Consider the following 70,947-nt stretch of genomic DNA (forward strand, 5'->3'; position numbering starts at 1 on the left):
CTTCATTCTCCAACTCACATGAGGAGACTTAAGACTCATCCACTAAGTACAGAGGAAAATTGAAAGGGTTGGAAAAAATGGAGCATCTAAAAATAATATCTATAATTATTATTGGTGATTTTTTAAATTGTCCTACCCAGAGCCCTCCCCCCCAAAACAGTCATTAAATTATCATTCCCTGATATTATTTCATGGCACAAATAATTAGTTGCTTTTCATTTTGAAAAGTCATTTCAGCCAGATGGGTGACCATGGAAAGCAGCCTTGAGAGAAGTGGTGGGCGGACTGGTGGATAAGCTCAGAGCTTACAACACAGCCCCTGCCTTCTCCCTCTAGTCCAGGGATCAGCAACCTTTATCTGTAAAGGGCCAGATAGCAATTTTTAAAAGCTTTGTGGGCTATATGCTCTCTGTCACAACCACTCAATTATGCCATTGTAGTACAAAAGCAGTGATTGACAATATGTAAACAAATGAGCTTATCTATGTTCCAAAAAATTTTTATTTACAAAAAAATAGGTAGTGGGCTGGATTTGACCAACAGGTTATAGTTTGCCTACCCAGTGCTCTAGACCACTGGAATAACATGGGGAACAAATGCCTAGCACCCTGGCCAGTATGGCTAGTTGGTTGGAGCGCTGTCCCATACACCAGAAGGTGGTAGGTTTGATTCCTTGTCAGGGCACATACCCAGGTTTCAGGTTCGATCCCCAGTCAAGAAGCTGTTAATAGTGGCTATCTCTCAAGAAAGGAGGGGGTTGAGGGTTAGGGAACAGCCTTTTGACTTTACATTTACATTTTTTTAACAATATGCATGGCTTTCTTATGTAATTTTTAATAATCAAAAACAAAAAGTAAATTATTTACAATCTTATGGAGAGGGGGGAAATTTTGCCCTTTACAGTATCTATGGGAAGAAAAAAAGGACAGAGACCAGTGAAGGCTGGGTAGCCAAAGATGCCTTATGGAGGAAGTGAGCCTTGAAGATGGCAAAGGCAGAAGGGAGAACAGTATAAGCCATGACAACCAGTAAAAGTGAAGACATGGATTCTAATGACCATGCAGCATTCATGCAAAGGTGAAGTGAGTGGCCCACCTACATAGAGGGATCATGTTAATTAGGATTAGGTTTGGCTGCATATAACAGAAAACTCAAATATCAGTGGCTTAAATAAGATAGAGGTTTACTTTTCTTTCATGTCAAAGGACTGTAGAGGCATGCAGTCCTAGGCGATTCAATCACTTCATCATCAGCAGGGCCTAAGATTCCTTCTCCCTTCCTGCTTCACCATCTTTAGCACTGGCTTCCATCTTCATAATGGCAGTATGTTTGCTACAGCACCAGCCATCATATCTATGCTCCACACAACAGGAAGGAGGAAGGATCAAGGGAAAAGAGGCATACCTCCAGTTCAATTAGCCTCTTTAAAGATTTTCCCTGGAATCCCTACCCTACCACTTCTACTTACATCTCGTTGGCTATCTCTATGAGTCATTTCAGCAATAGGTCACCAGTCAGACATTCAGGAAATGCTAAGACGGCAGCATGCAGGCCAGCCTGTGCCAGTGGAGTTAATGTCACTCGCCCAAGGTAGTAGCCCGGAGCTAGGAGGGAAGCTATAGGAACTAAAATCACCCCAGGGATGATAAGTGACATTGCAGAAAGCTTCTTATGTGGGGGACATTTGAAATTCTGACATTCTAGAAAACCTAATAATTGTTTCTTCTCCTTTTTCATGTCTCACCGTTTAATAAGTATATTTTACATTAACGAAGCTTCCCTTGGGTGTACTGTAGCCAGTGTGACTGTTTCAGAGGGTGTCCTGACAAACACCCACATGGGACCATCCTATTCAATACCAGATGTGGAGATGCTTTTAGTCCTGGCCAGTCCCATCTGTGTCCCCTCCTCCAGGGAGTCCACCTGCATCAGTGCTTCCATGGGTGGTTGTGATGAAAGAAGCACAGAGGCTCTACAAAAGCTCCTCGGACCATCTCTTATTTTGCCTGAGTCCGATTTCTAAAGCATAGGGCACTCTGCCTTAACGCCTTTGGTTGCAAAGCTCTTCTGTTGCTCCTATCCTTTTATCTTTTGCCTCTCCCTGTCTCTTGACATTTGCAACATTGGAGCATCAAATTGCAGGATGGAAAGAGAAACGATTTGATTTCTTCTGTGCTTTCAGGAAAACTGCCCTGCAGCATATTGTACCTGGCAAGTATCTACTCTAAATGCATTCTCTTGTTGAGTGGTTATCCCGAGGTTAAGCAGAGCCATCCATGTTCCTCAAGCCGGGGGCCTAAGCAGACATATCACCTGGAAACCTTTTTGCTTGACTCATGCCCAGGCCTCAACCCTGGAGTTTCTGATTCAACTGTTCTGGAATGCATCCTGGGCCTGTGTGTTTTCAAAATGCTCCCCAGGTAACTCTGTTAAGTTCCTCCCTGACTCTGCCCTTGGAAAACACCAATGTAATCTGTTCTCCCTTCTGAAGAGCTACTCTTGGCAATGGTTTCTGGAAAGCCACTTTCTCATTAGCCACTGGTCTGAGTCACCAGTGCTGCAGAGAATTGCACTGTGGAGTGCAGCCTCAGAATCATGATAATGACAGCTAACACTTATTCTTAACATATACCAGGTAGTGAGTGTATTGAGCTCTTTACTTATATTAACTCATTTATTCCTCACAACAACACTATGAGATACTGTGAGATAATAGTGGTATCTTCTTTTTACCAAGAAAGAAACTAATAAGTGACAAAGCCCAGACTTAAACCTAATTCATACTCATAACCAATACCCTATCTGGTCTCGTGCAGTGAATTTCAGAAGCCCTCGGGAGCCACATAGCTCTTTACTAGAGGCCCAGTGCACAGATTTGTGCACATTGAAAGGAAATTAATTAGAAGAAATATTTTAATATCGCTATTTGCCCTTTCTCTATAATAGAAGTGTCAACCAAATTCATGATCAACAATGACAGATCAAAACACACATGTGCGATTGGCACCAGCGAGAGCTTTATATGTATCACCCATGCACGAGACAACTTAGCCTTTTATATATATAGAATAAACTTGCTTAATTAGACCTGCTTTCTGATTTAGCTAAACTTTTTCCAGCCCAGTGAAGCACCCCAACTTCTCTTTCAGGTAATTGTCAGTAACACAGCAGTAAATATCAACATGAAGCAGATTATTATTGTAGATCATGCAGGGAGAACAAAGGGTAAAATATTTAACTGCAGCAGTGTTTGACTATATTCTGCCCAGTGAAAAAACCTGAAGTCATTTTCAAGGTCCATCATTTCTTACTTGTTTTCAGTTGGGTCAAGTTTCTAAACTTTCTAAATCTCTGTTTTCCAGCTAATGAGAAGAAAATGGGATTCTACTGAGTCTCTTATCTACCTACTCCAGGACTTCTGTGAGGATCAAATGAGATGAGGCATGGAAAAATGCTTTACAGACATTTGGTTAAAGTGTAAAATGTTTGCACCTGGCTATAAAGCAAGTCACGTTCCTGGGCTGAATAAACTCCAAGGAGGCTAGTCGCTAAGGAGAGGAAGCCAGGAGTTGCTATGTGACGTCATTACACAGTGCCCACAGCGACCATTTCTGGGCTGGGCTGGTCTGTGGGCCGCATTTTGCGCCATGGGGTCTCAGCAGCGTTGGCTGCGATTTGGTAGGGTGTCATTCCGGGGTGGTGGCAGCGCCTGTATCCCACTTGGGGGAAGCTGAGTATTGCTTTGTTGGTACTAGGTCCATGGTGCTGTTTCTTTGTAAATGGCCAATGCACATCACAGCAGCTTCTGCGTTGAGCATCTGCCCCCTGGTGGTCAATGCATGTCATAGCGACCAGTCAGATGGTCAGAGAGACACTTAGTATATTAGCCTTTTATATATATAGATGGTCAAACTAATCCCAATCACCATGCTGACCACTCCTATTCTGGTCCATTTGGCTCTACCACCAACCCCACCCACCCACCCCCCATTTGCTCAGCCACACAAATTCTGAATACAGTGTTGCTGATCTCAGTGTTTTTTATTGATCTTCTAAGCCTTAGCTCAGTGTCTCCTACCAGAAAATATTCCCCAACACCTGCACCCTCCATGCCAAGCTGGGTTAGGTGTCTTACCTGCACTTCCCTTATTCTTAGTGCATTTCTCGATCACCAAACTTACTGTGTAGTATCTTGATGGCCTATGTCTGCTTCCATCTCCTTCAGCTGAGAGTTTGCTAAGGTCAGACGTAAGTTTCAATCAACTTTGATTCTCTGATGCCTAGTACAAGCTCTGGCAGAAGGAACACATGACTATTGGTTGAATAAACAATATCTGCATCAATGATACCTTCACCCCTCCCCTTACAGGAAGGACTTACTAATTCAACTCTGGAGTCTGGGGCAAGAAGGGACATCTTCGAACTGGCTCCTATCAAGACTTAATCTCTAGAAACTACAGACTCATATTCCTTACATTCTTTCCTACTTTCCCTTCTGAACCCCACCCCAGTATGCTTTCCCTACAGCCGAGGAACAGGGACACAGCAGTCTTGCTTAATCTGCAAAAGATCTGTCCCCATTTAAACTCAGCTCTTCTAAAGGAAAAGTCCTCTTATCAACCTTAAATCCTCTCTTTTGCCCCTAGACTTATTAGTGGGGGGCTACTGCAACAGGTGAAATAGGGTCTTGGGACTCCTGGATGGAGGCTGCAAAAAATAGATGCGTGACATATTGAAACACTTCATAGTTGTCTACAACATAAAGGTTGTAAATGCAAACTCCCTTATCTTTAAATTTTAAAATGTGAGGTCTTCAGAATTAGTTGTACCTTAAATTCAAGGAGATATAGGGGAAAAAAAATAAGCAGGCACAGCCAATGGAATCACTCCATGATCAAGGACATACATAAGCCAAGTGAGGAGAAACACAGAATGGCATTTACTTTTTACAATTTCTCTGTAAGACTCTGTATTTGGCTTTATAGATAACAAATATTCTCTTAAAATTTCTATTAGGAATTTTATAAATAATTTCTATTACTTGCCAAGAACACTCATGATATACTCCAAGATTACAAAATACATTATCAACCAACCTCACTGGCCATCACTCTCACACAGCTCCCCTGCCCCAACCACACTTGTGTAGCTCAGTACCTGTTTGGTATCATTTCAGCACTGTTAAAATGTGCCACTAAGAAGACTTTGATGACAAATGCAAAATAAAGGTCTTCAAATGTTCCTCAGTATAAAGCGCTGCTTTCTTTCATATAATATAAGCGGTATTAAGAAGCTGGTCAAAGCGTTGAAGAGAAGAATGTAAATGGTACTCCATAAAACCTTGAACATACCGCAGTTTGGCTTTCACCTTTGATATTGCGTGCATGACAAATTGTATAAACCATAATAAGTAAACATCATACCGCAAGATTAAAGCCCCAAGTGCGAAAGTATCATTAATCATACCAAACATATATTTGCTTTTCTGTTGGCATCAAAATCTGTTTCTCTGTAATTTGAAATTGTTTTTCATGGTACAATGCTGATCCAAATCTGTGTACTTGGCAGCGTAAAAGGAAAACTTATCTTTCATCCATTGTATGGACATGTTATTCTCCAACCAAAATGATCAACTTGAATTAAAGTTTATTCTGTCCTCCTCAATAAATGTTGTCAAACCCAGCACTTAATGTCTGAGTAAGTAAAAAAGAATGATCTGTGTTTGTCCACTAGGTTGATTAAAAGCATAAGGCTTTGGTGGGGAAGAGTGTGGTCACAAACACATTTGAGAGTCTGAAAAAAGTTCAGCTATTCACCCCAATATGATATACATTTACTCATATTCGCCAAATTGTGAGTTTGCTTTTCAGGGGGTTCTTAGCCACCCCAAAGTCCATTCGTGGTCCATAGGTTAAGAACGTACACATTTGAACAGAAAACTTCATAGGATACAGAAATCAAATCACTTGCATTTCTTGATAGTAATAGCATATATAAGTTGAGTGGCCGCTTAATTCTCAATATTAATGAAATAATGTATCTTCTTTGTTAAATTAGCATCATATTACCTAAGATTTAAAATACTATTTTGAAGTAAGAGTTAATAATCAATTCGTTTTTAGAAAGTTTGCAGATCTTTTCCCTACTAGTCCCTCACAAACAGCTTATCTATGAATATTTGCAAACCATCTATCTGATAAGGGGCTGGTTTAAAATAGGAACTCATACAACTCAACAGCAAAATAAATACATATGTGATTTTCAAATGTGAAGCCAACCTGAACAAATATTTTTCCAAAGAAGATATACAAATAGGCAACAGGTATATGAAAAGGTGCTCAATATCACTAATCATCCGGGAAATGCAAAGCAAAACCACAATTAGTGGGTGGAAACTTTAAGCCAAAACAGAATATTTGCATCATCTCAAATGATCTCCCCTAAATATTTCTCAATCATAAAGGGAAAAATAATAAAATGGTGGAGAAACCTGACATATAATGCCTTAACTAAGGGTTCAAAGTTAATGTTCTCAGTAATAAGGCATATTATTGAGAATATTAACCTGATAGGATACTCTTGGAAAGACACAATATCACTTCTGTGGTATTCTTGCCCAAAACATGGAACCTGAATGTAATCATGAAAAAACATCAGACAGCCCTGACCGGTTTGGCTCAATGGATGGAGCGTCAGCCTGCAGACTCAAGGGTCCCAGGTTCGATTCTCGTCAAGGGCATGTACGTTGGTTGCAGGCACATCCCCAGTGGGGAGTGTGCAGGAGGCAGCTGATCAATGTTTCTCTCTCATGGATGTTTCTAACTCTCTATCCCTCTCCCTTCCTCTCTGTAAGTCAATAAAATATATTTTTTAAAAAAACATCAGACAACCCCAAATTAATACACATTCTACAAAATAACTGACCAGTATTCATCAAAGTTTCAAGATCATGAAGGACAAAGGAAGGCTGACGGACCATCATGAGTGGGAAGAGACTAAGGAGACAAAAGTAAATGCAGCGTAGGAACCTGGATTGGCTCCTAGAACAGAAAAAAAGACATCAGGGAGAAAACTGAAGAAACAGGTATGTATGAGTTAAAAGCACTGCACGGATGTTCATTCCCTGGTTGTGATACTTTGTCTGTGGTTAACATAAGCTGTTGCCAATAGGGGAAGTTGGGGGAAGCTTCACTAGTCTTAGACCTTTCCTATAAGTCTAAAATGATTCCTAAATAAAATAAAACCTTAGGGTTTTAGAGCCATCTGCCCTCAAAGCTTCCACTTTTCTCTAGTTCTCAAGAGATCAAAGACTCACTTCCTGATTAGTCCCAAGAAGGCGAGCCACCTCCCTCACTGGTAGCCCTGCTCACCCCATCTCAAGTCTGACATTTACCTGCTCAGAATTCAGCCTTCAAGATGCAGACATTTATTTAGCGCCTCCTGTATGCTGGACCTTATACATAAGGCAGATATGGTCCCTGCCCCCTCACAGCTTACTTCTCTTATCTCATCAACCTTATGTCAGCTACTATTTAAGTGAGTCACCACTCAAATGTTGTCCTCACTCCTGTTTTTACAGGATAGATCCAGGAGATTCATACTCTTATCTCCTATACTCTTAAAAAACAAACCCAGAGATGAACTGACCCATGTTACTATTTGCACTATTGATATAACAGTTTATGTTAGTTGAGCTGAACATTAAGTTAGCTGAACATCAAATGATCTCATATCCTTTTTTTCTAAAAAAAAAAAATTATCACTGATCACATGGCCTGCTTATAGCAATATCTGGGACAATTTTTTATTTACAAGGACAACCAGTTATCTGGGGTTCTTTGTAAGAGCTTGATATGGTCATCTTTTAATGGCTTAGATGTCATCGGGCCCATTATTACTTAAAGGAAAAAGAAAAAACCCATGGCTAACATTAGAGAATCTTCACAAGAAATTTACTGACTTACACAATGGGAGATTTATTTTTAACGAAACAAAACATCAGCAAGTCAAACTGAATCAGGAGCTTGGTGATCTGAGTCCAAATCAGAGTTTCCCGGCTAACTACTTCAATTCTCCACTTGCAGAAAGGGAATAATAACCATCTCCTATGCCTTCATAAAGAGCATTGCACCCTGGGAACTTTCATTTCATATACTCTTCATCCATAGCTCACCTCTAAGACACATTTTCCCACTTACGGGTGTTTTTGATGCCATAAAGGTTTCAACTCCTTAATTCTTTATTGCTACTGACACAAAAAAATTGGGGGAGGAAGGGGACAAAAATGCTTAACACATTTTACAAATTAATCCATGTTACCTTTTTTTTAGATGGGAGAATCTCCAAGTCTTCAGTGGGGAACATACCTATTTAGAGGTCTTATTTGGGGGTATTTTATTCCTGCAATGCCTGAAATCCTTTTCTTATTAATTGAAGATTTTAACATTGGCATTCATAAGTAAATATAGTTTATCATTTTCTTTTGTGGGGAACAGGAATGTACCAATCAGAGTAGGCTAGGCTATGCTATGCTAACAAGAAATCTCCGAATCTCAGCAGCATACTGTATCGAAGGTTTAATTCTTACTCCTATTATGTCCAGCGTAGGTCCAAGTCCTCCTCCAAATCATCCTCCGCTGGCATGGGTTGAATAAAGCAGCTTATCGGGCACATTGCTGGTCATCATGGCAAGAGAGAAGAGAGAACTGGTGAACCATGAACAGGGTTTTAAAACTTCTGTTTATAAGTGGCACGCTGTCAATGCTGCCCTTATTTTATAGGCCAAGGCCAATTAGGAGACACTACAGGACTTCACAGGGTGGGGATATAGCATCCTACCTCTGGGAGGAGTCTCATGTCCCTGGCATGAAGAACTAACTGTAAGCTGCTACCCTGGAGGGACAACAGATACTTTGAAAAATAGTACAGACTACCAAAGAGAGGGGTGTCAAGCTGCTATTTATGTTAGGCTGGCTTCAGGAAATAACGTTGAAATTTTTCTTCTCTAAGTTTAGATCCGTTTGAATACATTAGAATTTTCTATTCCTTGAAAGTTTCAAAGCATTCACTAATAAAACATTTGTGTCCAGGGCTTCTTGGATTACCTTCTCAATTTCTTCCCTGGTCAGTGTTCTGTTGCAATTTTCTGCCTCTTTGGGACCAATTTTGTTCATTTAGATTTTCAAGAAAAACACCCATGTAACCCAGCTTGTTAAATATATTTGTATAAAGTTTTGTCAAATACTCTTGGTTATTTTTTAAGTGGCCCATCTTTTCTTTCCAGCTTTACTGAGGTATAATTGACAAGTGAAAATTGTATATATTTTAAGTGGACAAGATGATTTGATGTACATATACAATGAAATGATGATTACGACCAAACTAATTAATGCATCAGCACTTCACCGTTACCACCTTGTTTCTAATTGTTTAATTTGTACTAACTTTACACAATATAGAAATATGTATTTGCAAAAAAGTAATTTTGATGGAGATAGTAAAGTACCTACCCAAGTTGTTGTGAAGATTAAATAAGTTAATATATGTACATTGGTGAGAATAGTGCCTTAGTAATCATATTATTGGATTTGGCCATCATCATTATTATTGTCCATATTTTCCAGTTTTGATCATCCTTATATTGCTAGGCAGAATTCTACAGAATCCTCTTTACAAGTTGACCATCATTAATAATGTAGTACTGACTTACACTAAATAACTTGTCATTTCCTCCCAAGTAAATAAAACTGCTAGATTGTGTTTTAAGTTTATGACTAATGATCTTATGTTAGAAAACCGTGTGTATAAACTCTTAGTATTCTCTTAGAAATTATAGGATAAGGAAATTAATATATGCTACTGTCAATAAACTTACTGCAATTGTCTATTTTCTTCTTTTTCAATTCTTTGTTTCTACCTAGATCTCTACCCTCTGGAAGATAAGAATGGGTTAGGCAGGCAAGCTTCAAAATCTTTTATTCTAAAGTGAACAATAATAAAAGAAAAAATTCTGACCGCTGCTCTTTACTTGTTTCCTCTGAGGAAACTGCTTCTGATGCAGGGACCATTGTTTCTTTGCATGGGGAGCACTTTACTAATATAATGTTTTCTATCAATTATATCTCAATTTTTTAACAACCTTGAGAAAATACTTCTTATGAATCCAATGTTCTTATAGTCATGTCTATAGAGAATTAGCAACTCTCATTAAATTAGCGCAGTTTATATTTTTAACCTTCTGGTCAATAAAGTAAGTCATCACACAGTCTGAGTTAATAAAGTTAACTCGAATAAAGGGAAGTCTGCATTAATAAATATGCTTAAAGACAATTCTATTTGCAATTTCTACTACAACACTAATGATCCCAGGGGAATTGACATCTTTCATGAGTAAGTGGTTAACGTCTTATTTGTGTACAGTATATCGCAAATCATACCATTTACTTTCAAAATGTTTGTAAACAGTCTGTCTCAAGTCAGTTACACCCCTCATGTTATGGCTTATCTGATTTATTTAAAAAACATCATTTATATAGAAGAAAACTTTAACTCCACGCATCTAAATCAGCGGTTCTCAACCTGTGGGTCGCCACCCCTTTGGCGGTCGAACGACCCTTTCACAGGGGTCGCCTAAGACCATCCTGCATATCAGATATTTACATTACGATTCATAACAGTAGCAACATTACAGTTATGAAGTAGCAACGAAAATAATTTTATGGTTGGGTCACAACATGAGGAACTGTATTTAAAGGGCCAGAAGGTTGAGAACCACTGATCTAAATGATCCAAATGATGTTAATAATCAGGGAAGCTAAGAAAAATCTCCCATCTGGTGTAGGACAAGTAGACTTTCCATAATCACAGACATGTGAAAAACACAGTAAGGCAGGTAAGACACTTTTTATATATTATTGCATTTATTCTCACAATAATCCTGCAAGGGAGGTGATATTAGCCCACTTGACAGATATGAAAGCTGAGACCCAGAGCGTCTTTGTCTTGCCCAGGATCATAAATCACATGTTCTTTCCATTATTCTACGTTGTTGAAAAGTTTAATCTTTAATTTTAAGAGGGCCTTGGTGAGATTTATGCCCATGTCTCTGGTTAGCATCTAATAATTATAAATGGTTTTTGAACCCACTTTATCAACATAGCAATAACCAAGTATCTTGATTGTTTTCTAGGAGAACTCACCTTAATCTTTAGGAAGACCAACTTGATTTAAATAAAGGGCTGTAGAAGAGGTTTATCTTGATTTTCAAAATAATACTGCCACCTCGTGGTGAGCTAAGGTAAGTTGCCCTAAAGCATGGTTTTGGTTTCATTTAATTAAAATTTTCACTGGGAGTAAAGGAATGTGTTCAGAATATTGTTATAGCTCTCAGAAAAAAATGATAATATAATTTCAGCTCATACACCAAACTACTGTTTTCATGTGAACTGCCAAGCTGAATTCAATAAGCATTTGTTCATTTTATTTGTTCATTCAGCACATTTACTAAGCACCAATTTTGAATTGTGAAAAGTCAATACGAAGATGAATAAGGACATATTCCATGGTCCTAGAATATGTGACACTATTCCTGGAGTGGTTGAGAATATGTACTCGGACTGCCTGAGTTCAAACCCCAGACCTGCCACTAACCTGCATGACTATGGACAAGTCACCTAGTGTCACCACATGCAGAGTGGGAAAAATAGTACCCCCTGCCCCATAATTAAGTATCTTGTGGAATACAAAGTACCCTGTCTGAGCAGGTCTTCAAGGAATACATCTGGGAAGTGACACTGGAGTCTTGCATGAAAAGGCAGATGGCCTTTCCTTAGGTGATGAGCAGCAGGGATGAGATATTACCAGACTTTGAGGTGGAAACAAAGACTCACTCTCTAGGATCAGAATTCATATTGATTTATCCCAGTAAACATTCCTCAGAATGCACCCAAAAAATGTATATAAAAGCTTGCTCAGTGCATAATTGCTTATGGCTATAAAATAGAAACTATCCAATTGCCTATTGATAGGAAACTGGTTAAATTGATTATGGCACATCTATACAGTGATATAGGAGGCCAACATTAAAAGAATGCAGCTGAGCTTTATGTACTAACATGGAGCAATTGAAATGCAGGACAGCATCTAACAACAGCAACTCTCAGGGGAGTTCTGTTCAAGGGAAGGACATTCAGCCCCAGCAGGCAGACCAGTTCAGAGTGCTGGGACGAGGAGGACCTCAAGCTTGGAGAACTCAATGTCCAATGAGAACATCAAGCTTGGGTGGGTGTAGTGAGAATCAAATGATGTATGGGAAACCCTGGTCACATGTTCGACACTTGGTGGCAACTAGTTTTAGACAGATTTCAACTTCTCATTTTTATTAGTATATACACTTATGAAGTTCAATTTTTAAAAAAAGCTTTTAAATATAAATTTATTTATATAAATGAACGCTTCTCAACATAAACAGTTTCTGACCTTGATTGATCTCATAATTACTCAGGGAAGCAAACTCCTTGTTTCTTATAGGCCACTGTGCTGTATGACTGCTTAAAGGGAAACTAGATCCTTTTTTGAGCATATTCCCTTACCAAAACACAGAAATACTTTCTTCTGCTTTAAACAAAATAAAAACCTGAATTCACAGAACTGAAATTTTAAGAGGAGACTCCCATTACAAAATCTTCCTTTAACTAAAGGTTCTTCTCGCCCAAGGCGTATTTCCTTACAGATAATTAACTACTTGAGGTGGGACAGGAATTGGTGGAAGGTGGGAGAGGTAGCAAATGTGAAAACAACCAGTGACTATCCATCAGGAATTGATACATCTCAGAAAGCCAAGGAGAAAAATAAGAATCTCTTTATTTTAAAATGTGATTTATACTGAACTTTAAAAAAATACAGCTATTTTCCAAAGCAAGCTACTCTGGCTTGGAGTTCTGAAACATGACTGTGTAAAGAAAAAAAATCCAATAACCCATGGACACGAACAATTGGGTGATGAAGGCCTAGGGTGAGGGCAGGGGTAGGCTGGAGGGGGTCATTGGGGTAAAAAAGGAGACATGTGTAATACTTTCAACAATAAAGAATTATTAAAAAAGAAAAAAATCCAAATACAGATGAGAGAAAATTGTTTCCAGAGACTTAGGTAGCTACAATATAAATTCCAAACATATAAAAGGCTGAAAGGCTATTTATTGTAAGAGAAATGGCAAATTTTCTCATTCCACTGACCTGAAGCAAGTTGAAAACTTGGTAGAAAGGCTGTTTACTAAGGGGAATTAATAAAAACATGGTCCTAATAAGGCCTCTCTGTAGACATTGCTCTGATGAGGGCAGTCAAGATTAAAAAAATAAAAAGAAAACCTGGGTGAAGAGCACAATTTCTGGGTATCGAATTTGCCTCATCACTGCCTCTGAATGCATGTCTAACTAAGTGTCATTATTCAGAGCTGGCCATTGATTTGCCCACTTGGAACAGCTCCAGGCCTATTACCAGCTACAGGAGAGCATCTGACCTGCGGTAAGTGATGTCAAGAAGGCGGCAAGCTCGGCAGGGCCTGGAAAATCCAAGGGGACTGATTAAAGAAGTAATTTATTTGTTGCAGCCATTTGTTTTATTTTCTTCCAGGAATGGGTAAAAAATAAATAAATCCGTGTCTTTGGCATGATTCCAATGGAAACTATATCCACAGTTCTGAATGCCTATCCAAATGCTGGTACAGAACTTTGCTGCATTAAAACTAGTATCAACTTGTCCATGGTGGACATGCACTATAATCAAGACAGTTGAGATCTTCTAGACAAAGATGCCACGAAATAATTCAAACTATTACATGGAAAACCATGTCACAAACCAGATACTTATTTTCCAATCATAGTTATTCCAGTCTCTTCCATAAAATTGCTTCTGTAAATAGTTTTTTTATCGCATCAGATTTTCTTTCCAATAGTTAATAGAATCAATTCTATCCCAAGTTAGCAGTCCTGTGTCTTATTAAGCAGCCACTAGGACTCTATCCTGTTTTCTGGAAGTCCATCAGATGCAGGAGTGCTTTCTTTCCTTGTCATGGTAGCAAAAAGCATATCCATCATCCCCAGGGTTTCTAGCAGTTCTTTTTGGTAATCAATCTCTTTTTCTACAAGTCCTTGAAGTAACAAAAACTTTTTATCAACTACAGGCGACTGACCAATTACCGGCAGATATATATCTAGAAATAGAGAGAGAAAACACAATAACTAGAAATATCTTTCTAAACAATAAATGAACAATAATATTTAGAAAAAGCATAAAAATATTATATACAAAGACACTGGAAGATCTGTACTTATTTTATATTTATGATTTACAGAAAGTAAACAATTTATCTGAGTAAATATATTTCAAAAAAGAAGTAGTTATAAAAAGCAGAGCATGAAGCCCTAGCCGGTTTGGCTCAGTGGAAAGAATGTCGGCCTGCAAACTGAAGGGTAAGATTCTAGTCAAAAGCACAAACCTCAGTTGCAGGCTTGATCCCCGGCCTTGATCAGGACTTATGTGGGAGGCAACCAATTGATGTGTCTCTCACATCAATGTTTCTCTCTCTGTGTCTCTCCCCCTCCCTTCCACTCTCTCTAAAAATCAATGGAAAAATATCCTCATGTGAGGATTACCAACAACCAAAAAGTAGAGCATGGACGTTCTGACTTATTTTCATTTCCCCATTAAGAAATAGTCACTGTCACTGTAGATGTTTAAAGAAAAAAGTTTTTTTTTTTATCATAACCCTAATAACAGCAATTCAAAGTTGAAGCACTGTAAACATTTTACTCCATTTTAAAATGCATTGATTTACTGTTGTTTGTTTTCTTCATAAAAAATCTTCAATCAAGAATTGATAAAAACAAGATATTTTGATTTGAGTTCCAAATTTTATTTCATATTTTGACATCTCACTTTTGCAAGCATGCTAGGATTTTTTGAGTTTTAACAATTACTTACCAATAACTATTTCAGCAGCATTGATCAAAACAGAAGCAAATCTCGGCTGAGACAGATTCCTACAAAGCAAAAATTGTTTACTGAAACTTGCCAACTTGAAAAAAAATCTTAAAATTGATTTGAGTTGTTCTATCAGTTCTCTACAAAGATCACATTAAAAGTAAATGTCTCTCATTTGGGCATAAAGGATTTTAGATGTAAAAATACATTGTAGCCGAAACCGGTTTGGCTCAGTGGATAGAGCGTCGGCCTGCGGACTGAAAGGTCCCAGGTTCGATTCCGGTCAAGGGCATGTACCTGGGTTGCGGGCACATCCCCGGTGGGAGATGTGCAGGAGGCGGCTGATCGATGTTTCTCTCTCATCGATGTTTCTAACTCTCTGTCTCTCTCCCTTCCTCTCTGTAAAAAATCAATAAAATATATTTTTTAAAAAATAAAAATACATTGTGTGTCACAGACATGAAACATACCTTATCAAAAAATTAAGAACACGACTGATTTCCTTTTCATCCCGACCTGCAAGGGCATTTGCAAGAACTCCTCTTCGATTGAGTTCCTTTATGATGGAAACTGTAATCTCAGGTGTCTTGATTGTACAACTGGGCTAAAAAATTTTCAGAGTCAACATGAGCAGATAGCACAAGAGAAATTACAGTCTTAAAACTTACTAATAATTGCCAAACTTAAATAAATTTCATCTTCACAGTTTTGAGTCATGGTACTACACAATAAAATGATTCCTTTAACAATATGCTCCCTGTAGGTTCAATTGTAATAAATGCACCATTCTGGTAGGGAATGTTGTTAATGGAGGAAGCTGTGCAAGTGTGGAGGCAAGGGCTACATGGGAAATCTCTGTACCTTCCCTTCAGTTTGGCTCTGAACCTAAATCTTCTCTAAAAAAAGAAAGTCTTAATAAAAAGAATTTTACACACACACACACACACACACACACACACACACACACACACTCACTCACTCCTCACTCACCTCAAGGACTCTGTCAAGTGCTTTGGAGATCCGGAAATTTTTCAGATCCCTGTCATACAATTCTAGGTGTTTTTTTGATGGCCTGTTAATCAAAATGTCATCCTGCATTGAAAAGTAAATTTATAGAGAAAAATCAACACCTGTATAGAGTTTCATTCAAAATAAACTTTTTCATAGCGGTATTTTTCATACCAGGGCACTCCTGAACTATTCATGAATAATGATCCCATGCCCATAATATAGATAAAATGAAAATGGAATAATTTGTCACATCAATGTGCTCTTACTCTCCTATGATTTTAACTTACAATGCATACACAATACCTCCATTCTGGGAAAACATTACTGATTTCAATTCTCTTTGCATGTCAAGCAATGTGATTTAGTAGAAAGAAAGAAAAAAGATTCAGAGAAATTACGATCTAGTCAACAATTCTGTTACCAGGAATGAAATTCTGGACCAATTTACAACTTCCCCATCCTCTCAGATGCCAAACGGGAACATTATTGACTCTACAACTTTTCAGGGTTGTTTAGAAGATCACATCAGATGGCATGGGAAAGACATCACTTTGAATATGATGAAGCACTATAGCTTTGTTATGATGAGAGTATTAAATAAAGTCCTTATTCCTCATTACTTATTAGGAGGGCCCCAATCGAGCAATCTAGATATAAATCTGATATAGAAAAAATCAAAATAAAGTTAAATGCCATGTAAACTATACTTTCCAGTAATGTGCAGGGAATTGGCTACTCTAACAAATTTCTCCTTAAAAAAACACACACATATATATATGCCTTTTGCCCTAGCCGGTTTGGCTCAGTAGATAGAGCGTCGGCCTGAGGACTGAAGAGTCCTGGGTTCGATCCTGGTCAAGGGCACATGCTCGGGTTGCAGGCTCAATCCCCAGTAGGGGGCGTGCAGGAGGCAGCCAATCAATGATACTCTCTCATCATTGATGTTTCTGTCTCTCTCTCCCTCACCCTTCCTCTCTAAAATCAATAAAAAAATATATACTTTTAAAAAATACCTTTTGCTTCATATAATTTTTCCCTTTAATAAAAGTTCGATATGCAGGCCTTCTTCTTCTGGGAAAAGAATCCTTCTTCGCTTCCGATTTCCGATGTTTAACACTCAGTATTCCATTGGTCATTCCTACAACTATTGTCTCATCTTCATGCTAACAGCAGTTAGAAAAAAAGGTTAGTCTATTCCTAACTCATAATTTATCATACTTTTTCTTCAAAATACCACTTATAATGCGTTTGCTGCTTATCCATACTTTCACCAAGAGTTCCATTCAGATACAGATATTCTGCCTAACAATGATCTATGCAAAAATTTAGAGCAAAATCATTTTCTCCTCTAGGATACTATTATATGGACAGAACTTATACCTGTTATAAATCATCATTGGCAGTTTGTGTAATAATATGCAGTTAATGACATCTTGGAAAACTCCAAAATATTTTTTTCTGCATCCTATTACTAGAAAAAAAGGATTATGTAGTGACATGATTTTCTACTCTTGCCAAGAAAATATTTGATCTTCCTCTCCCAATTTGGATTTCTCTAGAATGTATCCAAATATCCTCCTTCTCAATGGCTCGTGAAAGTGGACAGTGGACATTCCAGAAAGAGCAGTCAACAAAGGAAAGGAGGTACTTTGTAGTCCCCTGTCCTCCACGGTCCCCACCCCCCTCAGAGAGCCAATTTGACTTTCTAAGCACTTAACCCTTGAGTTAAATGTTTTGAAGAGTTTTATCAACTTCCCAAGTCCTGCCCTTGGTGCTAACAAGGCCTACAGCACTGCTCTTGGTTTGAAGCTATGCAATGTGCGGGACCTAAATCTGAACACATGCTAAGTTACTGAGACAAGTCATATATTCTAGTAATTGTCTTAATTCAATACTCTAATGTGGCAAAAAGAAAATAAGGTTTATTTAAATACAAAGATAAACCCTACCATTCCATTTTAGTTTCATTTAACAGGCGAGGTTAGGGGAAGCTTTAAAAGAAACTAAAAGTACTTACTGCAAGTGCAAGACTCAAAATTGAAGCTGCATAATCAAAACTGTGGACTACTTTGTAGGAAGTTGTGCTATATACTTTCACCTTCCTAATAAAAAAGAAAGCTTTGTCACAAAATATCTTGAAAATGAGTATAAAATTTTCCATTTTTTGAAAATTCAATACATAAATATTAAAATTTACACAATAAAGATAAACAACAATTAGTAATATTAATTACAAACTAATTCATCACTGAATCCTCTCTTATGGGTCAAAAACTACTGCAGACAGAGCCAAGTTATCTAGCTTTTAGTCCCAAGTTGCCTAGTAACACATTAGAGAGAATTTGCTACATATTTACACAATAAATTCCTTTGTATTAGAAGTATTTTCTAGCTTTAAAATGAATGCTTTTTAATAAAGACTGAGGGGGGAAGGCTTTACATAATGGGGGAGGAACTAAAAATGACCAACATGCCCTGACCGGTTTGGCTCAGTGGATAGAGCGTCGGCCTGCGGACTGAGGGGTCCCAGGTTCGATTCCGGTCAAGGGCATGTACCTTGGTTGTGGGCACATCCCCAGTAGGGGGTGTGCAGGAGGCAGCTGATCAATGTTTTTCTCTCATCGATGTTTCTAACTCTCTATCCCTCTCCCTTCCTCTCTGTAAAAAATCAATAAAATATATATTTTAAAAAAATAAAATAAAATAAATAAAAATGACCAACAACAGAGGAATATAATTCTAGAACTGTGCTGTAGTTCTAGCCACATGTGGCTACTGAGCACTTAAAATGTGGCTAGTGAAAATGAAGAACTGAATTTTTTATTTTACTTAATTTTAATTTTAATTTAATTTTAAAGCTGAAGCAGTATAAAAATATTTTTCTGTTAAACACCAGTATGTTTCACTTTAATCACTATAAAATATTGTTATTGGAGGGCATGTATTACATGCTAAAATTGTTTCTAGTATCTCATTAATTTTTATAGTGATTACATATTGAAATAATATTTTAGATACAGTGAAATAAATGAATTTTACCTAGTTAAATTAACTTTACCTAGCTTTTACCTTTTTAATGTGGCTACTATGACATTTTAAATGGCATATATAAGCTCACATTACATTTCTACTAGACAGCACTGTTCTAGAACATTAACTAATAGAATACTAATACCTATTTAAAATAGTAAAATTGGACTACATTAATATATATAAATTTTTACATGGAGTTTTAAATTTTAAATATTATAAACTAGAATATATACATATACTCATTATAACTGTTTGAAAATATACGAATATACCAAAATGATTTTAAAAAGAAACTACAGAATATAGATTGTTTTAAAAGATCAATGTTTGAATGGTTCAGTAAAATTCCGTAAGTATGCCCTGGCTGTTGTGGCTCGGTTGGAGCGTCATCCAGTGCACTGAAGGGTCTCGGGTTCCATTCTTGGTCAGGGCAAGTACAGGGGTCAACTGATCAATGTTTCTCTCTCATATCTCTCTCTCCCCTTCCCTCCCTCCCTTTCCTGTCCCCTTTCTCTAAAGTTAATTAAAAAATGTATCCTCAGATGAGAATAAAAATTCCTTAAGTATATAAGTTAAAGCAATAAACTACATCTAAGTTTTCTATATGTAAATAAAAGGTCAAAACTATTTTCAACTCAACAGAATTTTTTTCATGGAAATCATTTGGCAGAATATTTATTTTATCACAAAAACTGCAGAAACAACTCATTTCCAGCAATAAATACTTATCCTATATAATAAAAGGCTAATATGCAAATCGAACAAACAGTGGAATGACCGGTTGCTATGACACGCACTGACCACTGGGGGGCAGACACTCAACACAGGAGCTGCCCCCTGGTGGTCAGTGTGCTCCCAAAGGGGGAGCACCGTTCAGTCCGGAAGCGAGGGTCACGGCTGGTGAGTGCAGCAGCAGTGGTGGGAGCCTCTCCCACCTCCATAGCAGCACTAAGGATGTCCGAATGACTGTCCGACTGACAGGGAGTGGGCCTAAGCCATCAGTTGGACATCCCCCGAGGGCTCCCAGACTGCGAGAGAGAGCAGGCCGGGCTGAGGGGACCACTTCCCTCCCCCCCTCCCAAAAGCATGATTTTCGTGTACCGGGCCTCTAGTATACTAATAACGATGAAGAAAGAAAATGAAAATGCTAACCTATCCAGTGAACCAGAGAGTAACCTCTGTCCAGAGCTGCTCAGACATAAACATGTTACAGTTTTATGATGATTTTTCAAAGACACTAGCAACTGTCCTCCTTTTAGCATGTCCCAGACTTTAACATAACGGCCTCCTATAAAAAGAAATAATCATTAGTTTGATATTCCAACTATAGATTCAAAAATTTAAGACCTGAAGAGCATTCTTCACTGGACACTCCACAGCACAGAGGTTAAGTGAGGGATTCCAGAGGCAGACTGCCTGGTTTCAAAGCTGACTACCTTTTGCTGGGTGTGTACCTGATAATAATAACAGCTCCTACCTCGCAGAGCTGTTAGGACAATTAAGTAATTTCTTATTTTTCAAATACACAAAACTACATGGTAAAATAAAACGTAAAACCAAAAGATTTCAACAAAATTATAATAAAACATTCTTCAAAAGAAATGTTGTAATACCATAGAAATAATGCAGATTTTATTTCCAAAAAATTTTGCGAATCCCAATGTAACTGAAAAACTTCCCTATAACTTTTTCTTACTTTAAGAGTTGGAAGGATCCTAAACCACAATTTAATCCAATGGTTAAAAAAGAATTTTTTAATTCAGCATCTTAATGAAATATTAACGACTTCTTAATGAAATCTTAAGCAGAAGTCTAAGAGGTAAAATAGAAAAAGGGGTTGTGGAAGGGGGAACAAATTTCTTACCTAACCTGACTGTGCAAGAGGGCCTGGAACCCAATTCACGGTCCCTGTCTCCTCACATGTGGCAGCTCATGAGAGAGATTACAGTTTGAAACACTGATCTAGCCTAACCTCTCCTTTTCAAGATCGATAAAAGCTAAGGGATTGCTCAAGGTCACATAACTAGTGACACAGTAATTAGCATACAGGTACCTATCATACTTCTCATCTTGAACTTTTCATTTCTCAAAACAACAGCAAGACAAATAGATAACGTCTAACAATGTCATCAACTTTTTTTTTTTTTTAATCCAATAGGTACTGGGGGGAGAGTATCAAACAGGATACTTTCAGAATTTTTTTTAAAAGGCTACACACAGCCTTTTTCTAGTAGGCTATAAAGTACACATACTATCTATGTATGCTTCCAAGGTCAACACATTAATTTTGATTTGACAAATGAAAACAGCCACTTCACTTCTTCCATTATAATTTTGAAAATGCACTATGATCAACATAAGCACACTTCAGCTCCACCCTAGATGAAAAATGTATCAAGGCCTCTTTGACCTCACATTACCTCCTCCTCCAGCACTAGCAGCTATTTCCTGGGTAAGGCCATTTCATCAAGAGTCACATGAAAAAAACAAGCCTGATTCTAGATCTGAAAGAAACTGTGTTTTCAAAAACTGCCGTAGATCTATGTAAGAATAACAGCAGGTGTACAACCTGGATTTCTGGGTTAAGGACATAAGCAGGCTCTCAAGTTCTGGGATTTCAGATCTATTTACCACTTTGCCTTGGACAAATTAGTTAAAACTTTTATTTATTTCCTCAGTTGCAAAACAGGGAGAAAACTACCTCCCTTGTGGGCTCATCTAGGGAATCAGAGATAATAGCACAGTGTCTGGTTCACATTAGTACTCAATAAATGATAACTGCCTGCCGGTCCCACTTCTCAATTGTTTGAGCAAACACATATAGGCAATTCAAGTGCACACTGATAAATTATAAAACCTAACTGATAAAGAAATTATCTGATTCAAGACCAACATACTGGTGAAAGCAATTTTTAAAAGAAATACCTGCTGATACCAGAAGACCTCCAGAGGGAAAAAGCAGGACACTTTCCACTGGCTGACCATGCTCTACTGAGATAACACTCTTGTTTGTTCGTGTATCAAACATCTTCACAGTATGATCATATGACCCTAGAATGTCAATTTTTATTATGTGAGTTTCACTACTCAAAACAACAAAAACTACTAGTATGTGTGTGTGTGTGTGTGTGTGTGTGTGCATGTACATATATTCAAACATAAAATTTTAAAGGAGAAAAGCTTAGCCCGGCTGGTGTTACTCAGTGGTTGAGAATCGACCCATGCACCAAGAGGTCACCAGTTCGATTCCTAGTCAGGGCACACGCCCGGGTTTCAGGCTTGATCCGCAGTGGGAGTTGTGCAGGAGACAGCCACTCAATGTTGATTGTTTCTCTCTCATTGATGTTTCTACAGTACCTCTCTCCCTCTCCCTTCCTCTCTCTCTAAAAAATCAATAAAAACATATTAAAATACATAAATAAATAAATAAATAAATAGAAAAAAGTTTAGATGAAATTTTTAAAGAGTCATATGTAAATTCATAAAGATATAGTACCTCCAAACCCTTTGGTACCACTGTTTCTGAAGAAGCACGATATTATATTACACAGAATCTTAAACTATTCCTATCTCCAGGCTTCTGTCCTGAGTCATCTGGGAATCTCTGCACAGGCACCCAAAGACTGACTGCATTGTCTTGTTTCCTAGATGCTGGAGACTCTGAAATCAGAATACTAAACCCATTACAGTTCTGACTGTCTTATGTTTTCAAGGCAGCCTGATGTTTCCAAGTACATTTGGAGGACAGTCAGAACAATCACCAAAAAAAGAAAAAGAAAACTGGATAAACAAAAACATATGTTTATTAAAAAATGTTTAAACTCCTCTATCCAAAAACAATCCCAAAGCATATTAAAATCTAGCACAGTAAAGTTATCAACTTTGGCGGGGGGGGGGGCGGGGAGAGTGAGTTTGAGTTTACCAACCTGTTACAAAGAGATCTGGGTTCAGCTTGCTAGCACATCCACACCTCACATAATCAGAATGTTCTTTGAATGTCAGAATTTCTTTGGAGTTTGGAATATCCCATAATTTAACTGTATAATCATCAGCCCCAGAGACCACATGATATTTGTCAGCTGTAAAATCTACTGTATGGACTGCTCTGAAAGATAAAGGATCAGTTTATTAAAAAGCAAGAAAAAATTGTATGTCTGACACCTTCTAACATAAAACATTTCTTTCCCCCAAATGTTTCAGGGTGTAATTGCAGGGTGAAATCATAAAGAGGGGGAAAAAAAATACTTAAAACAGGTGTCTGTCCTCAAGCTAACTTAAAATTTTAAATACCCATGCACTATGAAGTTAATAAGAATATTAAACAATAGCCTTGAAATTATACTTTCTAATATGTTAACAATTTGAAAGTAAAATATTCTAAATGTTGGTACACAGATACTTTTCTTTAATTTAAAAAATTTCAAAATGGGTAGTTCCTTAAAAAATTCTAAGAAGTTCTGCCACTAAATAGGATCATGTTAAGTAAACTTCTGTTATATTTTAAATGTTTGAGGGGATAAGATAAGACCATCCTGATAATCTATATATATAAAAGCCTAAGCAGCCAGCAGACAATCTGACTGGTAGCTATGATGCACTGACCACCAGGGGGCATATGCTCAACGCAGGAGCAGGAGCAGAAACCACAGCATGGACACATGGAACAGACTGATGAATCTCAGAGGGAAAAGGCAAGGAGGGAGGGTGGGAAAAGATTAACCAACGATCTTATATGCATACTAGAGGCCCGGTGCACCAGTGGTGTCCCTCGGCCTGGCCTGTGCCCTCTCGCAATCCGGAACCCCTCAGGGGATGTCGGAGAGCCGGTTCCAGCCTGATCCCTGCAGGCCAGGCCAAGGGACTCCACCGGTGCACGAATCCATGCATTGAGCCTCTAGTACAATATTAAAAAAAACACTCTTGAGATTTTAAATTGATAGCAAATTATAGAAATGACATTGGTAATCCTGAAATAAAGTTATAATATAAAATTGCCTTGGCAGTTCAATTTATCAAGGGGCAAAATACTAAATCCAAGAAGAAAGAAAATCCACCTTCCAACTTAACTTCAAAATGAGAACTAATACAGTTCAGGCTTATAAAGTTCTCATTAACAGTTGTGAGGCTACCTTTAGATCAGTGCTTTATAATCACAATTGGGTCACGGATCTCACTGAGAAGTTAATGAACACTATAGAATGTCTCCCTAGATAAATATCCATTTCCTAAAATGTTACATACAATGCTAGGGAATTCATAAGCCCCATCAAACTGGACCTTAGGACTGAACCAGAAAACAGACTGTCTTACAACAACCAAGAAATAAAGTATTTAAAGATACATAATCTTCTCTATGTTTTTATTCAAAGCCCAGAAAACAGAGTTTACAAAACTAAACATAAAGAACACATAAAAAACACGTATCTAAAACTGTATGATGGAAAAAATGAATTAGCCTTGTGACAATTTTGCAATATATACAAATATCAAATATAATGTTGTATGTAAATTATACCTCAATTAAATAAGATTTTTTTAACTGTCTCTTACTTAGTATGGCCTTCAAACTGCCTGAGGGGAGCCCTCCCAGTTATATCAAAAAGCTGAACTCCACCATCTTCACTGCCAGCCACAAGCAATCTACCATCCTGTCGATAAGTAGCACAGTAAGCTGTGTCTTTAAATCGGGAAAACGTTTTTATAGGTTCCTGGGAGTATCGGCCATAAATGTGAATCTACAAGAAAAAAAACATGGTATTTTACCAGATGGCTCACAATTAGTAGTAAATATAAACTATAAAAAGAAAAATAAATGTAATGTTATATTTACCCTTGAAGAAGCTGTGACAGCATAATTATATGGAGGCTGTGGAGAAAAGTCTACTTTTGACACTGCGCCAAACTCCTTGATCTGAACAGGGGTCTTAATAAAAAAATAATACAGAGTATTAACAATTGCAGTATTCACAGAGTTACAACTGAGAATATCTATTTAAGTCTTTATAATCTAGAAGAATTAATTTTACATCACTTCCTCCTTAGATTAAGAAAAGAAAAAAAAAACTTCTTGCATGAGATTCAAATTCTAAAATTTAATTCATTTGTCACTGATTAATCATCTATTTTGTACTAGGCACTTGTATGATTAAGCAGCAATTTATATAAAATTCCAAGAAAATATCTAATATCAAATTTTCTGCCCAAACTATAAGCTGCTGATAGATTGTTTTTAGTTATTAGTTCTCTACTAGTGTATCCAAAGTATAACACATGCTGGAGAAATTGGCATAAATACTTACCTTATAGTTGTTCCAGTACAGTGTATCCTGGGTGATTTTTTCACCAAGTATAGGGTATGTCTGAATAGCTACAGGCTTATAACCAGCCATAGTTTCATACAATTAGACTGTTATCCAAAAGTAAGTAGTCTGAAACTGATGTTAGAAATAATTTTAGTGACTCTGCCTTATGTCTGAAAAAGAAAATATTTTAATACATCCTATATAATAAAAGGCTAATAGGCAAATCGACCGAATGGTGGAACAACCTGTCACTATGATGTGCACTGACCACCACGGGGCACTCAATGCAGGAGCTGCCCCCTGGTAGTCAGTGTGCTCCCACAGGGGGAACACCACTCAGCCAGAAGCGAGTGCAGCGGCAGTGGCAGGAGCCTCTCCTGCCTCCATGGCAGTGCTAAGGATGTCCGACTGAAGGCAGTCAGACATCCCCCAAGGGCTCCCGGACTGTAAGAGGGTGCAGGCCTGGCTGAGGGACCCTTCCCCCCCCCCCCCCCCCAATGCATGAATTGTGTGCACCAGGCCTCTAGTATTACTCATAAACCTATATATATACAGTTGTGATTTTTCACTCTGCATCCTGTCAAAAGGCTGTATAGCAGCTTAGTGATCAGTAAACCATTTAATTATAACACAGAAGAAATAATCTAACGAAAGCAGGAAGAATACAAATAGGGCTACCATACTGCACAATCCAACTCAGCTATACACAGAGGCTACATATAAATGTCCTCACACCCAACTGACCCAGTTATAACACTTGGGAATAAATCTAGCTTAGCCGTCCAGTAGCCAAAGCAGGAGAGACGCATGATGTTTAGAATGTCATTTATTGAAGGTGAAACTGCAAATATAAAAGTTTCCTGAAACTAAACTAAAATGACATTTAATCTTTAAGAAGACAGGGATTGACATCCTGAAAGCCTAAAATGCCAAAAAGAATGGAAAACAAAACTAATATTCTAATGTGGAAGCTTAAAATTAAATTTAAAAGCTTAAATGAAAATAAAACAAGAAGATAATATTCTGATGTAGAAGCTCAAGATTAAATTAATTTTTAAGATGGTTTAAACAATAAGAAAACAAGAATAAAGCAATTCTGGAATTAAATCTTAATTAAAGTGAGAGAACAGAATGAAACATAACTGACATGTAATTAAGCCCAAACTGTCTTTCCAGAACTATTCAATCTGAAAAAGATTCCATTTTATCAGATGAATGATTCTGATGGTACAATTCATCATCTATCCCAGAAAGCCTGAAAATAGTGCAGAGGTAACACCAAAATCTGTAAGTGCAACATATTTTAAAGGCTGTTTTGATGAAACATGGTCATCAATGATTAAAAAGGGGGGAAACTTTTCTGTTCATTCAAGTACTTACAATGTATAGGACACTGTTCTAGACACTAGGGATACAAGGATGACTGAAAGACATGGTCTGTACCCTCACACCCGAATATTCTCCATTTCAGCTGTGATTGGCACCAGCTAGGAATCTGGAATCAGCCTTGACTTGTCCCTTCCTTCTCACGTCTAACATCCAAAAAGATCTGCTGATTTTACCTCCCAAATTAAACTTCATCACGTTCACTCCACCTAGTTCCACTGCCCTAACTCAGATCTTCTCATCTACTAATAGTGTGACATAAGGTCCTCCTAACTCCCTCATCCATCTTCCAAATGGCCATCAGAGATATCTAACAACAAAGAATGTCTGTAGAATGAAGGAAAGGATGCATTGTGCTGGGTTCTATGGGAAAACACAAAATTAAAATCACAAGTGGGGTCTATAAGATGAACATAAGAAGAGGAGTTGACAAACTTTTTCTGTAAAGAACGAGGTGTTAAATATTTTAGGCTTTGTGGGCCAACAGGAAAACAGGGGGTATTAATGTAGTTACTTATATAGTAAGAAAGAAAATTTCCAATGAAACCCCCAAAACAGTTATGACTACAATTTTTTATTTATGAATGAAAATGGGATTTGGGGGAGGGAGGAGAATATTTCACTCACTTCAGGTTCAAAGTGAGTGTTTCCTATCAAATAGACTGCAAATGTTCATCTGTAAAAACCATTCTTGGTTCACTGACTACCCAAAAACAAGCACCAGGCCCGATCCGCCTGCAGGACTTTGCCCCATACTAGAGTATGAGCAGAAGAGCACATCACTGTGTCCTGAGAGAAACAGTTTAACATTAAGAAGGAAAACTGAGGAGCAGTAGCAGGAGTAGTAGCAGTAATGTGCCAGATGAGTGAGGAACAGCATTGGCGGGGCACGACACAGAGCAGAGGCATGGAGGCGAGAAGTGATGTGACATCTGGGTGGTTCCCAGGAAGATTCACGGTGTGCGTTTCCGCTGGGCTGTGAAGTTCTGGATAATATTAAAACAGACGGCGGAGGAGGGAGTATTCGGAACCGAGGGAACCTCCTAGGCACAGAGATGGGAATTTGCCCACTGCCTTGCGAAGATGCGGATTACTCCGGGGACGAGTAATAGCGGACGGTGTAACGGGGCTGTGATCGTAAAGGAGGGAAATCTGGGTGGAAGAGGAATTGAGGGGATCCCCATGGGCTGGCTAAGAGGTAACCAGCGGAGACTGGGGAGCCCAGAGGAGCATGCCACCCACCAAGGCAGATCCGGCGTGGGTCTGAGCTACCCTCCTCGGGAGCCGCCTTCACCTACCTCCGATGGCCCCGGGGGTCCGCCGAAACACCCGGACTTCGGGAGAATTTCTTGGACCCCGCTAGACCCCTCCCGGGGCAGCCCAGAAGCACTAGGAGCCGGTCACATGGACCCTCAGGAGTCGCCGAGACACCCGGCGAATGGAAAGGCCAGGCCCGTCGCCCGCTGATGACGTAACGGCTCAGGCTCCGCGGATCTCGCCGCTCGGGTGTCGCGGGGGCGGGGGCAGGGGAAGGGGGCGGGGCTTATCGGGAGGGGCGGGGCCCACGGGCGAGACTGGGCTCTGCTCCAGTCACTCAGAGTGACCCATTGAAATGACCCGGTCCCTGTAGAGCTCGGGCGCCCAGCCCCGCGCGGCGCGGCGGCGGGAGAGGACCTGGCCAGCCTCCCGGCTGCCTGGACGCGGCGCGGTGTTCGCCCCGAAAGCGAAAGAAGAACTCGGAAGTGACGTCGCGGTCAAAACAAGCCGGGGCTCGAGGGCCTGTAGTGAACCTGTGGCCGCAGATGGGAAGGCCCCCCTCGCGGTTGGCTGTCGAAGGTGGCCGCGAGGCCCTGCGCTCCCCCGCGGCCGGCCTCGGGCCCCCGTCCCCCGGACCCGCCCGCCGCGGGTGAGCCAGAGTGTCCGCCTGCCGCCGGAGCCCGCGCCGGGACCTCCCGGGCGGAGCTGGCGGCGGAGCGGGCGTCCCTCCCCGGCACGGGCTCCCTGTGGCGGGCTCCAGTCCTGGGACGCCGGGGACCTGTCGCCCGTGAGGAATCGTTCATTTTCCTGGCGCTCGCCTTTCCTTGGGGGACAGCTCGGGGCTGGGGAGAGCGGGCGCCCGTGGTCGGCGTCCCGGGGACTAGCGCGGTGCCCACTTGCTCTCGGGGCCCCTCTCTCCCTTCCTCGCTGCGCGCTGGTAGATGGAGGGGTCTCGGCTCTCCCTGGCCTTACCTGTTTTTCTCGCCGCCTTCTCTTACCGATCACCTTCCCCACCCCCCCACCCCCTACAATTCCAATTTTTGGCGTAACCAGCCAACTTCGCTGCTCCTCTCCAGAGCAGGGCCAGAATAGCGTCCTGTGTATTTCTGCCCCTTCCTCCCCCAAGGACGTTTGCACTCCTCCCTTCAAAGGCCCGGAGTTGCTCCTGTAAACCCTGATTTATTACATGGAAGGCGTTTCGAGCTGGAAAGACTATTAGACATGTTTGTTTCAACCATTTTTGTTTTCTAGGTGAATAAAATGAGTCTCAGAAGACTTTACATGCGTTGTCTGCCCAGGGTTGTACGGCTAGCTAGTCGTGATGGTGGGAATGGAACACCAGATGTAATCAGCAGATGTTTGTTGAGCATAATGCAGGGTCGTTTCAGGATAGAAAAGAATATGAAGATGTTAAAGTTTAGGTCAGAAAACATTTGTGGAGTACCTGATAGGGCCAAGCACTGTTTTGTGTTGCAAAGTCTCGTAAGAGTAGTCCCCATCCTAAAGGAGTTTTCCATCTGGGGGAGTTGAAATGGGAATTTTCAAGAGAATGATAAATGCTGGACTAGAAATATATGCAGGGTGCAGAGAGAGCTCGGGGGAGTTGCACTTAGGCCCCCGCAGGGTAAGAGCCTGTAGGGCTGGCTCTCACCGGAAGAAACACCATTCTTATGTTCTGATCTGGTTTCCTTCTGTCCTTCTGCTGAAGGGTACTGACTTCGTTATGTTACTTTCTTTTTTGTAATTACTATTACAGTGTGTTATTTCTTCAACTCCTTCTGTCTTAGAAGTTTGGGATTAATTTAGTGCTGCTTTATTTTTTTTTAATATATTTTTATTGATGTCAGAGAGGAAGGAAGAGGAAGAGAGAGAGAGAAACATCCATGGTGAGTGAGAATCATGGATCAGCTGCCTCCTGCAAGTCCCCCACTGGGGCTGGAGCCCAAAACCCGGGCATGTGCCCTTGACTGGAATCGAACCTGGGACCTTTCAGTTCGCAGGCCGAGGCTCTATCCACTGAGCCAAACCGGCTAGGGCAGTGCTGCTTTATTTTAGTGGACAGTGTGATGGAGTCAGGAGAGCAGGGTGGGTCCCTCATACTCATGAGCTCCCATTTCCTCCTCTCTATGGTGGACATAATGACTGCCTGCCCTGACTACTCAATGGGTTGCTATAAGGATCAATCTTGGAGAACGTTTATCAGTAAATGTATGGTTTACCAACCTCTGCTTCACTGTGATCCTAAGACATTCTTCCATTTTTAAACACCCTGCACCCTCTCAAAATTCTAAGAGGCAGGAAACTCTAACATGAAACAATTAATTGGATGTTGTTTTCATGTCTCAGTGATTATAATCTGCGACAATTATATGTCTTGGAGTTCTTTTTTTTAGAACCAATTTTAGGTAAAATAGTGAAATTTCTCTTAAAATTATATTAAGGTCCATAGGGAAGTGTCAATGATTACTGAAAACTAATTTTAAAATAATAGTAAATGGTGTGCTTATAATCTATGCATTGAGAGTCAGCATTTTTTTAGTTCATGTCTTGATGACCTATATTTGAAAAAAAAGTATTCTTAATACTTATTGCAAAGATTGAGATCCAAAAATTCTACTTTGATCCTAATGTCCTAGAGACGATAAAGCAAAGGAAGCCAATCTATAATCTCCACACTTTATTTTTATAAAAATCTATATTAATTTGGTAACATGTGATTTGAACAAAAACTGATAAAGAAATATATCTCCAGTTCATCATAACCAAAGCTTTGTACAGTCTCTCACTATCTAGGAATCACGGGTATTGTAGATGCCAGTAGACTTGAGTACAAGCATGAATGCTATCTTAAATTCAAACTGAGAGCCACTTAAAAACATAGCATGCTAAAAAATGAACCTAAGATGAGAGGTTAAAGTTTTCACATGAAAGTTTATTTTTTTCTTGTTAGCCTGATCTTTCATCCATTTGCCAATATTCAGGAATAGGAAAGGGGAGAAAAGAGTAATTAAAATTTGTTGGAACTTAGTGATGAAGGTGAAAATGTTACTGTATTTCTTTTGGTCTACCAGGATCCTGTGAGGTTAGTGGTGGTATCTCCATTTTACAAGTGAGGCTGAGACTTAGAGAGGCTGAGTAACTTGTAAGGTTCACTCAGCTAATAAATGACAGAGCTTGGATTTATATCCAGGGTTCTCTACCTATGAACATTGTATGCTTTCTCTTATTAATAGGTGTTTATAAGAATATTCTTTGCATACTTGATTGAAAATGATTATTTTATGCACTTTTACCTAAGTTGATATAATACTTTTAATTTCTTTCCGATTTTTTTTATACCCAGATTTCAAGAATACACTGGATGCCACTCTTAAAAAACCAAGAGAAATTATGAAGAAATGTTTTAATTATTGAAACTACAGTTGAAATCATGGCCACATCAGCAAATCTGGATCTTGGAGCCCAGCTGATAGTGGAAGAGTGTCCCAGCAGTTATAGTCTAACTGGCATGCCAGACATTAAAATAGAACATCAGTTGGACTCAAATGCACAAGAAGGATCGGCGCAGGGTGTTGCCATGGGGATGAAATTCATATTGCCTAACCGATTTGATATGAACGTGTGTTCTCGATTTGTGAAGTCCTTAAATGAAGAGGATAGTAAAAATATTCAAGATCAGGTTAACTCGGACCTGGAGGTGGCATCTGTCCTATTTAAAGGTTGAAAGTTATGGTATAAATATCTGCATTTGTTTTGTTTTTGTTTATTTAGAGTGTGTGTGTTTTTTTCATTCCTTTCTGATCATGAGATTTTGAATTTAGGAAGAAAATTTGGAAGTCATCTTTTAATATGATTTTCTAGAATCTCACAGAAACCAAAATTAAATGACTTCATGTTACATAATGTCCATAAGTACATGTTGAGTTTTTTAAATTTCTTGCTTAACCTTTGTTTATTTAGAAATTGTCTAATAAAGTTTCTATTATTCCTTTCTAAACCATAGGAGAAAAATATTATTGTTGTCTTTTACAAGTGAATTACCTTAATATTCCTTATTCCATGAATATTTGATTAGCATTAGCTTCCTGTGCTTTAACTCAGTGAAATCTGTCATCATATTGTAGATTTACTTTACAACACTCTATTGAATAAAAATACTATTCCAAAAATAAATTGCTCAACATTAATACAAATTTTTTTCTGGAACATTCACTCTCATAGTCCAGACTTTATGGCAAAAATAATTTAATATCACTTGAGAAACAGTTGAAGATTTACCTCATGTATTTCCTTTTTAATGTAAGCATTGACATAGAACTTTGAAATGCTTTGTCATTACCATATTGTTTTAATGTGTTTAAATTTATTTTACTTAGCTGAATGCAATATCCATACATCTCCTTCCCCGGGAATCCAAGTAAGGCATGTCTACACTCCCTCTACAACAAAGCACTTCTCACCCATAAAACAGTCAACTACCTTAACCAACAAGCACAGAGGAAATGAGGTCTCAACCACACCTCTGTTAGCAAATTGTAAGTAGTTCCCACTGATGTATTCAACTCTTCTTGTTACTAATATAATGGTTTCAACAGTTTGGCTTTGAAACATATTTTCATTAAATGCATATTTCATTTTAGAAAGCTGAAGTGATGTGTTCATAGTTTTAGTAATTTAAAACTTTTTTACATATTACTGCATAATCAAAAAATAGTTCATAATTTATGTTTCTATGTTTAAAACAAATACAGATTGAAATATTAATTCTTAAAACCTTTATAATCTACTATAAAAACGAGTTAGTCTAAACTTTGTGCGAAGTAAGACATTGTGAGTGTTTTTGTGTTCTTGGAGTGCCAGGCTTCACACTGTGCTTGTAAACTAGATCAACTGAACCACGAGTTATTTGTAGTAAAAGCTGACTGATTGCTACTGTAATTTTTCATTTGAATATAATAATGTAAATATGAAACTACCTTTTAAAAAATACTTTGAGTCCACATTTTTTTTTAAAAACTGTGTATTCATTCTAGAAGAAATAAAATGAAGCTTTTCTATATAAACTGTATTCTGTATAGTATGGGTAAGTTAATGAGAGCCAACCAGTTAGCAATTTGATGTTAGGAACTATATGTGAGAATATAATGTAAATGCATCTATATCCTAATGTATGGTGAAATATATATATCTTTACGTTGGAGATATTCTATTCCTCCTGATTTTGAATCGCATGCTGTAGCATGTGACTTACTCCACCTATTGGCCATTTCTGTTTTACTTGCATGTGCCTCCCAATTGCTTTCTTTTCTGTATTAAGGCCACCCAATCATACCACTGCAGTGATACTAATTTTTAATGTGAACTCTCATAGAACAGTGCCTATTTGGTTTTGTTTAAAATAAAGAGATTGTCTTAAAATATTCCAACCATAGAATTATTGATCTCAAAATATCTAGAGATCATGTGATTCATGTGCCTCATGTTACAGACAAAACTGTTTAATTAGTTATCTAAGGACACATACCAAATTCGCCACAACTAGGTCTGCATTCAAGAATTTTCTCTCAAGCTCAGCTGTCACTTACCACCTCACTCCTCCTAAAGTTAAAAACCCATGGAATCTTGAAATAATGATATTTTGGACTTCAGTGGATTGAATCAATGAAAAGACAAAAGGTGTATCTTTGTCTGTTAGATCCAACTTTCTTACAAGTTTGGAAAAGAGATGCTATTTTAAAAATTAAGAGCCTTAGCCATTTCTTTGATTGATAAAGTCAGTAACAATCTGTACTGTTAGTAATTAATGATAACAATATGCATATTCATTGATAATTAATAACACTTTGCAGGTGTCAGAATTACCTTAAAAGAGTCAATTCTCAGATACAGAATGACTACTTGCAGTGTTAAGGTATATTTTATTAATCCTTACCTGAGGATATTTTTCCATTGATTTTTAGGGAAGGTGGAAGAGAAAGGGAAAGACAGAGAGAAACATCGATATGAGAGAAACATATCGATTGGTTGCCTCCTGCACAAGCCCTGACCAGGGTCTGTGTGGGGGAGGAGCCTGCAACCAAGGTACATGCCCTTGACTGGAATCGAACCTGGGACCCTATGGTCTGCAGGTGGACTCTCTATCCACTGAGCCAAACCAGCTAGGTTAGGGTATATTTTAGGTAGACTTTTTAAATCAATAAAATGATAGATTTTGTTGTGGAAAAGAAAATTTCTGCACAAACATGAGCAATGAGATTATGAAAGTGTACCCTACATATATACATGAAGCTTTCTATGGTATTGTTTCAGCTTTATCTGTTCATCAGTTAGCTGCTCAGGGAGAGATGCTCTACCTGGCTACTCGTATTGAACAAGGTAATAGCCTATTTGTTAAAATATATTAAAAACAAATTTAATAGGATTTATTAGAGTTGTTATTTTTTTTCTTTTAAGACAGGAAAGTATAAAGATTTAAAAAATGGTGTGTAATCTTACCAGGCATATAAGATTTTTAAGTACTCTAATGTATAAAAGTTATAGCTTCTCTTACCAGCCTAGCCTTTTCCCCAAAAGCAAATATAATTTTCTTATATTTTCAGAAAACTCTTCCAGAAAACATTTCCATTTATATTTGGAGTTGTATGTGAGAATGTGTATGTGCTTTTTCTTATTTACACTAGAGGAAATATACTGCCCTTTATTTGTCACTTAAAATTTTGGAAATCTTTCCATATAAGTACATAAGATCTATTTTATTCTTTTTGTAGGTCCAGATTTTGCATTGTATTGCACATACATATACCTTGATTTTTATTTTTTGACTAGTCCCCCTGGTGGTGGTTGATTCTGTTTGTTGCTATTAAGTAACAATGTTGTTGGCATTCTTTTTAAGTATATCCACGGGCAAATTTCTTCAAGAATATTTGCTAGGTTAAAAGGTGTATGAATTTTTCTATTTATTGCCAGATGTTTGTCTTATCTTCACACCAGAGTTAGAATTTCTATTGCCCCATATCCTCACTGACACAAGATATTATCAGACTAATCTAAAAAATAGCATATTTGAATTTCCTTTTATGTTTATTTCTGTGAACCCTTATAAAAATTAAAGAAATTTGCTTTTTTGTTGTTTATGTTGCATATTTTTTCCAGTTTGTCATTTTTCCTTTGACTTTATGATATTTTTCAAACGCTTAACATTTTTAAGCAGTAAATTTACTTTTTTCCTTGTGACTTCTCAGTTTTCTGTCCTGCTTAGAAAGGATTTCGTACTCTAAAATTATAAATAAATTCATTTATGTCTTATCTAGAACTTCTGTGGTTTCCTCTTTACATATCAATTTTTGACACATATGAAATATGTTTAGGTGTAATGAGATAAAGATCAAGCTTTACATTTATTTTCATTTTCCAAGAAGTTAGACGGTGGTCCCAACTTTACTGATTGAACACAGTGTGCATGATAAAAGATGTTTATTTTTTAATCGTCAATCTTTTATAAGAAAGACTTACTTCATCATTATGTTTGTTTGTTTATAAATATTTGAAGGTTTCATCCTCAAGCTACTAAATAAATTTAGGGGGAAAACAGTGGCCTTTATAACTAGTAGACTGAATCTAGGGGGAAAAATGGGATTCGCGGCAGAATTACATGTACTGTCTTTCAAAGTATTCAGTCTTCACATTATATTATTTTAGCAAACCACCAAGAATGAATGAAATTCAGAGGCAGCAATGTTAGTTATAGACTAGACGATAGCTTTAATAAGATTTTGGAGTTTTTATAATAGTAAATACTTATGTAATGCTAAGGGCTATTATATAAGCTACACATGAGATAAGTAAGGTATTATTCTGTGTATTGGAGAAATTAAGTGACTTGCCCAGAATAACACTTTTAGAAAGTGACACAGGCAGGATTCAAACTGGTCTCCTAATTACCAGCCCAGTGTTCTGTGGATTACCTTGTACCTAACATTATATATGTCATGGCTGGTAATTTATACTTTAAATAACATGCTATTTGAACTTAGTTGTATACATGGAGGCACATTTTAATACAGTCAGTGCAAATTACAGCAACACATAACAGGACTTCAGTGAACAAAAATCAGCACAAAGTGATCCTCATTGAGTAACATAACCAACTTTTTAGAATGCCAGTATTTTCATAGTGATATTAATATGTGGTTGTTAAATTAGATCACAAAAATTGCTTTTCTTTTAAATAGAAAATGTTATCAATCACACGGATGAAGAAGGATTTACTCCTCTGATGTGGGCTGCAGCACACGGGCAAATAGCTGTGGTAGAGTTTCTACTTCAGAATGTAAGGAAAATGCCTCAGAAAATGTATATGTACAGTTACTTAAATTCAGTTAAGGCTTTAGTAAAGTTTTGGTATCTCCAGCCAACGATTTTTAAATGCTTATCACATTCTTGTGGAACTTGGATCTAGTTAGGCAGGCAAGACTAGTCATACATGAAACAGTGAAAGATCATTTAAAGCCCAGCCCCTCTAAGTGCAAGGGGAACTAAAGTACTGCCAGCCTGTAGGAGAAGCTTCATAGAGATGTGATTTGACTCCAGAGTGAAAGGATAGTTAGGGTTGAGATAGAAGCATCCAGACAACCTTGATAACAAGAGCATCCACAGATAGAAGTTTGCATTATTTCTTTATTAACCCCAGGACATTACCTGACCTAAGTGTTGAACTGTAATTATGATTGACAGAAACAACAGTATTCTTGTTTAAATGAATTGAAGAGTCTTGTATCTCCAGGGTGCTGATCCCCAGCTTTTAGGAAAAGGTCGCGAAAGTGCACTGTCTCTGGCGTGCAGTAAAGGCTACACAGATATTGTCAAAATGCTGCTTGATTGTGGAGTTGATGTAAATGAATACGATTGGGTGAGTCTGTGACACTGATTTTTAAATTAGTATAACAAACTCTAGGATTTATTTGGTTTGGGAAGACATAATAAAGTTTATTAAATACTTGGAAGAATAATTCACTAACTTAATTAAACACCTGGAAGAAAAAGTCAATAACATAAACTCTGTTACTAATTCTGATTTAAGTATTCTTCACAAAATATTAAAATTACCTTAAACTACATTTACATGCCCAATTCTTCGTAAAACTTCTCACAGCAGCATTAAATTCTTCAAATCTTGCTCACCTTAGAAAATGAAATCACCTTTTTCTTTTGTAGAATGGAGGCACACCTTTGCTTTATGCTGTACATGGAAATCATGTGAAATGTGTAAAAATGCTCTTAGGTAAGCAGATAAAAATGAAAATATTTAGAAACTGCCATGAGGACTTTACTTCTTTATTGATTTTTAGGGGGTGAGGGGAAAGGGAGAGAGACATTGATTTGTTGTTCCAGTTATTGAAGCATTCATTGATTGACTCTTGTATGTGTCCTGACTGAAGATTGAACCTGCAACCTAGGTGTAGTGCGACAATGCTCTAATCAACTGGGCTACTCAGCCAGGGCTGACTTGGCCTCCTGTGGTATTACTTAGCAGAATCATTAATTACTGTTAAATGCAGTAATCCTGCTGCTGTTCACTGTGCTGCACCTGCTACCAGAGCGTTGCCCGTGTGAGAGGCAGCTCCATCACACAGCAGGCCTGCAATCGGAGCGTCTGTCCTGGTTGCTTTCCTCTGGAATCACGTGTGCTTGTTTTCTCTGTTTGCAGAATCTTTGTGCATAAGTTCTGTCTCTGGTTGTTTATGAGTTTCAGCTGCTCTAGAGGATGCTGGTTGGTTTGAAGGGTCTTCCCTTCGGCTCACCAAAGTGAATCCTGTGCAGTCCATGTGCTCTGGTCTTTGTCAGGCCATCCTGAAGATGCTCTCTAAATTTGCTGAAAATCTGTCTTGCTATTTGCACATGAGTCAGTAATAGACAACCATATCCGCATTTTCATTTATTTAAGTAGATTTTTCTATTTTGGTGTAGAAAATGGAGCTGACCCAACAATAGAAACCGACTCTGGATATAATTCTATGGACTTGGCTGTAGCCCTGGGCTATAGAAGTGGTAAGTATTTTAGAATGCTCAGCTTTCATTTTAGTAAAGTTCTGTAAATACTACAAACCATTTTCATCGCTGTAGTCGTAGAACATTGCATGTTACAATAACTGCTGGCATGTACTTTTAACTGTGGGCGAAATAAAATTCCTACAGTCTAGAAATGAATTTGTTACTATTACTTTTTACCAACCCAAATAATTAGCTGCTGGAAGATAAGTACACACCTATTTACAAGATGTGTTTCACATTTTTATAACAAACTATACACTGCTCTTATAGTTGCCTTTTTCTGTTCCTTAGAACAACCTTGTATTCTGAATTCTCCTTCAGTTTCAAAATTTAACAACCAAGAACTGAAAATTCAGTGACTTGGGCAATTACTAAGTCAGTGAAACTAAATGTTAAGTGTATTTAAGTATCTACTTAGAAATAACTTTATTTTAGGAGAAAGTTGGGGATGTTAAGTTGAATTTGATAATTCTTTTAAAAAATTGGAAGAATAATTCACTAACTTAATTAAACACCTGGAAGAAAAAGTCAATAACATAAACTCTGTTACTAATTCTGATTTAAGTATTCTTCACAAAATATTAAAATTACCTTAAACTACATTTACATGCCCAATTCTTTGTAAAACTTCTCACAGCAGCATTAAATTCTTCAAATCTTGCTCACCTTAGAAAATGAAATCACCTTTTTCTTTTGTAGAAAAGAAATGCTGTGGTCTTGATCACCTATTTGTTCTAGTTCAACAGGTTATTGAGTCACATCTACTGAAGCTGCTTCAAAATATCAAGGAGTAGGCAGAGTCGTCAGAAAGTATTGTCTGCCCTTCCATTTACTTTTTGGCTCTTATAAATGATAGTTTTGTTTACTTATAAGTTTTTACCTCAGTTGCAATATTTACTGATTTCTACTAAGTTTTAATAAATATTCTTCTGAGTAATTCACTGGTTTATAATAAAATTAATGTTGATGCTCTTTTATAAATGTGTTTTATGGCATATTTAAAATTATAAATTAATGTTTTGTGGCATGTAAATTTTTATGGTACAGATAGTTATCTGTCTTTGTATCAAGTGCTGTAATTTAACATTTTCAGAAATTATTCTACCCTATTCATCTGTACTCTTGTATTAACTCATTGACTTTATATAGGGTTTGCTATAAATCCATGGGGGGAAAAATGTTATTATTGAATTAAAAGTGCACAGTGTGATTGTTTACAAGATGTTATAAGTAAATAAAGTACGTTTTCTGTTAGTTTGCATGCTAGTTTTTTTTTTATTACATAAGGTTATTAAGGGATTCCTTTAGGATTTTTAGTCTAACCCGTCTGTCCTTCCAGGGCACTCCATTAGGTCAAACAATATAATTAAAATAAATTGAGTATAAGTCAGTCAACAAAGATTTATTGATTGTCATTTCTAGAAGGATATTTAGAATATTTCCTCTTGATCACAAAAAGGCTGATCTTGTTAGGTTTGATTATTTACACACACACACAGCATTTTAATCATATAGGTAGGCCTCAAGTTTTCTCTGCAAAACTAGAGCCTTAGATTACTGAGAAATTAATTAGGCTAAATAATTCCCCTCTCTTCAGAAACTTTCATAAGGGGTCTCAGACTTTTAACAGCCTCCATTATTTGCTCCCCTATTCCAAGGCCAGGGGACTAAGCCCAAGAAATCTTTCCACCAGATTTCACCTACAGTATCACTGAATTGGGGTAAATTCCTCCCTTCCTGAGGTCTGCAAAATTTGCTAAAATCCTTGGCTTTCCAGGAAGTGACCTTCCTCACCACCAGTCAGATCAGGACCTAGAGGCTGGCACCAGGCCAGTCTTGGGGGGAGGGTTTTGTTGGCACTAACTTCACAGATAAAGTGAACCCTTTGTTCCTTAGTATGGACTTCTTATACCTGACTAAGAGCATTGTTCTCAAATATAGCCCTTTGAGTATGGCTTTCTGTGAACAATCTATTTGTCTAATTATATCTTGGTAAAAAGGACAGATTCTTATTGAATCTATGCTAATAAGTATTTTGTCATGAAAAGTGAGGAGAGTCACTGAATTCTGAGGCCATCAGAAAGAATCAGACACCATTTTTAAAAATTTCATTTTAGTTTACTGATGCATAGCCTATTAAATTGAAAGTTAGAGATAGCTTACCAAGAGAGAGAAAGGGGATCTGTATGACCATTATGACCAAACAACTGGAACTACAGGAATGACCAGTCAACCAGTCACTATGATGCACACTGACCACCGGGGGGCAGGTGCTCAACGCAGGAGCTGCCCCCTGGTGGTCAGTGCACTCCCACAGCCAACCTCCCCCGCCCCCTCCCCCCAGCCGGCCGCCCCCCTCCCCCACAACCATCCAGCCAACTCCCGGGGTCCCTTCCCCTGGCCGGCCAGCCCCCAATAGGCCTCGATCACCGACCAGGCCAACGGACCCCCACCGTGCACAAATTCGTGCACCAGGCCTCTAGTAGTATAATAAATACGTAAACCAGTAACATAGTTGTTTATTATTATCAAGTGGTACATAATTGTATAAACTATATTTTATATGACTGGCGGTGCGACAGGTTTATTTACACCAGCATGACCACAACAGGTGAGGAATGCTTTGCACTGCGATGTCCTGACATTACCACGGCTGTGCTGTGAGGTCACTGGGCAGTAGGAATTTTTCAGCTCCATTATAATCTTATAGGACCACCATTGTATATGTGGTCCCACGTTAACTGAAATGTTTTATCCCACATTCAAGGTAAAGACATATAAATATTATTTTTTAAAACCAAAATTATTACTCCAGAAAGAGATAAACTCACACAATGCAGAGAAGTTATTCTGGTGAGACCTGGAATTTCTACTATCTATGCAGATTATGCGAATGGTAAAGAATAACCTTTACTGCCACTAGTTAAATGCTCTAAGGCAGGGGTTCTCAACCTGTGGGTCAAGACCCCTTTGGAGGTCGAACGACCTTTTCACAGGGGTCGCCTAAGACTATCCTGCATATCAGATATTTACATTATGATTCATAACAGTAGCAACATTACAGTTATGAAGTAGCAATGAAAATAATTTTATGGTTGGGTCACAACATGAGGAATTGTATTTAAAGGGCCAGAAGGTTGAGAACCACTGCCTAAGGCCAATTTATCATTTAACAGCAAGAAAACAAAAATTGCAGCTTTGCATTATTGTAAAATTTGTTAGTAAAGATTTTGTGGTCTTTATTTTCCCTTAAATCATCTTGTATATAAAAATTGTATATAAAATATTTATATAGCTCTTTCAGACTGAGGTGTGATAAGCCAAGAGAAATAAAGTTCTCTTCCTTCATGTCCTCTTCAATTTGTTATCTACACCCAAGTTTTATCTTTCCTTTACTCTTTCATATTCTGGAACAAATTGGCACTAATTTAGGTAAAAACTATTGCCTTTTTTCTTGAAAAAGAACATCCACAGTTGCATTTCTCTGCCATTACTGATTCTAGTACAGTTTTAATCAGCTGTGTTAATTACAACTTTTAACCAAATTAGTAGATAATTGAGAATTATCTGTCATATACAAGCATTTTAGCAGGGTAGGAAAGTTCATGAATATACAACTTTCTACAGCTACATGCATGCCTTTTATACTTTCTTAAAGTGGTAAAAATGAACACATTTATTAATGTCCCAAAGATATAGCCAATCTGTAGCGAATAAAAATAAGAAGCAAAAGTATATAAACCTAAAAATGCTTAATAACCAATGTTTCAATATTCCATATTACTTGGAAATTACTTAAAGGTATCCAATAATTATACATTAATAACAATTTATTAATCCAAAATTTAAGTTGCTTAAGGATCTTGGAAATTATGTTTAAGCTAACACAATTACTGGTGATATAAGTTTGTCAAATTTATGACTCAATTTGGTCGGATACAAGTTTATACTTTTATAATCTTAAACATTAGTTAGTGGTATTTTATCTTATTTGATCAGTAAACTAATATAAAAAGGTTAGGAAATTCAGATTAACTAGTCTTTTCCTAAGATTCAAACCCAAACCTTATTTTTTAAAGTTAAATATATGCTTGTATCATACTCCATATTGATAAACTCAAGGTAAAGACATATAAATATTATTTCTTGAAATCAAAATTATTAAACCAAGATAATTTGTTCAAGGACTCACCTTCATTATGTAAACTTTGATTCTTAAAATGTTTCTGAGCTAACAAGTTCAATAAGAATAGTTTTTTTTCTTAAATGTCTAGCACACTCAAAATATTAGAGGTTCAGTTTCTTTATTTTCTGGGGTTTGTGGGAACATTTGAGTCATATAAACTATTGTTCTATAAGCCAATCAGAGCAATGCCAAAGAGGTTTCTTGTTATTCCTTTGCTCTAGGATTTCCTTTGGGGGCCAGGTGTTGACTGGGCAGAACTCATGCCAGCTCCCAGAGTTCACCCACAGAGCCAGGTAACCCACCCTCCTAATGCATGTCTGTTAGGGAAACTTCCCTCTCTCCTCTTACTTGGCTATCCTGGTGTTTGCCCTGCTACCAAGGACACTGTCAACCAGAACAAGGTCAATTGTTTGTGTCCCTGTCTCAGGTTCCTCAGCGCTTCAGGCTGTCCAATTTGAAGGAAGAGCCCACTCACCCAACTGCCAGGGTTCGCCCTCACTGCCTTTCCCAAGAGTAAACCAGTCTCTTAGACATTGCAGACTTTTCTTTAGAAGATGATGTTGCCTTGCCTATTTGATGAGACGTTAGAGGGCCCTCCCAAGAGAGCCTTGTGTACTTGGTCAGTTTGCACAGCCTCCTGCTTGGGAAGAAATTAAATGTATCAACCACTGTGGGCTTAGGAGGAAGCCTAGCGCAAATGTCAAGGTTTGTGCAAATGCTGGAGTCATGGCCACTGTGCCACATGGTCTTGTCAGGGAGAGAAGACAGTACAAGTTACGTAACCACAAGTAATATGAGGCAATAGATAACCAAGTGAATGTCAATGAATAGATAACAAAAGTAAATATCAAAGGAATGGATTTGAGGAAGAAAATTATTTTTGTGGCTTCAGGAAGCCAAGGTCAGAATCCCTAATAATTTGGCATTTAAAAAAATTATCACTTTTCTAAATATAAAAGTAATGTATACTCTTATGCCTGTTAGGGTGTTTTCAGCTATAAAATAAAATAAAATAAAATAAAATAAAATCTACTTATTAACAAGCAAGTTAATGTATTTGCCCATCAAAGAGGATATCCAAGTGCTTTATTTCCTAGCTTCACCTTTACCCAGCCCCCTTCCAGCCTCCTTTGCAATTAAAGTGCAAGTGTGTGATGGAGGTTTAACCGATCAGATGCTCCCAGCCCAGCTTTTTGAATTGGCAGCTACTGACCCACAGCAGTGAGAACGGTTGAGTCCACAGCAGTGACAGCGGCAACCACAGCAATATTCAGTTTCCGGGAGCAGTAGATGCTGTACCACATGTGATGGCCACATCTCACTGGCAAGATCGGGGCTGTGGCCCCGCAGCTGCCTGGCCTTCCTCGTTCCTGGCCTTCGTCCAGCCTGCTTCTCAAGGCTCCTGGTATTCCTGAACCACAGGCTGGCTTTTCAGTCCATTCCTTTTCTGTTTAGCAGAGTTGGTCTCTGAAGTTAAGAATTTTGGTAGTTACAAAGAAAGAAGGAGGACAGCCCTCTTCCAGACTCTGCCACTTTGCCACTTGAGCACAAGGAGTCCATGAAAACAGGTCCTGCTTCCCTTCTCCTTCCTCTCCTCCCCTCCCTTTATCGTTCTTCCCCTCCCTGCTCTCTCCAGGGCTCAGTATGATTCCAGAGGACCAGCCCGGCTGCCAGCATCAGAGACATTTACCACACACTCTCTCCACCCCTCACGGCCTCAACCTTCTCCACAAACCTTCCCTGCAAAGAGCCTTCAACCCACACAACTCAGCTCCTACAAATAGACGAGTCTTACTTGTCTGGCCAGCACACCACTTTGTGCCTACGTTAGAACCCCCTGCATAGTGACAAATTAGTTACTTGGAGAAATAAATTGTCCTCTTTCTAAAAAGATCCTTCTGGATTGTTTATAGCTGGACCAAATTACTCCTGTTGAGCCTGACACCTGCTTCCTAAAGGCCTGAACGCTGCCTCCTGCACATCTTCCACCGGGGATGTGCCCGCAACCAAGGCACACGCCTCTGACCAGGACCGAACCTGCGACCCTCCGTTAGAACCCCCTGCATAGTGACAAATTAGTTACTTGGAGAAATAAATTGTCCTCTTTCTAAAAAGATCCTTCTGGATTGTTTATAGCTGGACCAAATTACTCCTGTTGAGCCTGACACCTGCTTCCTAAAGGCCTGAACCTGCCAATCTCCTTGTCCCCTCCCTGACTCTCTCCCACCAGCATTCACTGAGCACTTCCTAAGGGTGAGACAACATGAGAGAGCTCAGCTCAGCCCTCCCTCAGAGAGGTCTCACTTCTGCCCGGATTCTCTGTAACTCACAGCAAGCCCGTGTAGTCAAGGCTGCTCCTTCTCTTGTAGGTGACCCAAGTCTCTCCTCTTTCTGGTGGGAAGAAAATGCCTTCAGGTCTGGATCATAAAAAGGTGACATTTCTACTTTTTTTGAAAAAGATAAAAATGAAAAAATTTGTAAATAAAAAGGAGCAGTCCTGTCCCAGGAGCCACCCAATAATACCTTCCCTGTGGTCAGCTGATGGCTTCAAGGCACCTAAAGTACCAAGAGGGTTTCCCAGACTCGGACTCCTGGGCAGCTTTAGGTGAGAGCAGGCGGAGGTAAATTCCAAGTGACCGAGCTGGTCGGGGTAAACATGGCTGCCTATGTCATCCTTAGACCTTCAAAGTTTCCAGAGACCAAAGACTGTACACAAGAATTGCCCTGTTACATTCACTGACAATCATTTTCAATAATCAACTTTTCATAAATGTCAATACACTTATATTGATATATACATATAACACACATATATACATATATATAAAATGGTTTCATTATAAAACATTTAAATAAAATTATTGATATACATAAAAATTGTCTCCAATTAAAGTAAATATATAGTTGAACTATTTTAAAATGTTGCCTTGTAAGTTATAAATAGACTAAACCACTCACATAGTAATAGGAGCCAGCAGTAATCTTCATTCCTGCTGAAGATGACTTTCCATGATGGTGACTTTCCCACAAGCCACAGGACCTCGAGGTCCAGGGTCACACAGACTTATCATCCCTGGCAGGGATTATTTCATATCATGTCCTTTGAGAGGACAAGGAGAGAGGGATTCCCAGGTGATCAACCCACAGAAGAGTTCAGGAAAGCCTCTGATTTCACTAGCTCTGGGGAGACGGGCCCACTCCCCAAGGAGTCCCCAACATATAGGCTGCCCCTCAATCTCAAGAAGCCCCCATTTGGAGACAATCTGGGTCCTAAGGGTTTGGCTGCAAAAGGTCTGAGAGGGGGTCATGCTCCAGCTCAGAAGGTCCCCACCCATTTGCCAAGTAAATGTGCTGCTTGGAGAAAGTTGAGGCTGCTATTGGGGTTGACTTCCCAGCAACCTGTGCACCAAACTTGTGTCTACTCACTGAACGGGACTTTAGCATCATCACCAGTGGCTTAATGGCAATCCCATATGATAGCAATTTTTCATCACTTTTGAACCCTAAAAATAGGCTATACTCTTTGTACTACACAGACTTAGATCCAATTATTTGATTTTGTTCCCAATTATTTTAAAATTTAAAAAAAAACTGAAAATATTTGTTTCCACTACTGTAGCACTTGTCAAAACACCCTCCAAGTATTTTTATCAGTGATTCTCATCAGACATTGGTATAAAGCTTTTAATAGGTACCCAAATAGTTACCTCCTTTGGTTCACCCAGGAGTCCCTTGGAGTTGACAACCAAGTCCCTTCCACTTGAGAACCAAGGAAACCAAGATCCAAGGAGGCATGAGACTTGTTCAGCCAGTAAACAGTGAAGGAGCCAGACCTCCCACGCTTGTGTTCTGAACATGCTTAAAACAGGACCAAACAGAGGACTAAACCTCGGCATTTTCCAGGCTGAAATACCGAGGAACACAAACCATTAAACCTATCTGATGAGGCCTGCTATTAATTTTTGTATTTAAAAGAGAAGATGCAGACTGTAAGTAATTTTCTGTTATCTACATTTTGCAAAAGGGAAGAGAAAGAGAAAAAGAAAGATTATGAGGGTGATGTACAGCATTAGAGCAATTTTCTCTCCGCAGGTGACAGGCAGGCACAAGCACAGCTTGCCTGCACAAATGCCACCCACTTTGTGGAGCAGCGATATTCCATCAACATGGTGTGTCAGCCAGGATTTAGCAAACCAGGTTATGTTTTAAAGAACCAGAGGCAGTAAGGGCCTACTATGGAAAATGTATGCAAAATGAAGGATTCGTCCTTAATTTTTCTTTTATGCAAAAGTACCCTGTTCCAACAATTCTAAAGTGCACTCTTTATTTACCCATCTTAACCTCTCTTAAATCAGCATGCATCTCTGTAAGCAAGCTGCTGCTGATATGCCATACTATAACTGCCCACCAGGGGACAGTCATGATGAAGTAATGTGAAATCTCCCAGTGACACCTAGGGTTAGAATAAAAAATCCTCAACCTCAAAAGCACTTGAGATTTAATGAAATACATAATGGCTTGCTGGAAGCAAGATACAATACAAGAGTTTATTTTAAATGGGGATCAGATAATAATATTAGAACCTAGGTTATATTTTAATCTTAGATTTAGAATTTGCCGGTAGTGAACCCATAAAACCCTAGACACCCCAACCTCAACCTCAATAAAGACAGAGCCCTAGGTCCCCAGAGACTCCCAGGGCTCACTCGCTCTCTCTCACTCTCTCTCTCTCTCTCCCTCACTCTCCTCATGGCCTGGATTTGTTTACTTGTGGGTAACAAACCTTGTTTTATCAAAGTTCCCTGGTGGTTATTGCAATCATAAGAACTGCAAGAGTAGATCCAGACAGCACGTTGATTGGGGAAATATCTGTGGGGGGCTCCACAAGCAGTACCACCCCACTTGGATGCTCCCCAGCATTCCTACCTGATAGCATCACTGTGCTAGGCTGAGAGCAGACACAAAACAACTGTGTTAACTGAAATGGCTCACACCATTATTTTGTGACCTTTTATAGTTTGCGGCATACATGGAATATTGCAAGTACACGCTTTGCACTAGGCAGATAATTATTTCCTTCTTCTCCACTCCAGCCTTCTGCCCATCTGTCCTCACTGCATATTTTATGAGCACATAAGTCAGTATGATAAAAATGTCCCTTAAAAGGCAGCCAATCTTCAAAGACGCTAATAATACTTGACCTATTTCATGAAAAGAAAAAAGAAGGTGGTTCAAAAGCAACTAAAATGTCAACCTGGTTTGAAAGAAGTCAATTAGCAACACAGATATAACATATAATGATGCTATGCTGGTGATAAGCTTGGTTAACAAAACAATGAGAAAAATTTTAATAAAGCATTCTGGTGTTGAAAGCTTATTTTTGATGAGCTGGAAAAGCAAAGAAAACTAATCCTGAATCATTTTCCAGTTCAGAATGATTTTGTTTATCCTTCTTTGCTAGAGTTGGAGCCAACAATTCTGAAGGTTTGGATTAGCTCTTAATTTTTCTAGCCCCTTGAGTATTCAAATCAATGGTGCATTTCTGGGAACAGCTCTCTCACCACAGGCAGCAGGCTGAGGAACGAAGCTTCCCCACATGAAAGCCAAGAGCCTTCTCTCCTTTCACCGCCTTGACCAGTGGCCTTTAGTCAGAAGCTGGCAAAGGGGAGTCAATGACCCCAAGGCATCAACACAGCAAGGCCACACATCTAGGCCCCAGTTTCTCCAAGTGTAAAAGAAGGCTATTGGACCAGATTAACATCTCAAAACTTGTCCCAAGGAGAGTCCGCTGAGGGGCACAGCAGCTCAGTGTGGAGTTATGGAAAGAGAAGTGTTGGGGCCTATGCTGAAGAAGGAGGAGGAGGAAAGGAATGTAGAACAGCTCTCAGAGGTGAGCTATCCTGGATCGGGAAGTGGATGCAGTGAGGTTGCCAGGAGGAGAGAGGACAGTGTCCTCTGGGGTAGGCTCCTCCAACCCAAATACTTCATGAACCCCTTCACATTCTCTGAAAATTGCTGTAGGCCTCATCACCATGTTACTATCACTTTAACTTTTATTATAACGTTATTTCAATTTGTAAAGCATAAAAACAATGGATAGACTGTACGTTTTAGATTACAGTATAAATGCAGAACAAAATTACAATCAAATACCATAAAGATAATAAAGTTCAAATTTATGATATTAATTTAACGTAGTGGATAAGTGGATGGTATTATCTTTCAGAAACTAAATGGCCAATTTGAGGTTAATGGTAGACAACGTTAGCTCAGGTCTGGTCATATATTTAGTCTGTTTCTACATTGTAAGTTTGTAAATATATCTCCTGAGAACGTCTGTTTGCATATGAAACAGGAGTGTCAGTACATTCCAGCCTTGGTTTGTAGCTCAGGAGAAGCAAGCCTTTCACTTAACCAATACGCTGTACGTGAGCAAAGCAGGTGTCACTTGATAACTAGTATCTCTCTTGTATTTGAAGATACTAATCTACATTCAGCGGGCAACTAATCTAATTATTGTTCACTCAGAATAGAGCCATTCCTCAACGCATACTTACTACTAAAATTATTGTGAATGGAATGGTTGAAAGTTGATATTTTTGATGACTGCGACCGTACGTAGTGCACATCTACTGGAAATGTGTACATGGTTATGGGGCAAGTTCCTTTTCAGTCTGACATGCCTGTATTTTGTGTGCCCTGAGATGACTCAGTTCTCCCACCACATTCCCGTGTTCAACCTCCAGCAAAATCTCTCAGTGATAGAGTACACCATGAAGTCACCTGAATCTCATAAACACGCATCAAAGGATAAACATGAGGATTCTGATGATACATATACCACTACTCAATTATGGTCATCCAGATGATTCAGAATGTTCTAAGACTGAGTGTTATAGGCTATCATCACAATGAAAACCAAAATTTGGATCATATATATATAAATTTTCACTCTTTAAAAAAATAAAATGTCTGGCCAGTCACCCCCAAATAGCATGGGACAGACAGGGGTCTCTCCTGTCCTTTCCAGTTCTTCTGTCCATGCCACTCCTGAGCTAGTGAGGATGGTAGTCAATGGTCAGTGGGGCTGAGAGGATCCTAAGAGGACTCTGGAGCCCATTTATTGCTCTCTGCTGCCCTCTTCAGTGCAGAAATTGGCATCCAGTCAGGTCTCACAGCAAGTGGGGAAATGCTATAGTGCACGCCCAAGGTTTCTGGGTACCTCAGCTCACCATTCCAGCCCCAAGCCCCTCCTCAGAATCCCAACGCCCCGCTGAGCCACTGCACACCCTCAGGCCCCCAGGCCTGGGGAAGCCCCTGTTTATCTTGCATCTGCACAATTCCTTCTCCCTCCCTCTTGCTGTGATGGCTTAGTTAAGAAGGATTTTAGGGCCCAGGGAGCCCATGAAGTTTCCTCATGCAGTGGCATGGTTTCAATTACACACGTGCCACTGAGGTAATAAAGACAGGTTTTGTTGTTCTAATTCCATTTTAATATCAGGTCTATTTTAATGTCCAATTCTATTTCAACCATTAGTGTTTGCATTAGCCTTTTGAACACCTTTAAGGGCTGTCATATGAAATAAACAATGACTCCCTAAAATAGCTTCTTTTCTTGTTTTCTGATCATAGCCTCATTATCCTTATTATCCTTTAGACTAGAGAAGTGATGTTCAAATGAACCACACAGGGTGCACAGGAGGATCCGGGGGCTCAGGGTAGAAAATAGAGAACCTTTTATATATATTTAACTTCATTCTTCTTAAATTTCAATTTTGGACAATGTACAATATACCTAATATATTTATTAGTGGGCTAGTACATGCATATATTTATAAATAAATAATCATATATTTGGGGGAATGCTTATTTTTATTTCATTTATGTATTTTGTTACTGAAGGGATATACAATGATAACATCTTAAGACCTTTTTTCTAGAAGAGTATCATCCTAGCTCTGTTTCAGAATCTTGTTCACCATTATATCTACAGAGCCTAGTACACTGTCTGACACAGATGTTCCACAAATACTTGCTAAAAACAATAAATGAATACATGATCCACAATCCAGAGACATCCACTGCTAACTCCCCAACCTTTGTTTCCATGCTTAATGTTTTTATACAGCTGTTTTATATGTTCGAGAAATCATCATATATAAAACTGAGTAAATTTTTATCACTTTTAATAAACAGGTGTTTAATATTTAAAGTGACTGAAGTGTTTTAGCACTGTTAGCATTTAACATTTCCTATTATAAATTGCATTATAAAAAATCGTTCTGCATAAAGCTTTCTTCTACACATCCAATTATATGCATGGAAGAGAGTTCCAGATGTGGGTTTGGACAAATTAATATTGACCCAGGAGCAGGAGATTCTGGTTTAAGGAGTGAAGGCTTACAAGGGGTTTGTCATCTGGCAGAATGAGATTCCTTGGGGGAACTTGGGTGTGGCAGGAAGACTTGGAGTGTCTGATTGAGTTCTGATCCCTGTTTTCCCCACCTAAAGGCAATGACACTTAAACTTTTTTAAAAAAATATATTTTATTGATTTTTCAGAGAGGAAGGGAGAGGAATAGAGAGTTAGAAACATCGATGAGAGAGAAACATCGATCAGCTGCCTCCTGCACACCCCCCACTGGGGATGTGCCCGCAACCAAAGTACATGCCCTTGACCAGAATCGAACCTGGGACCTTTCAGTCCGCAGGCCAACGCTCTATCCACTGAGCCAAACCCGTTATGGCGACACTTAAACTTTTAAGCCTAAGTTTCGTCTCCTATAATATGAATATTCAGTTGCATGACAGGCCTGCTGATTCTGAAGCTCTATTAGTGCTAGAGGTAAAAGAATTAATTTTCGTATTTAATATAGTTCCAAAGGCATAAGTGCCTTAAAGCAGTGGTTCTCAACCTTCCTAATGCCATGACCCTTTAATACAGTTCCTCATGTTGTGGTGACCCCCAACCATAAAATTATTTTCGTGGGTACTTCATAACTGTAATTTTGCTACTGTTATGAATCATAATGTAAATATCTGATATGCAGGATGTATTTTCATTGTTACAAATTGAACATGATTAAAGCATAGTGATGAATCACAAAAACAATATGTAATTATATATGTGTTTTCCGATGGTCTTAGGCGACCCCTGTGAAAGGGTCATTCGACCCCCAAAGGGGTCGCGACCCACAGGTTGAGAACCGCTGCCTTAGAGTCTAGGAGTGGTTCCTATGAAAGGAGGCCATCCCATCTCTCTTCTTTAAAAATGTAGTTTACCCACAAGTGGGTGTGAACGCTAATTCTTTCGGTGGGGGCCCAGGAAATCCCACATCTGCAGACTTCAGCTCTTGGAGAAGGCTCAGAGATATTTCGGAACTCTGGTCAATGGGTCACCTCAGAAATATCAAGGGTGAGTCTCACTGTTTGCTAAAGGTGCTGACCATGTGACTAGCAGCAGACCGAGCACTCTGTTTTTCTCTGCGTGGCGTGCCAACAAAACCCGTCAGGCAAGTCCCCACGTGCCAGCCTCTCTCAAGAGAGGCAGCTCCCTCCCTGCTCTTCAAAGACGGCTGGCTCCAGGCTCCGCCAAGCAGTGTCCTTTGGAAAGCTTGGCTGGAACCCCAGACCAAAGCCTGCATTTCATCGTTGGCAAAGGGCTGGAGTCCTCAAACTTGGGTGTGTGGAAGTGCTCAAAAAAAACATGCAGACACCCTGCCTCCACCCTAGAGATCCTGATCTTGTAGGTCTGGGGTGGAGCCCAAGAACCTGCATTTCCTTCATGATTCTGATGTAGGCGACCTGAAAACCGGGTGTGAGGGACCCCTGGCATGGTAGACAGCCCTGGACAGGGAACTGCAAGCCCTGGGTTTGAGGTGAGATATTCCACTTAATCAGCATAAGCCTCAGAAGTCTTGTCACCTCCCTGGCCCTGTATTTTCATTTTGAAACTTCATTTCATAATGGGGTTGAGGGGGAGCAACACTCATTTATCACGAGGCTAGTTGCCCAGAAAATCGAATTAAAAGCTTAGGCAGGAAAAGCACCACTGTAACTCACAGCACATGTTTACTAATAAGATCCTGTCATTTTGGCTCCTGCCTTTCACACTGAGATAACCGTGGGCACCTGGTGAGTTAACCCTCTGCCCTGAGATGAAGATGTGTTCTCCTCCGAGTTGTGTGTTTTGTTGTGACAGAGCGATGCTGGCCTCCCAACAAGCAGTAAGCAGTGAGCCCGGATTTCCTGTGTGGCTGTCCTTGTGCTCAGAGTTCTGGCTGCGGTGATCGGCCTTTGGGATGCCTGGGAACCCTGCAAAATGTCCCCTCTAGGTGACTGGTGTGTTAGTAGTTCACAACACCAATGAGAATATATTTATCCCCCATGTTATTTCCAAGGTGGGTGACTCTTCTGATAGTGGATGGTTGGCACATAGTATGTGCCACCACTGCTCTAGACACTTCACACATCTCTATTTTATTCAACAATGTTATGAGGTGGCTGCTGTTATCACCATTATGAATAGAGCCTCATAATGGGAAGGTAGGTGACATGTCCAAGATCATGTAGCTGGTAAATAGACAAGCCAGGGTTTCCATCCAGGTCTGCCCAACTCCAAAGCCTACCCAGGACATGGTTTCTACCTTCAGAGTTTCTGCTGGACTCAGGAGATTACCAAAACAGTGGTGAGCCAGACAGAAGAGCATGTATTTCAGTGTTAAATTAGGTTGGGTGGGTGTTAAATATTGTTAGTAACTGGAGAAAAATCAGTCACAATTACAATGTCAAGCACCTCATGAATTAAGGGATGCATGTGGGGTCATCTGCCTCTTAATTATCAACCTGGTCCCAACTACAAAATTTCAAGTTGTAAAATGCACCTCCACCAAGCCCTCACCTATGCTAAACCAGGTCTCTAAAATATTTCCAGCCTGTTTACCACTCTACACACCAAATCAGAATTTTCTGGAGATATGTTATTTTAGGTGTATGTTATTTTAGGTGTAAGTATGTCTGAGATATAAGTGTCATCAATCTGCTATTTACATCTTAACTTCCATCAAAATTTTACAGTACTTAAACATTTTAAGAAACAGCATCACATTATTTTGACAAACTCCCACTCATTTTTGAGTGCACAGATTCATTACATGTTTAAACAGTAATCTCTATTTAACTCACAGTGTTCCCTAGAGGTTGGTGTACCAAGTTACCTTTGTTCCTATCTCTAGCTAAGAAAATCATGGAACCAATCAATCCACAGCAAAGCACACACCAGGGCCGGACTTATTGACTACCCCTTCCAGGCACCTTCAATTCCTTCTTGGCAGGAGGGAGTTCACACTTGTTTGCCCAAAATGCCAGTAGTGTTGCAAGACATACAAGCTAAGTAGGCCTAGAGAGTTTTGGAGAATGAGGAGAAAAAGAAAGAAAAGGAGAAGAAATAACAGGGGAAAGAACAATGGAAAGAAGCAGGAGGTGGGAGGAGGAAGCAGATTGTTATATTATTAAAGCTTGACGCTCAAGGTCGTAGATGCATATGTTAACATCCAGTACTTATCTTATACATCTTCCAGACTGGCCATGTCGACAGTGCTAAACAGCTTCTCAGCACCATGGCTTCTCCTGTGCGGACCTCAGGACTTGCTTGCCACCCTCCCTGCTTTGTAACAGGAAGCTGGACTGCAGCCATGGCGAAGATGAATCCGCTGCCCACTGTGGTGAGGTGGACAAATAATCAAAATGAAAGAATAGGCACCAGCAACTAATCACTAAAATTTAGAATTATAATTAAAACATTACCATGCGTGAGTGATTTCTATTAGAAATCATGCCTATGTTTAATATAGGCCATATGCCCAGCCATCCCCCTCAAAACTTGATATTCAAGTATCCCAACCAGAAGACTTGGACATATGTGGACAAGGTGTGTGACACAAGAAACAATGATTGTTGAGATGAATCAGGTAAAGATGAAAATATGTGATTGATATTCTAATGGGTTCAATTACATAAATCAACCCATACTTAGAAACTGTCCTAAGGATATTTACATTCACAATGAAGCAATTCCATCATTTCCAGTAGCTTACATATGAATTCTCTGGCTAAAAAAGCAAATAAAGCCAGATTCACAAAGATTAACAAAGGAAATACTAATCTTGATGGACAACTCTTGTCTGCTATGGAATTCCTTTTGGATTTCTTTGGAAATTTTGGTAAAGATCAAAGAAAAGTCTGTTGAATGCTTTAGCTCTCAAAGACTTTTTTATGTATTTAACCTTTGGTACTTCCTTGCATCTCCCACTCTCCTTTCCGCTTCCCAGTGTTCTCGATGGTGGTTTCACGTGACACTGCACCCCTGATTGCCTTGCAATCTGGCAAGGCTGGGTTATTAAAACCATGGTAGTTCCAATACCTCATGACCTTAATCAGTGTATAAAAAAGGTATCAGAATATAGTACACTATAGAGATCGTATCTTGCCTTTTGCCTGGTCACCATGGAAGGCAGAAAAAGAAATGCTGCTGAGGAGTTGCATGTTAACCTAACAATGTGTTGGCAACAAAAAGCTAAAAGTATAAACAGATTCTTTTCTTCTTGCTGGTTGCCAATTAGCAAATACTGATTCTCTTCCTGGCTTACTGAACATGCAAACTCACATGGATCCCTCCTTGTTTATGTAGCATGTCAGTGTGTTTATTTGCAGGCCAATGGAGAGGTAGTACTCTTCTTTGCTTTCAAAGTACAAATTCTTTCACCTAAATGTGTAGAATCTTTAATAAACATCCTCAATTTCCCCTTTGGACAGTTTTCTCTAATATTGTTAAGATCCAAAGGGCCATTTCATTTCTAATAGCCTATTTTCCAGTCCACCTTGATGTTTTAACAGTTGTGCTTTTAAAAATAAATAAAATTGTCTAGTGTTCAGTGCCAAAGTGTTTAGGCTGGAGATGTGATACTGTTTTCTTTGCTGACTGTGCCTGCATTCCCAGAACTCACTGCAAAAATGGCATTCAAGACTGTGCTGATTGGAGTGATGAAAATTTATGTGAATAGAAGACTTTTCTAATTATTATCTTGGAAAAGCTAAAAACTGCTATTAGTTCCCTTAAGACTCCCCCCCCCCCCCCCAAAAAAAATTGACATTTATTTTTTGGGGGGAGAGGAAGTAATTTACCAAAGAATCCAGTGTTATGTAATGGAGAAAAATAATTAGCAGAAATCATGTCCAAACATTAGTGACCTTGAGCCCATTTCTAAACTTGTTTCCAAAATTTAGAATGTAGCTTTCTGCCTTGTGCACACATGGTTATTATGCAGCTGTCACAAGTGTACTCTAGTTCGATTATTTCAAAAAATAAAGGGTATAAATCCTGAGTTCTCAGAAAAATTGTCTATTTCTTTATTAGTGTATCCCTGGTTCAGATCCATCTGAAAGCTACTTTGGCCCAGGGTTAGTCTTAATATCGGACAACAGCCAGCAAGTAGTCACAACAGCCAAAGTTCACCCAGATCAGAATCATCTGCTTCTCTAGCCTGCCAGGGCCTGAAGTCCTTTCCAATAGGTCCTGAGGTTAAGAGCAGACCCAGGTTTAAATCTCATTCTACCACTTAAGGGGCTGTGTGACCTCACAGGAGCAATTTCACCTCTTGAAGATGGTTTCCTTGTCTGTACAAGGTGGCTCTTTTCCAGGGATTGTTATGCTGAGCAATGAGATATAACACAAGTGATACAGTGTTTAACATATAACAGTTATAGCAATTGTGGGCAAAGAAAAATTGTTAAGAATATGGTAGATTGGCTTGACTGGGTAGCTCAGTTGGTTAGAGCGCCAGCCTGATACACCAAGGTTGCAGGTTCAATCCCGTCAGGACACATACAAGAATCAACCAAGGAATGCATAAATAAGTGGAATAAATAGATGTTTCTCAAATCAATTTTTGAAGAAAGAATGCGGTAGATTGTGCTGTTAAGAAACAACTGCTGTCCTGCTCTGGGGAGGGATTATACTTCCCCAATCCTTTTGGCCATCTGACTTGACTATGTACATGACTTGCTCTGGCTGATGAAATGTGGTTACTAGTGATGTGCATCTCTTCCCAACCTAAGTTTGAAGAGCCAGCTATTTCTTTTCCTTGTCCTGATACTGCCAACATTCAAGTTAGAGGCTCCTCCTGGGGGGTGGGGGGTGTAGGGGAGAGTGGAGCCCAGCCAGACAAACCATTAAGTGTGACAAACCTTTGTAACAACTAAAATTTTTAGTCATTTGTAACCCTAACATAACCCTATCTCAATATTGAAAACGTTACAAGAAAACCCTTTGTTAATCCATAGCCACGACTAACATATACCAGATTATTTAAATAGACCAAAGCAATAACATCGTTAGAGGTTATTGGAACAAAGTCTGAATACAGGCAAAACAGGATTAACCTTAGCCTGCATCTGCCACAGGAAGCAAGTTGCCCTGGAATAGGCCTAGCCTGGAAACCTAGTGCACTTTTTAATTTTGTCCCTTGCCTATAGATTCGGGGTAAACAACTGGATATTCAGATAGTGGCACTCTTCACATGCTTGTCAGCCTATCAGTCACCCCAATCTCTGGGGATGAGTTAAGACAATCTCAGTTGTGCTACTCAAAGCATGGCCAGTGGGCCTACAGCATCAGCATCGCCTGGAAGCTTATCAGAAATGCAAATCTTCAGGCCCCACTCCAGACCATCCCAATCCTGTCCTCCTTTACCCACTGCATATGCTTTGGTCAGTTATATATCTTTGACACTTGTAGCAGTTTTAAGAACCAGCACATGGCCCTTGCTGGTTTGGCTCAGTGGATAGAGCGTCAGCCTGTGGACTGAAGGGTCCCGGATTTGAGTCCGGTTAAGGGTGGGTTGTACAGGAGGCAGCTGATGAATCAATCTCTTTATTGATGCTTCTCTCTGTCCCTTCCTCTCTGAAATCAATAAAAATATATTTAAAAAAAGAACCAGCACATGACCTACAACCTTTTCACTCTGCCAGAAAGCTGAGTGCCCCAGAGGTTGCCCCATTTGTCTGGGACCTGAAGTGAACATATAGCAATATAGCAGAGTCCAACCTAACCTATAATACTCTGGAAACATGTAATTTTGTAAATCATTGAGACTTTGGAATTCTTGTTACTGTAGCAGTGTACTTTAAGTGATATGCATACTTTAAAGAAAATAATACAATGTTAAGATATGCAAATACTGTCTACACATTTCATTTTTGATAGTTAATAATTTTAGATATAGCTATACAGTACCTTCAAAAGGTACTTGTAAGCTATGAAAATTTAAAATGAATTCTTATTGTTGAAGTAGAAACTAAGATAATTTTCAGTTGGCATCAATGCAGAATGTAATTGTTTTAATTACCATTTGTAAAACTGTTAAATTGCTTCAACATTATAATTACTAATACAAATTTTTAAAAGTAGCTCTATTATCGAGGGGCCTTTCTAGTGTGAAATTGTTCAGTACTCTAGTTATGGTGGCAATTACACGTTACAACTGCATACACAGGTCAATTTTACAGTATGTTAATTTAAAAAAGAAAAAAGTAGCCCTACTCATTTTGTGTTCTCACTTAAGGAAAAAGGGTGACATTCCTATTACCTTTTTTCCAGTTATCTTATAGCCTACACAGAAGGGATTAACTACTTTCACTTTTTTAAAGTAACTTTTGGTTACATCTACCAAATGGAGCAACTTCATAGAATGAGAATTAAATGAGAGAAAGTTAAGTGTGAAAGTACATATAAGGCCCTAGCTGTTTTAGCTCAGTGGATAGAGCATCAGCCTGTGGACTGAAGGGTCCTGGGTTCAATTCCGGTCAAGGGCACATGCCCAGGTTGCTGGCTTGGTCCCCAACAGGGGGCGTGCAGGAGGCAGCCGATCAATGAGTCTCATCATTGATGTTTCTCTCTCTCTGAAATCAATAAAAATTTTTAAAGAAAAGTACATATAAGGCACTCAGTATATACACAACACTAAGAGAAAAAAAACTTGCTCTACCACGAAGGAGTATTCTATTCCCATCTTACAATTATACCCATCATATAAACCATGGAAGCCCTGAGGGCTACTGCAGGGAAGTTTTCAAACATGAAACTTTATACCACCTTTGTTACATGATTCTACCATGTTAAATCTTTAATAAAATTTCATCAAAGATTATGTCATATTACATGCCATGATTAGCTTTCTACAAACAACTTTGCTTTCTGTGTACAAATCAGTGTCAATGAAATAAAAAATAAAACTATACTAGGCAAAGATCTTTATTAACCTGTTTCAAACTTTATTCCCAAGCTTCTTCAGCTTAATTAGCTGCAAAGAATGATTTATGTATAAGCAAAAACTGAAAAGAGCTGCAATGTCCAGGGGCATTGGGCTAAAAAATATTAGAGATCTAGATTTTATCAGATCCATAAACAAAATTTGAAAAAGCAGTCATAATACAAAATAGCAGCTCCCAGAAACTTCTTCAAGTTTATCTTCTTCAGAAGTTGACTCAATTCAGTTTGCTTCATTCTTGGAAGCCTCATCAAAATTAAAAAAATAAAAAAAGGCAGAAACTCAGAAAAAGCCAAATCTACAAATACAGATCTTAAGAGGAAATAAGGAAATGTTCTCAAAATACATATTAGTTAAATCAGTATATAAATTTAAAAGTTTTTATTTTCAATAAGACCACTACTCATTTGGCACATTTTGAAGTATATGTTTTGGCATATAATTAAAACAAGGGAAAGTCATTAATTTGCCCATGGCTGTGCTTAAAGAATAGGTATATACTCTCCCTATTCTCATCGCACTCCAAGAATTAAACTTAAGCAATACAACACATTAGTCAGTTTGGGAGAACTAAAGAGTACTGTGACACACAATTCTAAAGTTTTCCTGGATTCCTGAGGACACCTGTCCGTGCAAAGTGGAATTATTTATGGTCTAGTGATTCTACTCCCCAATAAATATTTGTTTTACCACACAAAAATATATCCAGTAACAGCTGAAATAGAAAAATGCCTCAAGATTGCCAAAGGAGCTTTTCTGCCGATTTTAAAATGGTTATATCCCAAGATATCTGAATAACTTCTCCATGCCTTCTTTTAAATTTATGGATCTCACAGTAGGAAACAAGAGTCATTTGTGGTCTGTAAGTAGTCATTACATTTAGGTAACAATATGTAAACTTTTTATTCAATACTTATGGTTATATACCTCCAACTTCTTGGGATCCCAAATAGAAAAAAACCAAACCTACAAACACGACTCCCAGTGAAATATCAGCACACCACTTTTCTCATTCTGAGTGAGGTTCAAGTCTCCCTTCCCTGCTTTACTCTGTACCACCTCCCTCAGGTAGTCTTCCCTATAGAATAAAGATTCTTTATCCTCCTTTGCTGAGATTCCCCAGTTTAACCACAAGTGAAGATGCCTACCTGGAACTTCATCATCATCATCCTCTCCAGTAGCAAGTGGCGCTTTTCCATCCACAGCTGTGAAAGGGAAATGTAAACATTACTCACACATGTGTTTGTCTTCAATAAGTATTAACCAAAAGAAGTACAGATGAAAGGTTTATATTCATGATGTGACATTTGGGATCTCATCTATAGTACTAGCAATAACGTAATAGTCTACAAATGAGCTAGAACACTAGCAACAGCCAACAAACCAAATTCTATACCTAGGTTTTCAATCCTCTGGCCCACCACAAACATTGAGAATGAGAATAATGGGGAGCCCCCAGGGTACAAGTAAACCCACGTACCAAATTATGGTAAGCTTTACTTGGGGAGGCAAATTAAGAGGCTGTTTTCTCAAATACTTTGTTGTGTTGTGCATGGCATAAGGGAGATGCTCACAAACCTTTACTGAAATGAAAATAAAATGATCAAAAAAATTTAAGATTGAGTGGTAAGCATCCAGCTTCCTTTTATTACACAGAAAGTGAACTACACTTGAGAGTAGGGACCTCACAGTACTGGGCCCATGATGTTCAGTGGACTGCTTCAAATGCCTATTTCAGCTTTGAAAGCCTAAGATGACTTTCTACAAACTCTTATGCCTTGTCCTCGGTCTGCTCAGTAATTAGAGCGTTGGCCTGCAGACTGAAGGGTCCCGGGTTCAATTCTGGTAAAGGGCACATGCCCGGGTTGTGGGCTCGATCCCCAGTAGGGGGCATGCAGGAGGCAGCCAATTGATGATTCTCACTCATCACTGATGTTTCTCTCCCTCTTCATTTCTCTCTCAAATCAATTAAAAAAAAACACACACACAAAAGAAAACCTCTTATGCCTTTCCAGGTGACAAAACAACATATAAAGTGAAGCAGAGTGAGTGAATGCCTAGAAAAACATGGATGACTAATTAAAAGACCATATAATAAGCCTGACTTGCTTCTCCATTCCCATTCTTCAAAATTTTAGTCAGAGAGCTTCAGCATAAAGTATCCATACCCCTGAGGTACAATTACTCAACTTCATGATTTTCTGCCCCTGAACAAAATCCTTATCATACTATAATTAAAAACATCAGGATAGTGGCAAGCCAGTTCTTAAAGATTATTGGTAATATCAGTTGTATAGACACAACTGAAGAATTCTGATAATTTACAATATATATTTAATTAATTTTAAAGTGCCAGTTATCAAAAAGCACCAAATTAACATTTTCATACTTTCCAGCTAATAAAGGATAACATTTTAAAGTCTCTTATCCAATGCAAGAAAGCTAGTAGGAAACAAGTATAATAAATCACAGCATACTAAATCATTGCATACACTATAAATACCTGCTTAAAATCTGTGTAAAAATGGATATTTTAAGAGAAAAGGTAGCATTTCCAAATTTAAAGATATTCACATCCACTTTGCACCTGACATTTTAGAAATCTATTGGCTAAATCAATAACCTGTGCAAAACTCACATTGTTTGGGCAGAGCTTCAGCCAGTCTCCTTAAACTAGTCAGACTGTCTGCACCAAGCTGGTTTAAGATGCTGGGTAGCATTTCTGTCAGCTGCTTGGTCTCAGCATGGCCTGTAATGGTGAAAGTGTTCGCTGCCAGAGATGCCTGAACTTTAGGGTTGTTGAAGTGGATCACTGTTCCTTGGTTTGTAAACATATTTACCTATAAAGGAAAAAAAATATTTTTAATTAGCAGTGCCCACCAAATGTATGAACATTAAAAGCTTTTTTCAGACAAATCTTGTTTTTCTAAAGAAATAAAACTTGACGCTTACCTCTTCAATACCAGAGATATTGTTTACCCCTAACTTCTTTAAGGAGAACTGAAGTTTTTTATCATCTGCTGTAGCTGTTCTGTGAACCACCTTCTTCTTTCTACGAGCAGTTCCCTAAAGTGGAGAGAAAGGAAAGAACACAGCACACATTTATACTGTAACAGACATTTTCAAATGGAAAGGTTCAAATTCCTTTCTGACCTTTGGATATGTATAAGAAAACTATCATAACCACAAATTTTTATGCAGTGAGTAGGCAGGTGAAAGCAATGAGGGAAGTCAAAAGAGGGAAAGGACTTGCTACAAATTCTTAATAATTTCTAAAATTCTAGTCTTGTCAGATATAAATGATCTTTTCCAAGTTCTACTTTTTACATTAACTGCTCTAAAGTGATCAGAGAGGTGGCATGTGTCAACCTAAATCACTAACCTTTTGTTTTTACATTAAAGAAAAATTAACATCCATTAATATTCATAGGCAAGACAGTGTATGACACAAAGGTCTGTAAAGACTTCCATTGTACGCAAGAGTAAAATCTCAAATTCTTATCTTAACCTTGATCTGTCCTGCCCCTACTATGCCATTCTTGACCACACACATCTCCTTCACACACACCAATTCATCTTCAACCAAATAATCCTCCTCATTGTTACTAAAATAGGCCAAACAGGAGTTTTTGGACACACTGTTCTTCTTCCCTGGCATCTGCATGGCTCCCTCCCTCCCTCAAGATCCTTGCTCTTATGTCACCATATTCAGAGTGGCCTTTCCCAACGACCCACACTCACCATTCCCATCTATCCAGGTTTATTTCTCTTTATAACACTTATTACTAATAAAGATAAGTATATTTTATTGCCTGTCTCCCCTTACCAGAATATAAACTCCTTGAAGGCTTCTATTCTATTTACTGCTATAAAACTCAGTAACTATAACAGTACCTGGCTCACTGAAGGTAGTCAATAACTTGATGAGTGAATGAATATAGGCTTCAGGAAAACGTGTGGTCTCTTGTACATGCCAAGTCTCCAATCTCCCCTTTCTCTAAAATATCCTATAAACTTCCAAAACCAGGCAAATGTGACCATCCATATTCTGCTTTCAAACTCTTTAATAACACTCATTGACTCCCGTATAGGCTAAGACACTTACATTGTACACAAGGCTCTTCATGGAAAGACCACCACCACTCACCTACCTCACTGTCCCCAGCCTCCATACCAATTCTGATCCTTTAAAATCCTGCACAAGCCAGTATCTCTTCTGTGTTTTCCCGAAACTCTACAATTAATATCCTCACCCAGACAAACCACTCTCATTTCTGTATCTTGAAAATGCTTCTCTTGCACCATGTATGTGAAAAAAATATCTTAAAAAAATGTCCATCTCCCCTACTAGCCTTAAAGCCACCTAGATACTTTACCTAAATTTTGTATTCTCAGGATCCAGCATAGTAAAGGCTTAAATAAATCATAGTGTAACTGAAGAAAATATCAATAATTACATAGAATACTGGTGACCAACCCCCTCAAAAAACCTTTAAAGTAACTATTACCTTGAAGTGGTCATGTAGAAACCTGGTTTCCAGAGAACGCTCTCTAAAAGACATTCTAAGAAACTACTATAAGATTCTAAAAACAAAATCAGCACACCTTCTATAGTTTTCATACACTTTACAAAAATAGGGTTTACTTTTCACTGAAATAATTAAGTTATTATCAATGTTCTGATCAGATACTGAAATAAAGAGCTCTTGTAACACCTAGAATCTAACACTTGCAATTTTCTCTAAGGCAAAACTCACTCACCTGATTTCACATCCCATAATAAGCAGGTTTCTTAAAAGGTGAAGAAAATGTTTCTGTTTTACAATGACAGAAATACTCCCTCTATTAACTAGTTAACAAGTAAAGTTTAATCCTACATCAGCCTTAAGAATCCTAGATAACCCTGACTTTCCTTTACCTAGAATGGTTTCTCTCACAAGTTGAAGGGACTAATGATCAAAGTAACCAAAAAAGAAAAAAGGCACATTAACTAAGGTTAAAAACACCATAAGAGAATCCAAACACTGACCCACAAAGATTATAATGAGTTTTTCCACCACACCTAGCTTACAACGATTGCTAAAAAGAACAAGAAATACCTACTGTTGTTAACAGGTAGGCGTGGGATCTTGAATACTACTAGCTTGGGGGGTGGGGAGGATGAAGATACCTACACTGCTGGCAAAGTCCAGTAACTAACAATGTACATCTTACTATTTAAGTCTAAGTGCAAATATGGCTATTTCACAGTAGACTCTACTTGAAGGTAAATGGGCAAAGTTGGAAATAAATAAAACAAAATACTAATAGATAATAAATCTGTAGTATAGAAGTTTTAACCATACAAGTGAATACAAGTTTTACCAAGTGAAGACATGCTCTGTTCCAACAGGCTATACCACACCTTGTTAAATACTAGGAATGTGCTAACAATGCAAAATACAACCAGGCAGACCTCGGTCTAGAGTGGACTTCTGATTTATGTAAATTACTTAGAGAACCATCTAAACACAGAGTTCAAAAAGGAATCCCCTCGGACTCAGCATCAACCAAAAACGGATCATTAAAAAACCCACCAAACACTCCCCTTCCCTCAGTTTTAGCGAAATCGCAAAGTAAAAACAGAAAGACATCCACTTTACGCGATATTTTCGAATCCATAGTCCACTGCTCTTAAACTCCAAAATGCACTTACAAGAGAGATCTTCAAACGCCCTAGAAATGTACAACTCCTACCGCCCCGGAGTGCCTGAGCCAAGGAAGCGTTCCAGAAAAGGCCTTCATCCACCAAAGAAACCAACTCGCTAGCACGTCTACATGCAACCGAAGCCCAAGCAAGTCGGAGGAAGGACGGCCACAATGATCCGCACCTGAAACGGCGCATTTCCTTACCGAGCACGTTAGGAAACACTTTTGCTCCCCTTAAAACACTGTAACACCGAGAGTATGTTTACACACAAACAATGTTTGCAGCCTAAGCAGTTTTTCATGTCGACTCACTCGCTTTTTTCCCCTCTGAGCACACAAGCGGCATGGTTCCCGGAGACATTACATTGTACATCGCCTTTACCCCGCCGCTCCCTCCCCCAGTTTGCTAGTTCCGCGAAATGCCCTCTGTAGGCAAAGTCACACGCCATCGACATTAGAAATGCAAAAGAAAAAAACCCTAAACCTTACACACACACACACACACACACACATACACTATTAAGACTTACTTTCCCACCAATGCGCACTTGAGCCTGCAGTTTGGCGAGTTTCTCTTGGTTCATGATAGTCTCTTTCATCTAGAAAAACAGGAAACCCTCAGCGAGGAAAGGTGTAGTTGGCCCTGGCATTCCACGCTCGTTACTTCCCGCCTCCCCCCCCCCCCCCTTGGCAGAACAAATGTCCCACACGGGCCGAGGCCTGGGTCCCAAATCCGCCCCGAGGCTCCCAATTTTCAGTGTCCAGAGGGCCGAAAGAGCACCCACCTTCCTCCCCCTCCACGGCCCCCTCCCCCCTTTTACAGACCCGGGAAACGGGGTCTAAACCACGCCCGGCCAGCACCCCCCCACCCCGGCCCCGGCCCGGCCTCGGCCTAGCCAGGGCCTGCCCGACCGGCCACTCTCCGCAAGCCTCGCGGTACCTGAGGCTCCTGTCCTCTGGTTCCGCCGCGAGGTGGAGGAAGAGACGGCGTCGCCTCGCCCCCAGGGCAGCCGCCCCTGGCTCGACCTCGACCCCGAGAGTCAGCCTGAGTGGGTGCGCCTGTCCGTCGCATCGCCTTCCTCTCCTCAGCCCTGTCCCTCCCTGTCTCGCTCCTTCCGGGCACTGCCCGCCCCCGATCCCGTCCTCCTCCCACGCCGGCGTCCACAGCCTTTTTGTACCTTGTTGGAGAGGAAACGGGGCCGCGCGGGGGACTAGGGCTGACGCTCAGGGGGTCTAGGGCAGACCAGCTGAGAATAAGCGCACACACGCGGGGACGCAAGATGGCAGCTAGAGGGAGGCAGGAAGTGACGCAAGGCCACTTCCTTGAAAAGTCAGGAAACGGACTTGGCCCGAGCTCTGGGCTGTGCTGCGCACGCGCGGCTCCGGGACGCGGGGTGTGTGGCCGACGCGCTTGGACGTTCTTTCCTTCGCGTCCGGCGCCGGCCGGGCGGCGTCCACGCCAAAGGCTGGGCTGGAGGCAGCGCGAGGAGGCCTGGGGGAAGCCATCCAGGGGGTCAGAGAGAACAGTTTCTTGTTCAGTGGGAGCTGAGTAAGTCGGCCCTGTCTCCCTGGAGTCCTGAGCTCAGGTTTGCGGAAACGCCTGGGACGCCCAGCGTGTGCCCACCTCTGTAGCCGCTCTCGGCTCGCTGGGTGACCCCGGAAGTTTTAGAAATTACCCGTCGGCCCGAATGAGGCTTCACCAAAACGTGTTGTCAAAGACAATGAAGCTGACTTTGCTTTCTGAGGCCAGGTGGTTTGGTCTGCTGCAGGACCAGGGCTCGAAAAATCTGAGGAGCATGTTCAGGAAGTCACTCGGTCGAGCTGGGATGGGACCGGGGAATGTGCGCGCCCGCCCCGTAGCAGGTGGCTCGTCGCCTTGGACCGGGTGCGTGAGTGGTTCCCTTACTTCTCTCCAACAGACGGAAAGTTTACTCGGTATCTGTCGGCAGGGACTTGACAGCTAGCGAGCCCCAATTGAACACACTTTACCTGTCTTAACTAGTACGTCAATCAAGAACTTATGCCCCGTGTGTTTGGAGAGGCTAAACTGCTGTGAGTTGAAATTTTTTAAACTCCAGGACAAGTTTTCAGACAACCTTAAAATAAAACGACCGGTATTGGAAATGGAAATTTAAATAAACATGCTCTCTGACCAGCCTTTTTGTGGTCTTAGCTATGAAAAGCCTTGGCATATTCAAAACCTTCGCTAGAGAAAATGCCATCGATGCAACAAGAAAACGTGTAGGTGCTTTTCGTTTTGGAAAAGTTTATTTAAATCTATTTAAACTGTGAGTACATTTTAAAGACAATTGTAACAGTTGATATTTTCTCAAAAAACAGTGTTGCTTCTGTTATTGAATATGAGTCAAGTGTAGTACAGAAAAGGGTGTTTGTTTGTACTGTGAAGCTATGTGGGCCACTGTCCTAACAAAAAAGGTCAAAATGACTGCCAACATTGTTCAGTACCATAGAAATGTTACAAAATACACAGAAATACTCCCCTTTTTGAAACTTTACCTTTGTCCAGGAGCAGTTTTTCCCCCTTCATGTTATACTACCTTCTAAGCTTCCTAGTCATGTGATGTTTTCTGGATATTTACATAAACACAAGATTCTGATTCACCTTTTATACACCTGTTTTCAGGAAATATTCCAGGTTATTTTTTTTTTAATGCTGTAAAACTTTATTGAGAGAACTTTAACAGTGAAGTATCCAACATAAGAATAATCTGTGTGTCTTCAGATCATCTTCCTTTAAATGGCTGGTTTTCCTTCCCCTGTTTCTGGCATTTCAATGGGCTCTGGATTTGCACAAGCATGCCCGATGACTTCAGGATCATCTCCACCCTCAGCCCCAGTCATTGGTTTCGCCAGTTCTTGAAGATCAGCTTCAAGGTCAGTTCCTTGAACCTCAGGTGCTCCTGCATCTGCTTTCTCTTCATCAGGTGTAATATCCTGACTCTCAGTGGGTGGCTCCTCTTGTTGAGGTTGTTCATCCCTGGGCTGCTGGTCAACCACGGCTCCAACTGGCTGGTCTGATTCTTCATCTTCTACTAGTATTGAACTCCAATCGAGCCTTGGTGTTACATGCCGACTCATATTTCACACAGTTGAGTCTCAGGAAGTGAGAAAGAATCGAAATGAAGGAACGCGGCAGCCTTTCGCCAGCTCTTCTCCCGGAACTCTCCAGGTTATTTTTTATTTTCCTTTGGTTTCCACTTTTGTCTATTGTAACTTTTAAAAAATGTTTTAATTGATTTTTTTTAGACGAGAGAGAGAGAGAGAGAGAGAGAGAGAGAGAGAGAGAGAGGGAGAGCCGATAGAGAAATAGAAACGTTGGTGAGAAACATCTATGGGCTGCCTCCCGCACGCCCCCTACTGGGGATCAAGCCCGAAACCCGCGCATGTGCCCCCACCAGGAATGGAACCCATGACCTCTTGGTTTATGGGTCCACAGCCACACCAGCCAGGCGTTTTTTTGTAACTTTTAAGACTTGCACCATGTTGAAAATCAAGAAAGGTTCCCTAATAGTAAGAAAATACTTTGATTTCTGGTTCCTTCAGCTGCTTCTGCTTATTTTGTGAGTGCTAATTTTTTAGCAGAATTATGCTTCTGCTAATATTAAATGTCAAGTATATATTATAAATGTTAAATATAATATTAAATATGTAAAACATTTTTTATATAAAGGGTTTATTTTAACTCTAAAAATTAGTTACTAAGTTGCTATCTTAGCTCAGGGATGGCAAAAGGAATAATTTAGATGTTACCATTTCCTGTGCTCTCCCAGTGTTTATGGCAAATAGGGGTAACTGGCCCCACACTTTACTGCTGAGCTTGAATAAGCCTAAGAATCGTTTACTCAGCACTCAACATAGCCTGTGTCAATAGAGTAGGCAAGAAACAAGAAACCTTTTTCCCTGCTCGGTTTATAGTTTATGGTTTAATCAAAGTCCATAAATTGTTTTCACATCTCAGTTGGACTTGAGCCTTTCAGCAAGAGCCAAAATGTTTATATTATGTTAATTTCTTAAGAGCCCTATTTTGACCCACAAGAGGTATTGGAAATCACTGAGGAGAAATGTGATTTAGTTGCCTTCAGTTGCTTCATATAGTGGCTCGTGATTGATAGCCACAATGGACTTCTGTTTGCTTGTTTCTAAACCTCCTTAAACTCTTCTAACACTCCACCTTTGTCAGGTTAATGTCTACACCTCATTTAGCTTTCAGTTTAAATGTCTCAGGAAAGCTTACCCTGACACTCTCAATCCCATTAAGTTACTTTCATTATAGTTGTTTTTAGTTGTGGTATTTTGTTAAATGCAAAATGAGAGATTGATTATTTTGTAGAATTCATGGAGACTTGAACTAGGAATATTAATAACAATTTAATATTCAGAGTTGGCTCTTTGGTATGGTAGTTCGAGCCTCAGAAATCTTATGAAGTAGGTACTCACCATATTACTGGTGAGGGAACTGAGGCTTAGAGAGTTAAAGGTTTGAAAATAGGCACAAACCTCATCTCCCCCGCCTCCCAACCAAATCTATCCATCTGTATGTATCTGAACCTATAAATATTGCCTTCACTCCATGTTTTGTTAAACATGGGAAAAATATTTCCTCTTCTTGTACTTTATTTCATTCAGCACCTTGATTCTTCTATTATTGTTTTCTTCCTACAAGTGTACCAGTTAATGCGAATTTTTTTCAATAGATGGAGTTACACATATGTTGATATATATGCGATTTTTATATGTATGCTATTTTGTTGTATTGACAACAAGCATCAAAACTTCATATGTCAAATTTTCTGAAGGTGTTAACATCATAGATATTTTTACACTTAAAAATGTCGAATTTCGTGCCAAAATGAGAGCATTTGCGGGAACTTTTAATTCATTACTTTATTTTGAAGAAAAGTGCTGCTGAAAGTTATCGTACACCTTGGGAAGCTTATGGTGAACATGCTCCATCTCAACATACTTGTGAACGCTGGTTTAAACGCTTTAAAAGTGATGATTTCGATGTGAAAGACAAAGAACGTCCAGGTCAACGGAAAAAGTTTGAAGACCAACACTTAACCCACCCACCATATTCACTGGACCAGTGATGGCGAACCTTTTGAGCTCGGTGTGTCAGCATTTTGAAAAACCCTAACTTAACCCTGGTGCCATGTCACATATAGACATTTTTTGATATTTGCAACCATAGTAAAACAAAGACTTATATTTTTGATATTTATTTTATATGTTTAAATGCCATTTAACAAAAATCAACCAAAAAAATGAGTTCGCGTGTCACCTCTGACACGCGTGTCATAGGTTCGCCATCAGTGCACTAGACCTTGCTCCTTCAGATTACCACTTGTTCCGATTGATGGCCCATGCACTTTCTGAGCAGCACTTCAAAACATACGAAAAAGTGGAAAATTGTGTCTCTGTATGGTTTGCCTCAAAACAAAAGTTCTATTGCAGGGGTCCTCAAACTTTTTAAACAGGGGGCCAGTTCACTGTCCCTCAGACCGTTGGAGGGCCGGACTATAGTTTAAAAAAAAACTATGAACAAATTCCTATGCACACTGCACATATCTTATTTTGAAGTAAAAAAACAAAACGGGAACAAATACAATATTTGTATTTGCATGTGGCCCGCGGGCCGTAGTTTGAGGACCCCTGTTCTATTGGGACGGTATCCACAAATTACCTGAAAGATGGGGGAAATGTGTAGCTAGCAATGGACATTACTTTGAATAAAGCACTTTTGATGTTTCTCTTGAAATTATCCTGTTTTCTTTGATTAGGAAATCCGCATTATTAACCAGTATCTCTGTTTTCCCCCTTTCAACTAGATCATTCTACTAGTACACTAATATGCCTTAGTATCAGATACCTGAAAAGGGAACAGAATACTTCTTAACCTCTTTTCTCCAGCTTCTACTTAATTTTTTCTTTTGTTCCCTTTTATAGCAAAATTTCTCCAAACTGTCTAAACCTCCATCTTGACAAATCCAAAAGATAAATTCAGTTCTCATTTTAGCCTTTAGGTAGCATTTGACACATGACCACTTCCACATTTTTGAAACATTTTCTTTTCTAGGCTTCCAGAACATCTCACTTCCTGGTTTCCTCTTGCCTCATGGCATCTTCTCAGTCTACTTTATCTTTTTTCACTGTCTTATAAATATTAGAGTTGCTCACATTTTAGTCCCATTTTTTTTCCTATCTATACTTTCCCTAAACGGTTTTATCCAATCCCATGGCTTTAAATGTTGTCTTTATTTTGATGAGCCCCGAATGTATAACTCCAATCCTAACTTTTTGAACACCAGGCTGAATATTCTTTTTACATTATTATGGAAAACTTCAAGTGCACAAAAGTAAAAATAACATAATGAACCTACATAAGCCCATTACCCAGCATCATCTATTATTAAATTAATACGTAAACTCAATATTTTTAATATATGGTAGGGTGAGTACCTTTCCCCCCCAATTTTTTAGGGTGACATATTTGCAGACCTTTATTCCATATACATTTTAGGTTTTGTTCAATTATTTTAAAATTTTGATTGGGATTGATTGTGCAGATTAATTTGGGAGGCTTTTATATCTTTACTAATGTATGAGTTTGCATTCAGTTGCAGGAAATGCATCTGGCTATTTTAAATATAGGGATTTAAAATAGGGAATTGGTGCTTAGAAATTTGTTTAAAGGGCTGTAGGAGTGCAC

The 70,947-nt window shown here is 39.2% G+C and overlaps 3 protein-coding genes and 2 long non-coding RNA genes across 18 annotated transcripts; 2 read left to right on the forward strand and 3 right to left on the reverse strand.

Annotated features, from left to right (window-relative positions):
- Positions 1-12,843: 12,843 nt before the first annotated feature.
- UTP15 (UTP15, small subunit processome component) lies at positions 12,844-28,194 on the reverse strand. Of its 5 annotated transcripts, XM_023750787.1 has the most exons (14): positions 28,011-28,194; positions 27,340-27,698; positions 25,324-25,496; positions 24,855-24,947; positions 24,575-24,759; positions 22,951-23,129; positions 21,950-22,075; positions 20,177-20,312; positions 18,009-18,093; positions 17,005-17,154; positions 15,971-16,072; positions 15,451-15,584; positions 14,981-15,039; positions 12,845-14,210 (listed from the first exon to the last, which is right to left on the reverse strand). In XM_023750787.1, exons 3-14 carry the CDS (start codon positions 25,411-25,413, stop codon positions 14,008-14,010), a joined length of 1,542 nt encoding a protein of 513 aa, XP_023606555.1. In that variant the 5' UTR covers positions 25,414-25,496; positions 27,340-27,698; positions 28,011-28,194; the 3' UTR covers positions 12,845-14,007. The 5 variants fall into 5 exon arrangements, with proteins under 5 accessions (XP_023606562.1, XP_023606555.1, XP_014307225.1 ...); XM_014451739.2 differs by lacking the exon at positions 27,340-27,698 and having other exon boundaries at positions 25,324-25,458; XM_014451746.2 differs by lacking the exon at positions 27,340-27,698.
- A 91-nt stretch (positions 28,195-28,285) lies between these two features.
- On the forward strand, positions 28,286-39,273 carry ANKRA2 (ankyrin repeat family A member 2). Of its 4 annotated transcripts, none has more exons than XM_014451753.2 (9): positions 28,286-28,618; positions 31,313-31,688; positions 32,346-32,504; positions 34,279-34,344; positions 36,201-36,298; positions 36,752-36,877; positions 37,183-37,249; positions 37,936-38,016; positions 38,719-39,273. In XM_014451753.2, the coding sequence occupies exons 2-9, from the start codon at positions 31,400-31,402 to the stop codon at positions 38,811-38,813; spliced, it is 981 nt and encodes a 326-aa protein (XP_014307239.1). In that variant the 5' UTR covers positions 28,286-28,618; positions 31,313-31,399; the 3' UTR covers positions 38,814-39,273. The 4 variants fall into 4 exon arrangements, with proteins under 4 accessions (XP_014307239.1, XP_006081397.1, XP_014307243.1 ...); XM_006081335.3 differs by having other exon boundaries at positions 28,287-28,618; positions 38,758-39,273; XM_014451757.2 differs by lacking the exon at positions 28,286-28,618 and adding an exon at positions 28,642-28,756.
- A 4,001-nt stretch (positions 39,274-43,274) lies between these two features.
- LOC106696847 lies at positions 43,275-47,448 on the reverse strand. The gene is made up of 2 exons (XR_001347822.2): positions 45,164-47,448; positions 43,275-43,672 (listed from the first exon to the last, which is right to left on the reverse strand). It is a non-coding gene; the product is annotated as an uncharacterized LOC106696847 (long non-coding RNA).
- Positions 47,449-59,480: 12,032 nt separating this feature from the next.
- On the reverse strand, positions 59,481-65,528 carry BTF3 (basic transcription factor 3). 2 transcript variants are annotated; one of them, XM_014451768.2, is made up of 5 exons: positions 65,396-65,528; positions 64,748-64,816; positions 61,482-61,595; positions 61,168-61,369; positions 59,481-59,734 (listed from the first exon to the last, which is right to left on the reverse strand). In XM_014451768.2, the coding sequence occupies exons 2-5, from the start codon at positions 64,814-64,816 to the stop codon at positions 59,496-59,498; spliced, it is 624 nt and encodes a 207-aa protein (XP_014307254.1). In that variant the 5' UTR covers positions 65,396-65,528; the 3' UTR covers positions 59,481-59,495. The 2 variants fall into 2 exon arrangements, with proteins under 2 accessions (XP_014307254.1, XP_014307253.1); XM_014451767.2 differs by having other exon boundaries at positions 65,158-65,518.
- Positions 65,529-65,622: 94 nt separating this feature from the next.
- LOC111825180 lies at positions 65,623-69,193 on the forward strand. 6 transcript variants are annotated; one of them, XR_002828309.1, is made up of 3 exons: positions 65,623-66,458; positions 66,862-67,407; positions 68,933-68,989. It is a non-coding gene; the product is annotated as an uncharacterized LOC111825180 (long non-coding RNA). The 6 variants fall into 6 exon arrangements; XR_002828311.1 differs by lacking the exon at positions 68,933-68,989 and adding an exon at positions 68,865-68,932; XR_002828308.1 differs by lacking the exon at positions 68,933-68,989 and adding an exon at positions 69,134-69,193 and having other exon boundaries at positions 65,625-66,505; positions 66,961-67,407.
- The last annotated feature ends 1,754 nt before the right edge of the window (positions 69,194-70,947 follow it).

The sequence above is a fragment of the Myotis lucifugus genome, unplaced genomic scaffold, assembly GCF_000147115.1.
Source record: "Myotis lucifugus unplaced genomic scaffold, Myoluc2.0 scaffold_0, whole genome shotgun sequence".
Taxonomy (NCBI): Eukaryota; Metazoa; Chordata; class Mammalia; order Chiroptera; family Vespertilionidae; genus Myotis; species Myotis lucifugus.

What these genes read in the sequence shown, in the direction of transcription:
- UTP15 (XM_014451739.2), bottom strand. Translation starts at nt 25,413, where the DNA reads ATGGCTGGTTATAAGCCTGTAGCTATTCAGACATACCCTATACTTGGT. An exon ending in CAGTTTGAAGGCCATACTAA is followed by an intron (nt 23,130 to 24,574) that starts GTAAGAGACAGT and finishes TTTATCTTTCAG; the next exon opens with AGCAGTCCATACAGTAGATT. An exon ending in CTCTCTGGTTCACTGGATAG is followed by an intron (nt 18,094 to 20,176) that starts GTTAGCATTTTC and finishes CTTTTTTATTAG; the next exon opens with GAAGGTGAAAGTATATAGCA.
- ANKRA2 (XM_014451753.2), top strand. Translation starts at nt 31,400, where the DNA reads ATGGCCACATCAGCAAATCTGGATCTTGGAGCCCAGCTGATAGTGGAA. An exon ending in GGCTACTCGTATTGAACAAG is followed by an intron (nt 34,345 to 36,200) that starts GTAATAGCCTAT and finishes TCTTTTAAATAG; the next exon opens with AAAATGTTATCAATCACACG. An exon ending in ATGTAAATGAATACGATTGG is followed by an intron (nt 36,878 to 37,182) that starts GTGAGTCTGTGA and finishes TTTCTTTTGTAG; the next exon opens with AATGGAGGCACACCTTTGCT.
- BTF3 (XM_014451767.2), bottom strand. Translation starts at nt 65,289, where the DNA reads ATGCGACGGACAGGCGCACCCACTCAGGCTGACTCTCGGGGTCGAGGT. An exon ending in CCAGAGGACAGGAGCCTCAG is followed by an intron (nt 64,817 to 65,157) that starts GTACCGCGAGGC and finishes CTGTTTTTCTAG; the next exon opens with ATGAAAGAGACTATCATGAA. An exon ending in TGAAGCTCTGCCCAAACAAT is followed by an intron (nt 59,735 to 61,167) that starts GTGAGTTTTGCA and finishes TCCCTTTCACAG; the next exon opens with CTGTGGATGGAAAAGCGCCA.